The sequence below is a fragment of the Urocampus carinirostris genome, chromosome 10 (genome assembly GCF_059441175.1).
Source record: "Urocampus carinirostris isolate Australia breed hairy pipefish chromosome 10, RoL_Ucar_1.0, whole genome shotgun sequence".
NCBI classification, from domain to species: Eukaryota; Metazoa; Chordata; class Actinopteri; order Syngnathiformes; family Syngnathidae; genus Urocampus; species Urocampus carinirostris.
The window spans coordinates 10,127,486-10,199,574 of NC_142358.1; positions in this window are offsets into that span (position 1 = coordinate 10,127,486).

The window sequence follows — 72,089 nt, forward strand, 5'->3', positions numbered from 1 at the left end:
AAGACTCAAGCTTCAAACAATGCGAAAATTGCGTCATGTGCTTTACTTCACATGCTTTGGGTTTTAGGAGGAAAACAATGCCGCTATCAGCGCACAATCACGCCGCCTCTTTTGTATACCCTTTTAAGATTGATTGATATGAAAGCGGAAAGGTGGGAAGAAAATAACATGGCCATTAGGGAGATTTTGTGGGTGGAATCAATGAGGTGATAATTAAGATCAGGGTGTTTATATTAATACTTTAAAATCCCTTTTTGTATTTTCACTCAATACCCAATAACTGTCATGATTCCTGCTTGTTTGGCTCCAGCTGCTGCTCGTTGCCTGATTGATTCCCCTCCTATTTAAACTCAGTACTCCGGTCACTCCTTGTCAGTCCGTCAGCAAACCTCCCGTCTGTCCCGTCCTCATCCGTATCCTGCTTGTCTCTGGCTCCCTGACTTTTCCCTTCCTTCGACAACGCTCTGATCTCCCGCTCCGGCTAGTGACCCGTTTTGCCCATTGACCACGCTCCAATCTCCCGCCCCGGCTACTTGACCCGTTTTGCACGTCGACCACGGCCTGATCTCCCGCCCCGTCAACTCTACTCGTTTCTGTATTACGACCACGCTCCAATCCAGTGAGCTCCTTGCTCCTCCTGCTCAGCGAGCACCGGATTGCTGGCTTGTGTTTCCCCGCACCTGACTTCCTCGATTATCCGATAAACTTTTGTGTAAATCGTTACACGTTTGGGTCTACCATCTTTTCTGGTTCTGACAATAACTGATTTTAAGATGTTGTGGTGAGATTTTGAATTACATTTTAACATACAAGACACGCTATTTATCATTCCAAGTATAAAACATAGTAAAATAATGATTGTTACACAATGTTATTGTTGCAGACTAAGAAAACTGGAAATGTTTGGAAATACTTTTTGAAATACTTTATGGGAATCCAACAATTATCCAGGCGGATTCCTATTTAACTGTTGGCATCATCGTGCATTTTGGAGTAAGATTTGGGTCTTGAACACGGTTGGATTCTATGGTTTGTCCTTGATGTAACATAATTATAAAAATCTTAAACATACATTCCTGATAAAATATAGCACTGCAGCAACTTACGAACAAGTTCAATTTACAAACGATCGTGCGAAAATCGTTCGTAAGTAGGGCAGCGTCTGTTCTGTATTCTTAAAAAGGTTTCTGTGTGCCGGCTTTCTTAGTAAATATTTCATGTATCAATGTGGGTGCAAGCGGCTTATAGTCTGGTGCGGCTTATGTATGTACAACATGTATTTTCCTTTGAAAATGGACTGGATTCGGCATATTATCAGGTGCGCCTTATCGTTCCAATTTTACAGTAAATGAGCAATGTTATTATCAATTCATAATGTTACGATTGAAAAATCAAATGAATATTGCAAGAAACTCATGCAATCATGACTATATATTCAGTGACACGTGTTAATAATCTAATAGAATTCAGGTAGCAAGGCAACAACCATGGTCGAAAATGCAGGCGAGGGGTCGGTGATCCTGAGTTAGTCGGGCGGCACCCATGATCCATAAATATATCTATATATATATATATATATATATATATATATATATATATATATATATATATATATATATATATATATATATATATATATATATATATATATATATATATATATATATATATATATATATATATATATATATATGTGAAATCTTACTCGAAAATATATACGTATGTATAAAGATTGAATAACAATCTTGTTGATTAGATTCACCAGTGTTTCAGAGGGTAACCTAGGTCTGGGCACTTAATGTGATCTCGTTCAATCTTAGTTATACTAGCATTAACATAACTGTAATTGCCACTGCGTCCCAACCACATCTAACTACTTTACTAATTCAGGATACATTACACGAAGGTTCCCATGATAGTTTTTTGTACTTTTTTTATTATCAGTCGTTTTCTCTTCCAGCACTGTTTTATCAGTCTGCACCTGACTTTATATCAGTCCATCCTCTTCTCCCAATCTTCACCATTCTCATTGCTTTTCTTATCACCCCATCTTCTTCCATCTGCCTCGGCTTTTTTTTCTGTCATCTCTCTGAGTTCTCATAAGGTGGCAAACAATGTCACAGGGAGTCTCCCTCATCTAAGATTTTTTTAAGCTTCAAAGCACTGCAGAATTGTAATAAAGAGATAAACAATTCATGCAAACTTAATATTTGCTTAATCGCTTAAAAGGCCTCAAATATATCGATTGATTTTTTTTCCAGACATTTCCATATTTCTGCCCCTACAGCAACAATGCCAGTTGTGTCCATTGATATATTGTGGATGCCACATTTATATTCATCCATATATAGTGTAAGTCCATGCTTCTGCCAAAACACATACAAGTGCTGCTTGCAAACAGACGGAATGCAGGATGCAGGGGCTGGCATTTCTAGGTTGGTTGAAAAGAAGACACTGAAAAAGCTCAGATGTGTCTTTAAAAAAACAAAACATTGTACTATGAAATGTCATCTGTGTAATGTGCCAAAACTGTGAAATATGCCAATGTGTTTAATTCTGTTCATGTCGGACGACATGGTTTTGAAAATTGTATTCGATAAACTGAAGTTTAAATTTTTGCAAACGGTAAACCTAAATTTGTATTTCTGACGGTTCAAATATCTTTATTGTCCAACTCTATTCCCAAAGATAGGTAAGTTAATCATACCAATCTCATTCCTTTGTAAGAGTCAAATGGTAGGGAGGAGTTGCTAAGGGTAAGTCCCACTTTGTTGTGAGAAGGCATTGTCTTACTAACCACACATTCAAGAATCACACTGGTGAAAAACAGCCAATATTGGAAATTTCTACCATTGCAAGTACCGATACAAACACTTAATATCGATGCTTGCGTCTTCTACCCAAAAACGATTGACAATTTTTCCAAAATTACCAATACTTGATTTTTTTGGGGGGGTTTTCTGTTTGCAAAAAAAGAAAAAAAAAAAAAAAATCAATTAATTTGTAAACTCATAGGTCAACAAATTTGTGTTTTTATTACGCAGTGATATCCACGATTAGGCGCCACACTCGCTCGCACCAGTCAACACAATGCCATTTAATGGTCAAATATTACCCACTGGGGCATTTTTCTTTTCCTCTCCCTGCAAAAAGGAAATGTTCTGGTAACCACTTGAGTGCTCTTATTGGAATGGGCAAGTATGTTTGTGTATGGCAAGACATGCAGGCGTGTGATGATGTCTTGAGGCGACAGACGGTTTAAACTCCTGCTGGTTCCATTGAGTGCAAGTGGAACAGCAGAAAGGGAGAGAAGGATTACTAAAAGTTGGAGAGGAAAGGTGTTTAAAGAGAGATATGCTGAGTGAAAAGAGCCAGAGGAGCTGTCCCCTCACTTTTCTGTCTCGTCAGCATTAAAAAAAAAAAAACTGGGCGAGCTAAATGGACTCAGTATAAAAGGTGAGGTAGCTTTGCCCTCATCTTGCGCCTTCTGATCGGAAGAGACCGTGAAAGGGGGATGATGAGTCATAGCAGAAGAGTAACAAATTAAAAGTCTAGAGTTGTCCGTCCCCTGAATAGGCTCCCTCATATCTTGATTCACAATTATTTAAAAGAGCAGTGAAATATCCAAATTATATTTGTTAACAATAAGTTCTTCAGCTCCCCTTTGGGTGAGTAAAGTTCAAATGAGATCTTCAGGTATCCCAAAATTGGAAAACACCAAGTCAGGGGCTCCCGGTTACTTTCCAAGTAGAAAAAAGGGGGTCATTTTTCCTCTTTTTATTTTACAACCCCTACAACAGGGGTATCAATTCGTTTTAGCTAGGGGGCCAGAGGGGAACGAACAATTCTCACGTGGGGCAGACTAGTAAACAAATAGCAAAAAAAAGTAAGCTTTAGATGGAGGGCTAGGGGTCATTTCAGAGGCTAAAAAATTGTGATACCTTAATGTAAGATCTGCTTAACACGATTATTGAAGGGTTTTTTTTCTCAGTATTTTTTTTTTCTGTTCATTAACTTTAATCCGTAGTATTTATCAAGTCTGCTTTTGTAAGAGAAAAAAGGGAAAAAATACACATATGTTTTCACTACAGTTTATTTAACTCGGGAAACGCAGACTGGAAAGTGACAAAACCAGCACACAAAAACTAATTTAAAACCTTGTATTTTTGTATGAAAATATTTATTTGAATATGGGAGGTATGCTGTCAGATTTCATATCCATTATAAAAATGAGCTTAAGCTTCTTTAAAATTCTGCATAGAGACCCAGATATTGCCTTGGAGAGTGCGTCCGTGACTTTAATCTTAAATAAAATAATATTGTGGTGGGTTTGGAAATGTTCTCTTGTTGATTAATAGTTGTCAGCAAGTACAACTAAACTTGGTGTTTTCCGGGTGGCGCCTGGTTGTTGCGAAATCCAGAGGATATTTTTTAAAACTAGATGTAATTCATTCAGTGCATCTCATTTTTCTCTTCTGCTTTTTAACATTGTCTCCCTGGTGACCCACAATGATGTGAAATGCCACATTTGGCCCGTGGGCCATGCCTTTGACACATGACAAGACTGCACTGCAAAAAAGTCTAGCTAGAAAAACATTAAACGGGTAAAGATAATTAACTTTCCAAATAAAATTGTCTCGTTTCATAGACAGGTAATTTTGCTCGGTTTTAATATGATTTAGTTCTTTTCATTTAATTATATATTTTGTTAATATTTTTATTCGAATAAGAACTGCAGACACATAAGTAGAGAAAAATAATGGATTTTGTTCTTGCAAGGAGAACAGGTAGGACTGTCCAAAAATGTATACATTAAAATGCTGGAAGTAAATATATTCAATCATTAAGAAATGAACATGGCAATTCAAAACAATATTTAAATACATGTCCAGGCAATAAGATCTTGAGGGCCCAGACAAATCTCTACTTCTTATAAATAAATATGAGCGATTTGGTCACGCCTGGCGCGATTGCCATGGCGCCCAGTTGGTCCCAGCCGGGTGGCGCCAGATTCTGGACAACTTTTCTTTTGTTCGGATTTCTAATCCACTCCGCGACGATCGATCCCCGGATTGAGTGTGCGCACCTTCCTCATCCCCCCCAATGAATTGTGAGTACGTCTACGCGAATGGGTCCTTATTCCCTGTTTCCCGCTCCGCTCTGTGACACAATTTCAGTGTATCAGAGAAAAGGTGAGGCCACATAAAACATTTGAATTCAGGTGAAGTCGAGTCTTGTATAAAGTGACTAGCTTTAGATGCAGAAAAAGAAGATTAAAACAAAAAGGGAGAGTGGTGGTGGATTTGCAAAATGCTGCACGGAGCTGATAAGGTCACATTGTTGAAAGATAAGATACAATGTATGTGAATAATGGAAACCGGAAAAGGAAGAAGATAAAGAGGAATAAGAAAGATAGAATGGCAAAAGGAGGTCATGAGATCGAACCTTCCTGAGTTTGCATGTTCTCCCTGTGCTTGCATGGGTTTCCTCCGGTCACTGCAGTTTTCTCCCACATCCTGAAAACATGCATGTTATGTTAATTGGGCGGTATAAATGAGCAAGTAAGTTGTCTGTCTCTGTGTTCCCCTGCGACTGGCTGGCAACCAGTTCAGGGTGTCCCCTGCCCACTGCCCGAAAATAGCTGGGGTGGGCTACAGCACCCCCGCGACCCTACTGAGGATAAGCGGTGCAGATAATGGCTGGATGGATGGATGAATGGCAAAAGAAAACAAGTAATGACTGCAAGTTTAAAGTGAGATATCCTGTATTGAAAATGAGGAAAACAGAACTGTGCAATTCAAGGTCAGAGGCAGTTCTCAAGCAGTCAGACTCTCATTCACTCCATACACTGGGTAGGAGCTAATCCCGTGCTGCCCGCAAGAGTCAGTCTTGCAGCCCACTCCAGCTTTCATTGACATTAATGTAACTAAAAAATAAGCTAGGGAATCATGAATTTGATTGCAAATGATTTCAGGGTCAAATTAGCACAGCCCGGATAAGGAACAAAGAAATGACATGATGTGCCCTGTACAAAATGTCCAACGGCGGGGAGTTGGCTGAACACAATGAAAATGGCTTTGCTTCATAAAGCTAACAGGTTCATTACAATGCCACCGTAGTTGCAGCCGGTGTGGTAATTACATTGATAGCCTTCTGGCAAGATGGAATAGGTTCTCCAGGGGGAATGCAAGGATACATAAAAAGGATCCCCAGTGAAGCCATTCAGAGGCTATTTGCCTGATTTTGTGATGGAGACGAAAAAGCAAATTGGCCGAAGTGGTTGACGTGCTTTGCAAAAGCTTAAATTGCCCAACACTATCTGTTCTAAAGCCGCACAGTTTTCTTAAAAGTGTCAACTTTAAGATGGAGACAAAAGCGTTTACAGCACCTGGTATTTGCAGCTGCTATACAGATAAGACCCTGCTTAGCTTCCGAGATAGGACAAGATTGGTTGTTCTCGGGGTTTTAAGTAAGCTGTCTGCCAGTGTTCATTCAGATTTTTTATATGCAACTCTCTGCCAGCCCAATCGAGGCTGGGAAAAGGTCAAGTCATGTTTAGTCATGTTTTTAAATAATGTTTGTCAAGTAAATTCATGTTTATTTGTAATTATTTCTAATCAGAAATAGTTTCAAAGAGCTTCACAGACCACAGATTATTGCAAACTACAGACTATTATTACACCATCTAATCCAAAACCTACACGAGGGCAAGGAAAAATTCAAAAACCTCAGCATGAAGAAAATGAAGAAACCTTGAGAAGGAACCGTACATGAGATAATCCCCTTCCAGGATGACCAGGCTGCTATGGATGTTGCATTAACAAACAATATAATAAAAATAAAATATACAATAATTAAAGTACAATACAAAATAATAAAAAACTGAATGTAAAAGAAAAAGGATGTGGAACTATGCAATGGATGTGTCAGGGAGGACCAGAACAGAGCAGGAGACCCCAGAGCGTTCGTACAGTTCAGGACTGAAGAGAAGATCGTAGCGTGGGACGAAAGCAGGTCGAATCGGAGGCAGGTCGGATCGGAGGCAGGCAGGCAGAATCAGGTAAACAAGAAGGCACATGTAATCGGGAGAGTCTTACGGGGTACAGAAGTATTCCTCAGACCAACAGGTCTCGGCGTAGCGAGCTTAAAAAGGGAACATAAACCAATCAGGGAGCGCATTCCCGCGCGTCAGATGATTACCCCAGGTGGCTCCACTTGGGTAATCATGACAGAACCCCCCCCTCAAGGGACGGCTCCAGAAGTCCCCCAGGAAAAAAAAAAAATTTAATCCAAGACACGTCACAGGGAAACTATGTAACAGCACAGTACCTCTCAGAATCTCTCCGAATGGAGGGAAGCCCCCTCAACAGCATCCGAAGGGGCGGCAGAGGGTGGGTCCGGAGGGCAGACAGGAAGAATCAGGACCGGCGATTCAGACAGGACAGGCAGAATCAGATCAGGCAAGACAGGGGCGGAGACAGGACAGGCAGAATCAGAACCGGCGAACAGAGCAGGCAGAAAGGACAGAATCAGAACAGGCAGAATCAGGGCCGGCAGCGGAGTCGGAGTGGCAGGCCGGCGAGTCGAAGTCGGACTGGCAGGCAGCGGAGTCGGACAGGCAGGCCGGAGAGTCGGAGTCGGAGCGGGACTGGCAGGCCGCGGAGTCGGACTGGCAGGCCGCGGAGTCGGACAGGCAGGCAAGGGAGTCGAACAGGCAGGCATGGGAGTCATTGCGCAGTCATAAGGCCGATTGGGTGGCAGGGAAGAGGCCTTAGTTTTACTGAAGACTTCCCGTAGGTGGTTGTAACGAAATGGGACCTTGGACAGATTGGGTGAAGCTCTTGTGGAAGTAGTGTGACCCGGGTCAGGAGCGGCTCGCAGACAGGTTTGGTGACAGTCCATGCCCCATTCTAGTATCGACCCAGTGCGCCAGTCGAAATGGGGGTTGTGTTGGACCAACCATGGATGACCCAGAACGAGGGGTTGGCTCGGGGAGTGAAGCAAATGGAATCGGATCCTCTCTTGGTGATTTCCAGACAACTGTAATTCTATGGGTTCAGTTATTTGAGACACGGTGCCTAACAGGTGACCATCTAAAGCCCGAGCAGATATCGGATTAGGAAGGGGTTTAACAGGTATCCCCATTTTGCGTGCGAGGGACAGATCAAGGATATTTACCTCAGCGCCAGAGTCAATCAGGGCTGGGAATGTCTGCGTAGAATTGGGGAGGAAGGGAGAAGCCTGGATAACGGGTCTAGCGTCTTTGGGAGCAGATACAAGGACTGAGTTCAATCGGACGCCCCTTACGTCCGACGAGCGTTGGTCTTTTACCGGACAGGTGGCCACGCGATGTCCCTTACCACCGCAGTATAAACATAATTGATTGACAAATCTTCGCCAGCGTTCCTCGGGGGAAAGAGAGACCCGGTCCACCTCCATCCTTTCTTCGTTGGGGATGACCGGGACCTGGTCCACCTCCATCCTTTCTACGATGGGGCTGAACGGAACCCGGGGGTTTGGTACATTATTAGCTTCTTGAACTTGCCTGGTGACGGATTGGCTGGGACCCTCCCTCTCTCGGCGTCTCGCCTGAACCCTACGGTCGATCCGGGCGGTCAAGTCAATAGCTTCGTCAAGTGTTACCGGAGGAGCGTGGGAGACTAATTCATCCTTGAGATAACCGGACAAACTGTGGAGGTAGGCGTCGACCAGCGCCTCTTCATTCCAATCACTTTGTGCTGCTAGCGTACGAAAGTCGACAGCATAGTCGGCAATGGAACGTCTCCCCTGGCGGATGTTCATGATCGAGCGGGCCGCGTCGACCGATGAGGAACCAGAGTCAAAGACCTTAATCAGCTCTTGAGCCAAGAGGTTGAATGATTTGCACGCCGTAGCACCTCTCTCGTAGGCGGCCGTTCCCCAAAGACGCGCTCTTCCCGTGAGGTGATTAATGGCAAACGCTACCTTAGCTGCTTCCGTAGCAAAATTGCGGGGCTGGAGATCAAATATTAATCTACAATTTACTATGAATGGGCGGATCTGAGCGGGATCTCCCCCAAACTTTTCTGGCGAGCCCACTCGCGGCTCAGCGAATCCTGCGCTGAATGAACTGGGAAAGGCCGAAGGTGGCCGGTCAGTGTTGGGCGCCGATGAAGTGGCTTGATGGGTCATTACTTTGGAGAGATAGGACCAGTCCCGACCTAACAGATCCCACTCGAGCCGTAACTGACTCACTTGCTTAGCCAATTCCGCCACGTCGGAAATTACTTGCCGAACTGCACCTTCTAAAGGGGGATTGGGTTGCTGGTTCTGGCTTTCATAGTCGTCAGGGGGCACATGTACGAACGCGGGGTCCATTCTGGTCGGAGGATTCTGTCAGGGAGGACCAGAACAGAGCAGGAGACCCCAGAGCGTTCGTACAGTTCAGGACTGAAGAGAAGATCGTAGCGTGGGACGAAAGCAGGTCGAATCGGAGGCAGGTCGGATCGGAGGCAGGCAGGCAGAATCAGGTAAACAAGAAGGCACATGTAATCGGGAGAGTCTTACGGGGTACAGAAGTATTCCTCAGACCAACAGGTCTCGGCGTAGCGAGCTTAAAAAGGGAACATAAACCAATCAGGGAGCGCATTCCCGCGCGTCAGATGATTACTCCAGGTGGCTCCACTTGGGTAATCATGACATGGATGTAGCATCAACAAACAATACACAGACATTGTGATTATTGACTATAGGTCATTCATAAGCTATAGAATATAAGTGTGTTTTAAGCCTAGATTTTAACAGTTCCACTTAGGTTGCAGATGATATCTTAGAGGGCATTGCAATTGCACAGCACCGGGGTCTAAATGGAGAATGCTCTTGAACCTGCGGATCTCTTCTTGGCTCTTGGAATCAGTAGTAGAGGTATTATGATCGAAGTTTCCAGGCAGAATTAAATGTGTTGCATTGGAAAATGAGGAAAACAGAGCTATGCAATTCAAGGTCATAAATATAGATTTTGTTTGTATAGCCCTTAATCACAAAACGTTTTAAAGAGTGCCCAGAGTACCATTAGGAGGTAAGACCCGAACCCTAACCCGACCGAATTTCTGGCCTAAACCTACCCAAATTTCATGTCGGGCCTGAAATGTCAATCATTAGTTCTTAGTTCACTCTCGCTGCAGCGCTGCTTGTTTTTTATTGTTTTTATTTTATTTCTAAACCCACTGCCCTCTTGTGCTGTTTTTGAAAATCCACGGCTCAATTTTTTTTTATCTACTTTTCTTTTGCAAAATTGCTGTCAGGCTGACACCTTTTCAAAAAAAAAAAAAAAATTTTACCTCTCCTCTTCTCACTCTAAACCGCTGCATTTTTAAAAAATCTATTCGTCATCGGTATTTATTGTCCCTCTGCCCTTCACTCTTAAGAATGTATTGCCGCTGTGTTTATTGGTGCATTTTATTTTCAACATGAAGTAAAATTGTCAACACGACAGGTCACTAAAAGTAACCCAAAAAATAAACATATTTATTGATTTAATATTCTCCCCCTTTACATTTTAGTGTGCATCTATTTTGACTGCCAGAATGGAGCGGCAAAAAGTGAAAGATAAACCAAAAAGCGGTCAACTGGGGGGGATGTTAGATTGTTAATCTTTATTTATTATCAAATTTGTGCTTTTGCTCCTCGATCATTTCCTTGGATTTTCCATTTTTAGACTATAGAAATACTAATTTCATCATTTCTCATTTATTTGAGCTGCACAAATCTATTTAAAACCTACTGGGCTGTATTTCTTCGTGTAATTAGTGCACATCGAGAACTCTCTTTTCACACTCGTTGTATGGGATCTTATTCTGTGTCCCCGAGTTAATCCTTCGTTGGGATGTATTTATCACGTTCACAAAAATATGTGCATTATTTTAACCTTAAGAAATTTGGTTTATTTTTCTGTGCAAAATACAACTGAATGAAGTGATACTAAGAATACCAGGCCATAACATGTTCACGGAATAATTTTGAAACTCGTATAGTCTTCACAAATCAAACACAGAATTTCAGGTTTTCCGGGCTGGTCCTGCAAAATCAAATCATTAGTCAGGTGGCGGCCTGATGAAAATATTAAATTTCGGGGTTGCTTCGGGCGCGGTACTTCCAATCAAGTTAATTAGTCGGTTTGGGTCGGGTGTCAATACTTGGGTTGGGTTGGGCTGGATTTTTTAGGCTCCATCTTACCTCTTACACCATCTATTGATCTGAAATCTACATTAGGGCAAGAAAAAACTCCATGAGGAAAATGAAGAAACATTGAGAAGGTCCTACACATGGGGTTATCCATTTTCCAGGAAGACCAGGCTGCTAAAGTTTTAAAGTATTTTCTATTTTGACTTTGTTTTTGCACAAAGGTTTTTATAAAGACCAAATCCAGTGCAGTTTTGCTTTAGCAAGGAGATGGCGCTATCCCTGAAACATTTGTGTTTTGATTCAGTGCTTTTGAAGACTCATGGAATGGCTCCACAATTAGTCCTTCCAGTAAAAAAACCCTTTGTGTATACATGCAATAAGAAGTAAAAACGTCCTTCCATAAAAATGCATCAAAAGTACAAATCAATGCAAAAGAATTAAAAGCCTTGTCATGTTTCCGCCAGCGGGGCTAATTGAGTTCGAGAAGGACGACAAATCCAAGAAGTGACACTGCAGAGAAACTAGAGCAGAGGATACTGGCACACCAGAAGATCTGTCCTTGCTGAGGCAGAGATAAACACTTTGTGTATTTACGCCACAAGTGTATTACGAGTGCAGGAGAGAAACTTTGACAAAGGCTCTGATGCTCAGCGAGTGTTGTGTCTTTGTTGTTTTTAAAATGTTGCTCTGACACACACAAAAAGATTTTTCCTTCCTCCATTGTCAAATGCTTTTTATCTCACCCTTTCTGAAAGTCAGCATTTCCCCACATACTTCTCACTTTCTTCATCTGTGTGTCCTGGTAATTCTCCAGTATTCTCTTTTTTGTTTTCATTTGTTGTCTTTCTGCATGTTTCATTTAATCACTAACTCTCTTAGAAGTCAATGAGTGGCACAGGAAGGATTGAAAGATTGCCACAACAGACCATCCAGAATGGGTGGCCGATAGTTGGTATTGCTTCGATCCAAGTAAATAGAGGTTAGCATTGAACGCTATTGATCCCAATACTCTTTGCTTGAAATGTAATGATCCTTGAATAATCCCCTTGTTGAGTTAGTTTCTAGTTACCATAAACACAGCTCAAGCATTTTAGGCACAAAAAATGTTTTATTGAATAATGAAGGACATAGAAGCTTCGTGTCCTGTCAAATCAACATGCAGGGTTCCACAAGATTTTCGGGCAAACAAACAAGACCTGAAGAGAACAGTTCTGTCATAGACTTTTATTACTCTGAACAACAAAATAAGAAATAACCATATATTCTAGGCTTTTCAACTGGACAAAGTCCTTCTCAAACAAGCATCAACAAAATGTCTAACCAAACCACGGGTGTAGTTTGAAAAAAACAAGTGAAGTAAGATTTTCCAGATGAATTCAGGAAGTCCAAGCTTCACAGCTGACTTTTGTTTATATTGGATCCCACTGGAATTTGCAGGTGGTATGATAGGATTAGGGCAGACTCAATGAAACCCTTTCACAGTAAATAAGAACACCACTAAGAACAATGTTGAGGAAAGGTAACCACTGCATGAATGGATACTTCAAGATGTCAAGTGAATACAACAGGAAATAAATGTTTCATTAATTTATATAGTTAAGCATAAGGTGCATTTATTACAACTTAATTATGTGATGGGCAAAATAATGCTGAGATAATTCAAGTCATGCAATCATGACTACATATTCAGTGACTCTATGTATATATATATATATATATATATATATATATATATATATATATATATATATATATATATATATATATATATATATCTCATCTCATCTCATTAGCCGTACCGCTTATCCTCATTAGGGTCGCGGGGGGCTGGAGCCCATCCCAGCCATCTCCAGGCAGTGGGCAGGGGACACCCTGAACTGGTTGCCAGCCAATCGCAGGGCACACGGGGACAGACAACTCACTCGCTCGCTCATTCACACCTAGGGACAATTTGACCGGCCAATTCACCTGAAATGCATGTTTTTGGAATGTGGGAGGAAACCGGAGTGCCCGGAGGAAACCCACGCAAGCACGGGGAGAACATACAAACTCCGCACAGGAAGTCTGGAGCTGGATTTGAACCCACGACAGGTTCCCATGACATGAACTGTGCCGCACAAGCGCTAACCACTATATATATATATATATATATATATATATATATATATATATATATATATACCCCGCAACCTTACTGAGGATAATATATATATCTCATCTCATCTCATTAGTTGCACCGCTTATCCTCAGTAGAGACGCGGGGGTGCTGGAGCCCATCCCAGCATTCATCGGGCAGTGGGCAGGGAACTCCCTGAACTGGTTGCCAGCCAATCGCAGGGCACACAGGGACAGACAACTCGCTCGCTCATTCACACCTAGGGACAATTTGGACAGGCCAATCCACCTGAAATGCATGTCTTTGGAATGTGGGAGGAAACCGGAGTGCCCGGAGGAAACCCACGCAAGCACGGGGAGAACATACAAACTCCGCACAGTAAGTCCGGTAGCTGGATTTGAACCCACACAGGAGGTTCCCAAGACCTTAGAACTGTGCCGCACACGCGCTAACCACTGCGCTGCCGTGCTGCCATATATATATATATATATATATATATATATATATATATATATATATATATATATATATATATATATATATATATATATATAATGTCAAATCTTAAATACCTTCTATGACGCAATATTTTTAAAATTTGAAAACATTTTGCATGGACATGCCCCATCATATCTCTTAGTTATAATTTCCCTCTATGTTTCTGCTTGCAAAACGAGAGCCAAGAAGAAATCCGCAGGTTCAGGAGTCCATTCAGGCCCAAGTGCAGTGGAATGCTCTGCCCACTGAGATTCGATCTCCAAACTCAGTGGAAGTGCTTTAATCTAGGCTTAGTGTATAATATACGCGACTGGATGGCACTGTATTGTTTATTGCAAATGAATACCAGTGCCACAAAGCACAGCGTAGCAACATGATCCGAGACAAACATAGCTTAAGTAGGGATTCCATTAGGTAAAAGAAATACAAGTTCCTTGACCTATGATTTGTTTTTATTTTTTTATATAAAAGTGAACATTGGTAGGGTAGTTCATCTATTTTTTCCTGGTATTCAAATCAATTTTATTGTTAGTGAATGATAGTGTTTGTACAACTAGGAGGCACTGAAATATTACACACTGTCCCTCTAAAGCATATTTGTATTCAAGTGTATAAACCATTTGACCTAGGAGGCTGTCAACTGGACATTTTATTACCTATAGTCCATGTTGTTGATGTTTCTGTATTGTCTGTTCATTCTATTCATGTTGAGGTTTTTGCGTTCTCCTTTGCCCTCATTCAGGTTTTAGATCAAGGGATAGTTTAATTGTAGTCTGTAGTCTGTAGAACCCTTTAGGACTTCTTTTGATTAAAAGCTACAAGTATAATGGCCAGGTAATGGCCTTTTACTTGGGCGAGGTTCTTGGGGCAATGGTTTGTTGAGAAAGTGCTAGGGAGCCACTAGGGCCTTCAGGGCCGCTTGTACACAAAGGCAGAAGTTTATAAATTCTGTTGGTATTTATTGGGGGTGCCTCGAAATCAACATTAGCTAAAAACACTCCCAAGGGCCTAAAGTACGACTGTGTAAATGTTCCCAAAAATCTGTTCAGCCTTTTCGGAGCCTATAAGCCACATATGAACACACGGACACACATGCAAATCAGGATTTATGTACAATTTTAGATTAGATACAAATAGCCACTTGGCTGTAGGCTATGCGTTGCCGTAATTGTTAGCTACCCCTCTTTAGTCCTTTAGTGTCACTCGCCTTCCACAGCTGGTCATGGAAGCGAAAATCACTGAGTACCGTGATACAAGTGTTTTGGACTTTTTTTCACTGTTTCCTTTTCTTAGCCTCAGGTTTGCCACTTGGCCACAGGCTATAGCACACTGCTAGCTGTGTTAGCTGCTCCTTCAGTGTCACTCATCTTTCACACCTAGCAAGTGAACAACGCCCTGTGATTCAGGCATACAGCTTTTCTCATTTTTTACATTTTCATACACAGTTTCCTTCTCTAGCCACTCAGGTTGCTGATTTCCCCGATTCAGGGTTCCGGTGCTTGACAAATTCGGGTTTGCCTTTTTTAGCTTGTACTGCCTTTTTTAGTAATTTCTCACTATACGCTAGTTATTCGCCGACATCATGAGCATTTTGGGGGCGGCAGTAGCTCAGGAGGTAAAGCTCGTCTTGGTAAAGCACATTGTAAAGCGGTTTGTGAGGTCTTCATTGACTTGAAAAGCGCTATATAAAAGCAGACCATTTACATTTACATTTACTTGACTTGCACAAATCTGAGATGAGGAGGAGCAAGTGGATGTGATGCTCTGCTGTTTGAGCCTTCCGCGAGATAAGTGATCCCAGTGGTGGCTTGTTCGGGTACATACTGGAAGTCAGGGATGTGTGTGTGCCGATACATGTGCACCCACATCTGATGGGATGGGAATTAAAGGGCAAGATTCGTGTCAAAACTGAGAAAATTCCGGTTTGGAAACATCAATCCAGCTGCCCTTAGACCAAGGGTGTCAAACAAACATCCGGCTGGCTGGATCAGGTGCTGCAACAGATTTAATCCAGCCCGCAGGATAAAGATGAGAAGAGCACAAGAGAAAAAGAGCCGCATCACGTAAATGATCTGCAGTTTTAAATACATGCACTTGATGTTGCCAAAGCCATACGCCATTCGCAAAGCAAACCCACTGTAGCTGTATTTGCTGACTATTATTTATCAACCAGAGAACATTTGAGGAAGAAAACTATCCTTTTGTTATTTTGTTCAGACTAGAACTCACGGATGCTCTGCTCAAGGCTTACAAATTTAGAAAAAATCACCACCCTTGATTTTGTTTGATTGCCTATTCATGAATCTTAGACATGTTCTTTAGTGTGCCTTATGTAATAGTTTGAGCTCTTGGTTACTTCAGTGTCCGTGTTTCTATTGCTCATGACCAGTGTTGGGCACGTTACTTTAAAAGATTAATGAGTTATACTGTAGTTACTCACTTCTTCTTCCTAAAACAACTGAGTTAGCAACCTATTTACTCTATGGTGAATGTAACTTGTTACCAGCGAAAGTAACTATTTCCGTTACTCACAAATAAGTTGTTGTATGTAATTTTCTGAGTGAATACGAAAGACTACTTGTAGAGATGGAAATTCAAACTATAATTAGAGAACCAGCTTTTTCGGCTCCGCTCACTAAAAAGAGTCTTAAACTACAACAAAAATACAACTGCAGTAATATTACAAATAAATACTACAAAAAGACTACTATGAACATACTGCATAAATAGTCTATAGAGTCTAGAGCCTCTTTCGGGTCCCAAACGGCTCTTTAGGTTGTTTTTGTTGCTTTAATCCCTACATTACCAATTATTATGTAACATTTTAAACTGAATGACTTACAAATGGGGACAGTTTTTTAATAAAAGGGAAAAAAACGAGCAAAATTAATAATACAAGGAAAAAGAGAGGTAAAAGAAGAAATTTTTTTTTATAGAAACATACTAACACTAAAAAACACCCAAAATGTAATAAAAATGTGTGTTAATCTACAGAAAAAGATAGAATACGAAACAATGTTCAACCTCAACAAACTTAATTTCAATCCCCCCAAAATGCATATTGACCAATCGCAAAAAAAAAAAAAAAAAAAAAGGCGCCTCAAGGGAAGCAGTTTTTAAACGACCCGACCCGGGGCTGTCAAACATTCTGTAGGATTTTTCTCGCGACTCAGCCCTCATTTGCCTTTTATTTGTAATCGCTATCTAACTATATGGTAGTCACTATTTTGAATTGTGACATGATCCCAAAAGACGTAAATAAACTTAGAGGAGAGCAGAAAACAGTGCCGTCAGGTGTGCGGGAACACACTTCTGTTGGTGTCCTGCGACCAAAGTAGCACACCCTTTTGACCGTCAGGAACGGTAACGCCATCATAACGCCAGAAAAAAATATTAGATAGATGACCTTGTTTCTTAAAAAATAGTACAATTTCCTAACGGCGTTATTCATAGCGATTTTATTCCCAACACTGTCATGACTTTTTAACTTTTTCTTATGCCTAGCGTGTCTTCTCTCCTTTTCACACCTTCGTCTTCCGTCCTCTCTCATAGCACTCACTCAATCAATCAATTCTTCCGTCTGACGGTCCTTCACCTCAGCCAGGTCGGCTTCCTCACCCTTCTCTCCCTTTTTACTAGGTGCCAGTCTGTTGTGGGGTTTTTCCAATCTGTCTCACGAACGTCTGTTAGCGTGAGATGGCAATTTGTGCGCATGCTCATCACCTGATTGGAAAAGACGGCGGCTCGTTTGTCATGCGGCTCCTGGACTGTGCCAGGAGGAGCCTTAATCGGCAGTTTGCCAGTTAGCACGGCATAGTTCAGCAGTTTATGAGATTGCATTGATCTCGCTTGCAAAATATGTCCTTTGGCTGCCGTTCAAGTTTATCATAAAAAACATTACTGGTCGGCATACCTGGGAAAAACAATGTCTGACATTTGAGCACTTCATAATATGGGCCAAAACCTTTTTCTCTCAATATCTGAGTGAAACACTGACTATTACAGCAAACGGTGATCTTTTATTCGGGAATGGTTCGGTTCAGCTGAAGTCAAGTAGCCAGACAACAATCATGGTCTAAGATGCATGTGAGGGGTCTGTGTTCCAGTAAACACAAACACTGAGGACGACAGTCTGAGAGTTCGACAGGTGACAATAAGAGGGCAGGCAAGAGTTTGGTACACTGAAATAACAAGAAAATGAGACCAGAGTGCTTGTGACGTGGAGCACTCGTCTGGGGATCAAGAGGTCGCAGGTTCGAATCCCGGCTCCTCCGTGTTACATGTCGAAGTGTCCTTGGGTAAGACACTGAACCCCTAATGCCCCCAATAAGCAGGTTGGCACCTTACATGGCTGCACGGCCGCTATTGGTAAAAGCGCTTTGGGAAGTCTTCATTGACTTGAAAAGCACCATATAAATACAGATCATTTCATTTCACACGGAGTGTTTTCATTGTGATGCGGGAGAGTCGTGATAGGAGGAAAATCAAGACGGATGAGGAGGATAATTGAAACCCTAAGTGAGTAACCAAATAAGATAAGGTCGAGAGGGATAGAAGAGCGAGAGTGACAGAAAGAGAGGGCCCCTATAGAGAAACGAGAACATGAGTTCACGATTGTGACACGATTGTAGTTAGCATTCTGATACAGTACTCCATTGTAATTTTTCCAAACATTTACCACATTCTTTAGCTGCAGCACTCGGCAACACATTTTGCATTGGCTGTACTTTTTTACTAATGCTCAATGAATACTTGTATTCTGAGGGTATAATTTGCATTTGGCAACACCCAAACATTTCTTAAAGACCTTTCCTCATTTATGTGGTGCCTCATTGCCTGAGTAAAAAAAGAAGAATTCCTTCCATGATTCTGTATGTGAGCATGCTGGGTCAACAGTGTTTGGATCCTTCGCTGTTTATCTAACTTTTGCCGTCTGTGTCGCGGGACATGCTTTAGAAACACACACACACGCTTACACATGAAACATACAATAAGGCACACCTTTCACATATTGCATATTGTTTTTTTTTATGTTTGTGTTGTCTGCAGTCACATTTCAGCTACTCACATCCTACATATGTCCCAAGTTACAATGATGTTTGAAATAAAGCGATTTCAGATCAAGGATCTCAAATCAATTGGGCTGATCGATCCAAATATCAATATTTTCAATACCAAAAAAGTACTTGGATTAGATTGATACCATTGTCCTGTGATTGACATTTCGCTCCTTCAACAATTTTGTCAAAGTGCCATTTCTCTGCAGATAGCACACCTCATCTCTCTATCGCTCAGTGCCCTCAACTACTTTCAGGGTCTATGCCTGAGTGAGTGACTGACATGCACTTTTAGACCCTCTGCCTACTTTGCCAGTGGCTGGCCTGCTGCATCCTGCCTGCCAGGAAGAGGAGAGTGCAACAAGTTAGTGAAAGAGCAGCCATATTGATCCACCCACCCTCTCCAGGAGCTAAAATGACAGAGCCAGTCAGAAAGAACAGCAGAGTGTGGGCCGCTACTCTGGCAACACCACAAATTTACATTAACACATGAGGAAAAAGCTCACCTTACAGAGGTCAACGTAATGCAACCACGAAAGGAAACATGTTACTGTTCCTGAAAAAAAAACAACTATTAATCTGCTGTCACTATGGCAACAGAGCCAAGAAGGCTTCCTCCTGGGAGCAGAGCGCCAAAGGCTGGGGATGAGAGCCAAATGACACTTTATGTGCACTCCCGACTTTATTTTCAAAATTGAAGGTGGTTTAGTTTTCTTAATGACATTGTAACAAAAGTACAAATAATTTATACTCGTATTTTTGTTACATAGCCACTTTTCGGTTTGTCTCTTGAGATTTGTTCTGAAACACTACAAATATTTATTGTTTATACTATTAAGATTTACTCTATAGTAATTTAATGTAAAAAATAAAACATTTTTAGAGCTTAAAATATGTGGACATGTTTAAGTCTAAGCTTAAAACTCACTTCTACTCTATAGCATATGAATAACCTAAACTTCTTATAAGTAATAACTTGTGAAGCCCTTTGAGACTATTTGTGATTAAGGGCTATACAAATAAAAATGACTTGACTCTACTTTAGCATAGCTGCAACAACCAATCGATAAAATCCATTACAATCGATTATTAAAAGTATTGGCAGCGAATTTCATCATTGATTTATTGTGTCAGGTGAGTTTTTTGTTACTTATCCTGTTAATTCAATGCAGATTAGAGTGCATTAAATTTCATTGTGATCACTTATGATAACTTTTGCGCGAAATGTATCACAATTTTCATATTATGCTCTTTATTGGATGTACCATAACTGATTTCAGCAAAACCCAAGAAAAGATTGTACCGTTTATTTTTGAAAGCAGAAAAGATTGCAGTTTTTCAATAAGACCTTCACACATTGTCCTAAGCCAAAACAATTACTTTGTATCGAGACTGAAGGGCAAAGTATACCAGGAAATGCTGCTTCTATAACTCTACTTAATCCATCCTTCTTTGTTCTATAGCCGGCCCTACTCAATCTGTAATTTAGATTTTTGCTTCTAGGGTTTTAAATTACGTTTTCCATTACTTGTTTTCTTAGAAACTATCTGAATCCAGCCCTGATCTCTTTGAACTCTGTATTTTAGTCTATAGATTCGCTGTTAAACGTGTGTGTCTCATCTGGATATGGATGCACATTGTGACCATGTAATAATACTACCGAAGCAATTTCGGAGCTTCTGCGTGGTCTAGGGATGGATTGAAGTGATTCATGAGAAGGAAGCACGCTCTTTCATTTCCCTGGGTGCCATTTTCAAGGTATCCATTTGGTATTCACAGAAATCAAACAAAACATGGCTTTGATGCAGTTGCCACTTAATGTATATTACATTATTCAATAATGCAGTACCTGTTTACCACTTTCATCAGCACTGCCAAGCCATTTACTTTAATATAAGTTTTGTGCTCAACCAAATGTTCCAGAGAAAATAATGGAACCCTTTTTAAATTTATCTTTGTTGTTTCTTTATATTAAAATCACATATGGGAACTGTGAATTAAAATGATCAGAATACCCTGCTGATATGATATAACAAAGAAATGATCTATTTAACTGTTGTCAAAGTTTCCAGCCTCCCAGCAGTGTCTGAAATGATGTCTGCCTGAACGCCCGTGGCGTCCATCTTTTACGTCGGTTTGGAAATTTTGGAATTTAGGTTTATTTGGCAATTTGCATACTCGGCAGGCAATCAGAAGCCTGCATCGAATAACTTCGTGCATCAGGACTTTTCCGAGCGTTATAAGGTCGCTCATTTGCATATCATTTAGACGCACAGACAACACAAGAAAATTGATAAGTGGTTAGGAATCAAGCCAAAACCTCAGCCCCAGAAGAAAGATTCAAAATAAGCTAACAAAATTTATGATGCTCCAAAACGTAAACGTACTTTAGAAGCATCGTGGAAAGAGGAGTTCACGTGGCTTGTAGCAGAGGACACAATGCAAACATTGCATGAATGAAGATGACTAAATACAGGTACATAGTGATGGCAGATGGAAAACAGCGATGTCATATACATGCAATGAATGTTATAAGTAGATTTAAAATAAACTTAATTTTAAAGTGTTGTTCTGTTTAATATTCTGATTATCAATCCATAATACTTTAAAACAGGGGGGGGGGGGGGGCGTTTGCAAGTAGTCGTCTTATTGTGTTTCAAGTTGTGAAAAATGGGGCAGGCAACTTTATGGCAGGCAGGCAACTTTTCAGAGTTGTCTGCCCTGGTGTCCGGTAACTTTTTCTCATGATTTTCAGACACTGCTTTCAGCGATGATTACATTCCTCCGTAGAGGAACTACACTACCAGATATAAATTTTCCCCAACATTTTCAAACCACCAACTCTGCCAACACCTTGGAAGACCCAACATTCATTAACAAGACCCCTTCCTTTTTCCTAAAAGGGCACACAAGGGTACCCAAAACAGGGCCAAGGGGATAGACATTGCATTCATTCACGGGAAGTGAACAGACTCTCCAGCTGTAGAATAAATATTTGAACCCCCAAAGTGGTCATTAGGAATCAAAAGATTAATAGTTTGCATGTTTGTGTCATGTAAATGATTTATTTCATTGTGTGTCCAAATTAAATTTAGCCAATTATCAACAATTATTAATAATCAACTAATTTGAGATCTTTATTTTGAAAAGCATCAAGAAAACGACATAATCAGAAAAGGATAATGGCAGGTGCAATGTCTGTCGTCAAGTGGTCAGCTACTGTGGTGCCACAACAAATTTACATCAACACAAGAAAAAAGCTGAACGTGCAAAGAGCAACCAGCTGCAACAAAATATGTAACAGGTTACTATTCCTAGGCAAAAACTCCAGAATCCCTTATCCCTATGGCAACAAAAAACAAAATACAATTGATACTTTATTTGCATTACTGACTTTATTTTCAACATATTGTGCAATGGGGGGTATTTAAGGTAATTACTTTTCTGTCATTAAATGTTATTTTTGTTTATTCCATAGAGTGGCGCACAATAATTTGTATAAAGGTAGGAATGTTTGTGGTGTCACACAGGTATCTGACCCCGGAAAGGTTAACGGTTGTGACTGCTATGCTAAGCTAGGACACTATGCTAGGCTCATTTGTTGTTCTTTCTTTTGTTTTTGTTTTTTTTGGGCGTTTGAAGGACATTGTGTAGAATACAGAGATTTGTTTCAGGTAACTTGAAGACAACTCCAAACGTCATAACCTACATATAATTTCATATCAACAATAACCATCCCTAGTCCCTTTAGGATACATCTAGCCACGTTCTAACTCTACCTCGCTTACATATGCCTCAGTAGTTCTGCACAGGGCATACATCCTTTAACAATGACATTTCTAAGCAAAAAATATTAGTATTGATCAATAATACCCTGTATTTACTTGGATGAGATCGACAATTCCAATAATCGCCAACACAATTTCGGATTTCCCTCCAAAATGAAACTCCAAAAAACTTTACAAATTTATTTTCACTCTAAAGCAAAATATAAATAAATAACATACAAAATAAACAGAACGTTTTTTATTACGCAGGCGGGCGACATGTACCATTCTATTTTGGGATTTAGTGTTAAAATAATAAATTATTGTAATTGGGTGGGTTTATCCCTTAACCACATGGGTTGTAGGGGCACCATTTCCTGTGGTGTGTCCTGGGCAAGTACAGCCTGGTGGTGCCCATCCCTTCCCAGTCCAACAAATACCTAAAACAATCAAAAAGCACAAGTTTGTTTTCGTTTAGTTTATGGACCTTTGAGCAGTTTACTTTATACTCCCAAACCAGAGGTATGTCAAACTAATATGGCTGTGTAAGCAGGTAAATATACTTAATAAACCAGGAATACACACACACACACACACACACACAGTGCTGAGGTGAGCTTTTTCTTCCTTCTTGAGGATTTTTTATGAGGAAGCTGAATGGATAATGAACAAAGCATAGTAGGCACCTCACAATAACCATAATGAAAGCTCTTTTACCCCGATCAATTATTTAACCAGTTTGTATCTTCAGAGCATATATGCAGTATTTTGACCTTCTGCTTTAAATTAAGTTGAGCAAAATTACGTATACGAGTTGGGCAATTCAGTCACTTGTGCAGGGGTCAGTAACATGTTTTAGGAGCCATGAAAGCAAATTGTTTGTATTTTCAAGTTTTTTTTTTTTGTTTTTTTTTTTGGGAGAGAGCCACACCATATCCATTACGACAAAATTCAACAAAACCGGTAAGTTAGCACTCCAGGAAAAGCTTATTCTTCAGCGCATTTTATTTCACTGTGTGGCATTTGATGATTTCATAAAATCTATGAAATAATATAAATGCCATAGCCCGTGGCCCACATGGATATACCACTTAAAATGTGTCTTCTTGCTGCAGTTATATGAGAGTGTTGAGGCTCATTTTGACCGTCATTTTTGTCATAAATTATTGTTCTTTTGTAAAGCTGTCACAAAATTATGCAATTGAGCATACCAACGTATTTATCTATAGCGCAGACACCACTGGGAAAAAGACTGATGGGAGTGCTTAGGCAATGTGCCTACTTTGCCTTGCTGGCATTTCAGGGTGTTTACAGTTTGTTCCCTGGGTATTTATCATAAAGTGTCTCAACAAGGATTATAGATTATGTAATGAACTTATTCCTTAGCTGTGTACAACCAAAACCGGGGTCTGTTGGTGTGACACCTTGACTGTGCACTCTAGTTAAAAATGTTTCCTCCGGGCACTCCGGTTTCCTCCCACATTCCAAAAACATGCATTTCAGGTGAATTGAGCTGTCTGTCCCTGTGTACCTTGCGACTGGCTGGCAACCAGTTCAGGGTGTCCCCTGCCCACTGCCCGGAGATGGCTGGGATGGGCTCCAGCCCCCCCCGCGACCCTAATGAGGAAAAGCGGTACGGCTAATGAGATGATGATGAGATATTGGACTGTACAAAAAAAACGCTACAAGTGAAATAACATGGAGAAAATGGCCTAAATTTCGTCTCAGAGCCAGATGCACTCATGAAAAGAGCCATGTGAGGCTCGCGGGATATGGGTCCCCAAACCCCACACTAGTGTATAAAAAAACAGAGAAATGCAGAGAAAGACAGGCAGTCCTCTCCTTGGGTCTGGTTCAATCCAGAACAACAAAAACAAAAGACACCTAGCCTGATTTTACACATGCAGAAGAAAGAGGCATAAAAAGAGAAGCAGCATCAAGCACTTACACTCCCTCATCCGTTTTGCAGCTCGCCAGCCATTTTATTGACAAATTGTGCATCACATTTACAGGCTCAATAGACATCACAGCCAGCCTCCAGGATTTCTTCCTGCAAACACTGTATTTGCATAGTTTAACAACCACATTTTAACAATGCACAAAATTGTGAATTTTACACTCGGGCCTTTATTCCAATCTGAATTAGTGATGCGTTGTTCACAAACAAGCATCGTCATTTTAGAGGGTTTTTTTTGTTGATCACCTCAATTTGTTGAGTACAAAAAAATGTCACAATTGTTTTGTATTTTATCTTTATTTTACATCTGTAAATATTTTAATTTATGTGTTTGTCATTCAATGTGGTTTACATAACAAATTTATAGACAACATACAACTATACACAAATGTATTCTTGTATATGCTTTATTTGTTGTTGCACCGAATAGTCCATCCATCCATTATCTGCACCTCTTATCCTCATTAGGGTCACGGGGGTGCTGGAGCCCAGCCCAGCTGTCCTCGGGCAGTGGGTAGGAGGCACCTTGGAATGGTTGCCACTGACAACTCACTGACCCATTCACACCTAGGGACAATTTGGACCGGCCATTTAACATGACATGCAAGTTTTTGGAATGTGGGAGGAAACTGGAGGAAGAGGAAACCCACGCAAGCACAGGGAGAACATGCAAACTCTGCACACAAAAGCCCTTATCTGTATTTGATCCCATGACCTCAGAACTGTGCCACAGACGTGCTGGCCACTCAACCGCCTTGCTGCTGTCCTTGTTAATATTTTTATTTAACAATTGGTGGTGTGTTTTTTTTCAGATATTCAGAGTTACTTGACATTAAAGTTGTTTCGTATGAAAAAGTTACCAATTTAAATGATTTACACAACACTGAGACATACTGAGGTAGAGTGTAAAAAATTCGGCTATAATTTAGTTGATCATTGTATTTTTTCAAAATTATGAATTCATTTTGTGCATACTGTTACATTACTATTGGTATTATATAAAATCATGCATGGACTTGCTCCCTCATATCTTTTAGATTTAATTTCCTCCTATGATTCAGTCCGGGGCCTTCGCTCTGAAAATGCTGGTCTACTAGTGATCCCAAGAACCAAGAAGAGATCCGCAGGTTCAAGTGCATTCTCCATCCCGGCTCCTGTGCTGTGGAATGCTCTTCCCCCTGAGATTCGATTTGCAACATCAGTGGAAATGTTTGAATCCAAGCTTAAAACACTCTTCTATTCTATAGCATAAGAATAACCTATTTTTTATGTTAACAATATCTGTGTATTATTTGCCCTCATGTAGGTTTTAGATCAGGTGATGGTGTCATAATAGTCTGTGGTTTGCAATCATCTGTGGTCTGTGCAGCCATTTGAGACTCTTTGTGATTAAGGGCTACACAAATAAACATGACTTGACTTGATCCCCTTCAGAGCCGCAAAAAAATGATAAGCTGCTGAGGTCCGGTTCAATATTGAAGAGCGAGATGACGCTTTCCACAAAAAAAATGGAAGCCTGCTGATGAATGTGCTGTCAGATCAGGAGACTACTCTTTCTACTGGTTATCCATAAAAATCACTAACATTTGTTTCATGTGAGAAGGTAAACCCTTACCCAACAAAAAAGGGAGAGCTATGGGCACCGCCGGCCTGTACTTGCCCAGGACATTTTTACTTTTACCAGATATCTAACAGTACCGCCTGGAGGTGTACCGCGGAATTTTTTCTATTAAAACAAATCTGCCTTGACTCAGGAAAAATACTGGTCTATATTCAAGAATGTTTTCTTGTTTTTATCCTACAGAAACCATTTAATTATCTATTGAAAAAGCACCAGGGAGCCACTAGAAAGGCGCCTTAGACGCACATGTGGCTCCAGAGCTGCTTGTTGCTGACCCCCAGAACTGAACACAGTAAATGATATAATTATTATAACTATATCAAATATTTGACAGCACGTATTAAATTTGATCATAGATTATGCGTCTTTTTCAGGAACTTTTACCAAAAATGGTTATTGTGTGGTGTGGGCATGTGAGTAAGGTTTTCTGTTAATATTGTTTCAGGGCACTTTCATTTTCTGGTGCACTGCAGGTTGCAGTCGACTGCTGGCGGATTGAAGTGGACATAAATATGGCAGTGAAAAGCACATTTTTTGTCTATTGGGCAATTTCCCTTCCTCACAGCACTCTTTTCCCACTCAACATCACTTCCCGAGTCTCATGAGAAACGACGTTTCACACAGTTACTTCATGAATTTTTCCTCCTCATTCCCTTGCGATCTCAATTTGGAATTCCCCCCCGACAGACATACAAATATAAACTGCCAATGGATGTCTAAAGCAGGTAATGCCAACGACACCGACTACATAGAATCAACACCATAAAGACACAACGAAAGAATGAAAGGATTCCAGAGATTCCAAGATTAGATGGGACTGAAGAATGACCCAGTGAGAATGGAGACTTTTAAAAAAATCAAAGAAGGAATGGAGCCACCGCGACGGATTTTTGAAAATCGATAGCAAGACAAAGAAATGAAAGAGAAGATTCCAAACCTTTCTTTTATTGGAGCTTAGTGTATCGGATCTGTGATCATTTTTCAAAGCATCTTTGCTCCTGTTTTTTCATAAAATGTTGGCCTTTCCCACATATTTTTGACTCTAGCTGATTCAAGTGTGAGGGAACTAGATGAGATGATGTAGCAGTGCCAAAATTGCCATATGTGTTGTAGAGTGAAATACTCCAATGCCGTAAAGCACTGCGGCTTTAAATACAATGTGACTTGTTCTTTTTTTTTCGCGAGGAGGATGTCCCAAGGCGGCGTCTTCAGGCCCAGATCTCCCTAGCTGAGGGGCCCGTCGAGGCCCTGTTTCGACAACGATAAAAGCAAATATGCGCCATGGAAAAAAATATAAGGGCTCATTGAACTCACCTGGGTATTGTTAACACATACTTAAAAATATGTAACTTTCAACTATTTTAAGGACGCCTTAAACTATTCACACCCAACCTTTAAGCCTGGGGCTTTAAATCAGGTGCGGCTCTTCCGAAGACAAAATTGACATTTGTGAACATTGCGGCTTTCAATAAGGAGTGATCGGTATTCCAGGATTCACTGTAATCTATTCCTAAAGGCGTGTGCCAGGATGCAGGTGGGTAGATTCTCACTCATGTCACTTGTCACTCCCACCCTCATAGCTGGGGTGTGATGTTCTTCATAGTGTAGCACAAGGATCTATTTCTGATCCAAGTGCCAATCTCAGTGCAATCAACAGCTCTGAAAAAATCCCACACTTACTGTAGCAGTGCTGAAGTTAACTTGAAAAAAGCGCCTTTAAGTTAATATTCAGTGAGAATTATATATATATATATATATATATATATATATATATATATATATACACAAATACATTTTTATATTTATCACCAATGATAATGTCACGACCATAACGGAAGTAGGACCCAGATGCGTACATTAATCACAAGTTTCTTGAGATATAGAGGAAAGGTAGGGCACGCGATCTGGTGCTCGCTAGCTGCGGGAAGCAAGCCGCCCACAGAATCGGAACGTGTTCCGAATGCGGAAATATTTCTTCCGGAGGGGAAGATCGTAGCGTAGTAGACAGAAAAACAAGTCGTTAGCCGGGACGGGAGATCAGAACATGGTTGGTGTAAAAAAAAACGGGTCGTTAGCCGTAACGGGAAATCAAAACGTGGTCGGGGTCAAAAAACGTGTCTTAGCCGGAGACAAACGGTGAAATCAGGAACGGTGAGTGGAATACGAGTGAAAAGGCGAGACCGACGGGAGTCAGAGTAAAAAATGCTTGCCTTGTGAAAACAGAGGTTCGCTGACAGACTGACAACAGGCGAGTGAAAGGACGGAGCTTAAGTAGGACGGGGAACCAATCAGGAAGCCAGCAACGGCTGTCGCCAAACGAGCGGGCACAGGTGAAATTAATCAGTCATCATGTCAGATAATATTTTTGTTTGGGATCTAAGTACAGTATGTAAATCTGTTTGTGTGTCCACCCAAAATAAAGGATAAAGTAGTTTAGTAGATATAACAGGAAGGTAGGTTACTGCATATGTGGAAAAATGCTACCAAAAATGACTCAGCAATTTTTGTTTTGTTGATTCCCAAAAAGACCATCCACGCTGCCTAAACCAGAAAGACATTGAATATCAGCATTATCATCTACAGGCAGTTGGGTAGGTTACGTTAGGTTTTAAAACTAGCCACAAAAGTGGTGAATTGGTGACTCAAAGGCTTTCTAGACATTCTACACTCCCAGGCTATGACAAGTTTAGCCAGAATCACAATGAGGGTGATACTCTAATGGTGCAAAGCCATTCTAGTAAAAATATGCATACAACTTAATATAACTTTATTTGACGTACATGTGTGTAAATCGTCTTAGTTTTATCTTGGATTATCGCTGATTGTTTATTTTTCTGTGTTTTGCTGTGTTATATAAAACGTGTCCAATTAGCTACGTAAACAAGACCATTGCCCATTCTTCCAATGCAACGTCTTGTATAGTGCATTTGTGGTCATCCATTCTTCTCTATAAAATGCATGCTGAATGTTACCTGCTTGCACGAGACAGTTTTTACTTGCAAAAGTAAAGTTGCTGATGTGTGTTACCGTGCTTCAGACAAAATTCCCACCCAGAGAGAAATAAATGACCAAAGCCTTTTACTGCAGGCTAAATGATAGCTCAAAGCCTGTGTGTAGATGTGCGGGTGTGTGTGTGTGTGTGTGTGTTTGTGCATTGATTATCAAGGCTTCTGCTCGCTCCACTGTTTTGCCATTCTCATGACAAATCATCTTTAAGTATTCTGCTTTGCTTCTCAGTCACGCTTACACAAGCACAGAGGCGTAAAAAAGGAACACACATACACACACAGACACACGTCCTGGGGATGTACACTGTGTGTCATAGGTGTCTACTTTGGTCACTGTTATCTCCTGCATCGTGTTTTGCATCGAGTTTATTGTTTAAAGTATGGTTTTAATGCAAAAAAAACACTGGAATTAAAAGGAAGCTCAGAATCCCATGTCAATCTGCTATTCTCTAAAAAAAAAAAATGGATTTTGCACAGTCACATCCGACAAATGAAACACTTACTTGATGGACTTTTTATTATTACTTTCAACCTAATTAACCTCAATAACCGGAACTCAGTGATCTGGTCAATCGCCCTGACACAGTCACAATCCAGTATGTCAAGAACATTAGCACAGAGAAAACACCACAAACAGCACTATTAACCACCAAGAGCTAGAACCTGTCGCCAAATTTAAATGTCTTAGAGCTGTCATATCAGAAGAGGAGTCAGACCCAGAAATCATGGCCAGAAGAGCTCAAACAGCCGCACTTTCCAAACGTAAACCCATCTGAAGAGACAAGAACATGCAGTAAATAATCTTCCTGCTTGCAAGACAGGTATTCTCACATGAACGCTGGAGAGGAAAACCCAGGCCACAGAGATATCATGCTAGAGTCAACTTCTGAGCATCAGCTACAAAGCCCATTCGACAAATCAGACAGTGTGCAACACCATCAAAGGGCACATTGGACCCTACGAAGAACTGTTATCAACTGTGCGCAGAGAAAAATTGCAGTGGTATGGTCACATCACAAGATCATCAGGACCGGCCAAGATCATTCTCCAGGGCACAGTCCAACGAGGCAGGAGGAGAGGACAGAAAAAGAACTGGGCCAACAATGTCAAGGAATTATAGGTGCCGACTTTGCGACAAACTAAACTCAGGTCATTAACCGACAGCAGTGGACCGAGCTGTCCAGAGTTGTGACCTTGGTGGTGCCCCAAAGACCCATGCGGTTAAGGGGTCAGTGAACCACAATGAACTAAGTAAGCTGGGGAAAAAAAGTAGATTCATAAGTGACCAAAGTAAAATGTTCTCATTGCTTATCAGTAGGAAAATGGATATTCTAAGAGCTATCTTGTCCCAGCAATGCTCATTATCCAAAGGAAAATCAAAGCCAAGATATAGAAGAGCATCTTTTGCTTTGATTATTTGGCTTTGAGAGGAAATCTCCCATGATAACAGCTGGATCTCATTACACTCATGCTAAAAGCACTGGATAAAAATAGCACACTGTACAGTATGTGCGAGTACTACAGCTTATATGAACCTGTTATTGCACATCATTTTGCTCATTTTCCGACCTCTCTTACTTTTCTTCAAGGAATCTCATGAAATCCCCCCTCCGATTAGACACGCAGGCTTGTTAGGAATGGGCATCAATTTGATCACAGTAAGTACAGGGGTGTATAGATTGATATCGATTAGATACTGATACTTTGCATTAAATAGTCATGACGATTGAATTAATTGACCCTTCCCCAGTTGAATTGGTTTAGAATGATAATAAACACAGCACAAAAATGTAGGCCGTAAAATGATTTTTTTTTTTTATTAAAAAAACTATATAGCTAATATAGAAAATAAATATGAATTCTTCTGTTACACCTAATACAGAACAAAAGCCAAAAGAGTAAAAAAGCAGCAATTTAACGAAAATATAAATACTGTGGGGCAGCACGGCTGCGCAGTGGTTAACGCATGTGCGGCAGAGTTCATGGCTTGGGAACCTCCTGCGTGGGTTCAAATCCAGCTCCAGACTTCCTGTGCGGAGTTTGTATGTTCTCCCCGTCCTTGCGTGGGTTTCCTCCGGGGACTCCGGTTTCCTCCCACATTCCAAAAACATGCATTTCAGGTGAATTGGCCGGTCCAAATTGTCCCTAGGTGTGAATGAGCGAGTGAGTTGTCTGTCCCCGTGTGCCCTGCGATTGGCTGGCAACCAGTTCAGGGTGTCCCCTGCCAGCTGCCCGATGATTGCTGGGATGGGCACCAGCACCCCCGCGACCCTACTTAGGATAAGCGGTGTAGCTGATGAGATGAGATGAGATGAGATAAATACTGTGATTCTTGTTGAATTTCAACAAGACAACTAAAATATTTTCCATTGCGTATTATTATAAAAATAAAGTCAGTACGAAGCCATTTTGGTTCTGTTGCTATAGTGACAACTGATTTACATGTTTTTGATGAGAAACAGCTTGTTCATGTGTTTATATAAATTTGTGATGTTGCCAGATTACTTTACCACACAAATTCCAACTGTCTGTAGTTGGAAAAAAAGTAAACACTGTGCTGCGCTTCCTGTTTGTCCCCATCAATTTTAGCTTCTGGTAGGGGTGCACGCTCACTTTTGCCTAGCAGGCAGGATGCACCTGCAGGCCGGGTAGTAGAGAGGTGCTAAAATTGTGCTGTCACGACACAGCGATAGACTCAAAGATTGGCAAATGGTACTGTGTGAAAGAGAGAATGGCTGGGCTATCCACATAGAAAGGCGGTGCTTTGAGGAAATTGGTAGAAGAGAAAAGTATCAATCTATGGACAATAGTATCGATCCCTATGCAAATACTAACTCTGTATCCATAATATTGATATTCCGATATTCCACCGTGTCTACCATTCATACAATTTCTCGTTTGTCTTGCGGTAATTGCATACAAGGTGAACTAAAATGTGTGGCTTTCAGGTTTAATTTGTTCACTTCAGAGCTGTCAAACTGATAAGAGGGAGGGGATGTAGAAGCTGCGGCAAGCGTGGAAAAGGAGGAGAGAGGACGCATCTTTGGAAAGAGAAAACAGGTGTCAGAGATACTATCAGCCAGTCAGCTAATGACTCAAATGGCTCGACTCAGAGGAAAATTGGAGGAGACGTTTGGGCAACTGTCAGAAATCATGTCTTGAGCTAGAGTCATTCCGAAAATATTAAGCTTAGGAGAAAAAAATTTTTCGAAATGTAGTTTCCAGACCTTAAGGCACACCTAAAAACTCCAACTTGGCCAAAAATTTGAAAGTGCGCCTTTTAACCCAGTTGACCTTGTATACCGCAGAATACGGTGGATAAGATATAATACAGTATTTATAGGTGTGCGTCAGATGAAGGCTCCGACACAATGCCACTAGACCATTAGTGGTACAGATGACATGAGAAAAGGACTTCGAGCTTATCTCATTATCACACTATTTTTACTCACAATGCCAGTGACACTGATTTGCCAAGGATAAATCAGGGATGTCGAACTCTGTCAAACTCTAGATCCAGGGATCTAAATAAATCAAAACAATTAAGGACCCATGTAAAAAGGAAATGTGTCATCTCAAAGGGCTACTGATAGTGTCGACAATGATGGATAAGTACAGCAATTATTCATTTTTCGCTGGGGTCACGTTCCGAAAAAGGATCCGCGATGGTCTAAATCCGCCAAGAAGAAACCTTTATTTATTTTTACGACCATAAGGTGCACCGTGTTAAAAGGGGCAGGCTCTGAAGCTGGTTCTATTTCTGTGTTAAACACTACACAGTTAGCACCGCAAGACAGGAGCCGGGTGTCCTGTGCTGGGGGGGCTGTTTTGCTAAGAAATTACCCCCCCCTGGATGAAATGTCCCTCCTCGCGCATACAAAGTGGAAATACTCCATGCTTTACTGTTCTTTTCCATTCCCCACAAAATAAGATACAAAGAAGTTTAGTAACGTTTGCGCAAGGGGGGACATTTCATGCAGGGGGGTGTTGTTATTTTTTGGTACAACACCTACCTACTGCAGCCCCTTTTCAGCCCCGGCCCTGCAGGGTCACGGAGTAGGAGTGCCTCCATTCGCGTCCTAGTCTTGTGAATCTGAGCCGATTAAAGGGAATCTCAGCAGGTGCTGGGGTTTTGTCTTACAATGCGTTTTTACCCAACGTGCCCTTCGATCAAGCAAATATTAATTATATATTCGGGTTGTTACGGGGACGGATGCTCTCATGGGCTCAAGCAAGCATGCACTCCCACTAGACTTACCCCCCCTCGAATAATTATATTCCCAGTTCGAACGAGTGTTTAGTCGTCCGGATTTATCCGGTTGTTCCAGGGATCGACACTTTACCATTTGCCAAAGGATATGCGTGGTAGTTGATCGAGGCAGTGGCAGAGTGGCCACCCTCACGTTCCGTAAGCAGTTGCAACAGTTTCTGGGATTTGCAGATTTCTACTGTCGGGTCAGCTGGAACCAAAAAAAAGGTGGTGGAGCCCCTGACGAGACTCACCTCATTCCCCGCCTGTTTGCCTGGCCAGGTGAGGCAGGGAGCGCTTTCAAGCACCTTCAGGCCCTGTTGACCGCCGCTCCCGTCCTTTGACATCCGGACCCTGCCCGGCAATTTGTAGTGGAGGTGGACAACTCAGTCAATGGGCGCAGTGTTGTCTCAGAAAAAAGGCAAATATGGTAAATGACACCCCCGCGCTTCCTTTAGCAGACACCTGTCCCCCCCAGAAGTGAACTACGACACCGACAATAGGAAACTTCTGGCGCTGGTGTCGGCCCTCCAGGGATGGCGTCATTGGTTGGAGGGAGCAGCAGTTTAGTTTTTGATCTGGATCAAACATAAGAATTCAATTCAAGCAAGGTGCACGCTTTGACTTTACACTCTCCTATCGCCCAGTTATTTATTCAAGTAAATTCATATATAATTTTAATACAAATATAATATTATCAGAAAGTCAAAGTCCTTTACCTGACAAATACATCTTTGAGCCAACAATGTCACAAAAGCAGAGAACGGAATGTTATTGCCAGAAAGTTTGTTTTCTGAACAAAAATGTGAAAGCCACAAGTGATGCAATGTGCATTGTACAATGTGATACTCAAAATTTCGGAACAAAATTATTTTTCCCCAATTATTTAGGATCTAGTACAGGGGTGGCGAACACGTGGCTCTAGAGCCGCAAGAATGCGGCTCTTTGTCTCATCATGTTTTCTATATACTGTGGCTCTTTGCCTTGTTTCATGTTTAGTTTTTTTTGTGTGTATTGAGGGTGGACACTTTCCTTGAAATCAACACAAGAACAATACTTGTTGTATTGTAAGAAGAGGAGTGTGTTATGGGTAATAATATGTTTTTAATTGTGTGTGTTTGTGTGTGTCTGTCTGTCATGGCAGGTCAGTGCGTGGTGTGGCTCTTTGACTGTCACAGTTAAAAATTTCGGCTCTTTGTTTCAAACATGTTCACCACCCCTGATCTAGTATCAGAAATGTCATGTGGTGGTGCCCATTAATGTAGCGGTCTGGCTAATCTATGAATAGCGGGAAAACGTTTCAAACCCCTGAACAACGATGACCAGATGATAAAGGTGCTGTATCTGAATTAAATCAGCAGGCTTCTTCTGCTACTGGTAACCAGTGAAACCAATACTATCTGTTTCATGATTCTGAGCAAACACCTGACAAGAAAACTGTATTGGAGAGGGATGGACACCAACAGGCTGACATGTCTGAGATACACCACAGGAAGCGGTGCCTTGACAACCCTGGTGGTTAAGGGATCCGTGAGCTGTGTCACACGTAGCTGCCTGTCAAAGCTGGGATCCAGCCCATATCCGAAGAGTGGTATGACGCTTTACAGCGAAAATCAATGGCAACCAGATGATGAAAGTGCCTTATCTGACTCAGACCAGGAGGCTTCTTCTGCTTCTGGTAACCATGGAAACCATTACTATTTGTATCATGTCGGGTAGTAAAGCCTTATCCTAAAAATACACAAAGTAAACAAAAAGTAAACTATGTTACACCGCCCTTACTGTATTTAAAAAATCACAGAGCCTAAAAGTCGTTTTTTTATCATTGTTTCTTCTCACATCAGTGTTTTCTAGTTAATGGCTTGTGTGGGTTAAAAGTCAACCGTGAGCTGCTGGGGCCTTGGCGGCCGTCTCGAACACATTTAATCCTCAGCTGTCTTACTGTCCAATTGTACCAAATGGAGGTCGAAAAGGTCTGCTCTTGCGGTTACACACCACACGACAGCTTCAGTAAATAAGGGACTGCCCTCTTGCCACCTGTAATACCGCCACCCTCGCTGATATATATTACTCATTGTATCATGATAAAAACAATCTTCACTGAGCAAAAAAGGTCAGCTTTGTTTGTTTATGAACAGGTCAGGTGATTTCTCTCAGCTTTGGATAAAAGGTAATGCTATTTATGTCAACTTTTCCCTTACTGACCTCTAAAAGATGTCCGAGATGTGCGGTGTTGAGCATGTTACTGAAAACCGGAAATAAGTTGCAATTACTTCATTTACAAAGTAGGGCGTTACTCTGAAAGTAACAACTTAGTTACAAATTACCATATATACTGACATGGGAGCTGATGCCCTAAAACTGCTTTGAAATAGCCACATAATGAAATAAACAGAAGAAAATGTCCTCACCGACCTTTGGAGGCATTAAGCCCTTGATATTCCGTGGCTTATGCTATCTTAAAAGCTTGTTATCAAACACTTAGTGGTGACACTTAATATCCATTTTGTCTCTAGACTTCAATCCACTCGAAGATCTCCTTCTCAATTTCTGGGGACTGTTCAAGACGTTTTCTTTTTTTTTCCTCCGAGGCTAACCCCTTAAAACTACCACTCCCGACCATCAGCATTTCCAATGCATGGTAGATCCGTTACAAGCTGGATGACATACGACTGCAGATGACTACGTGGAAAATGCTAAACCCTTGTTTGTGTTGAATAACCCCAGTCCAAATGCGAGTATTGAGCTAGCTAGCCTCACAGCATACCGTGCCAACAGGTAATATTATTGGCGGAAGACTGGGCATCTACATAAACAACTTGTGGTGAGGTAAATGAGAAACTGTGTGGCCAAGTGGCAAAACTGTTATTAATAAAGTGCAGTTTATTTTATCTCCCACAGAAATTCTCATGTGTTTGCATCTGTGTTGTTTACATTCCACCCGATGCTAATGCTAAGTTTTCTTTGGCAAAAGTGAGCAGCTGCATCAATAACAGCCTGGTATCACACCCGGATGGTGTATTTATTGTAGCAGAGGCAAAAAGAGCCCAGGGCTATCTCCACCTGGGTTTGTCAGACCACCTCTCTCTTTTGCGTTACCCAAAGTATACACCGAAAATCCACCACACAAACTGGAATGTTTTTAAATAAAAGGACAGCAAAAATCATGTGATATTGGACAATTACACTTCTGTTGTCCTTGATTACATATGCTGCTGAGTTGACAATGCCACATGCTGTAAACAGTTCCGTGTGTTAACTAACACACAACCATGGATGACACATAGCGGTAAACAACTTACAAAAGACAGTCCTTTCTACTCAAGTGACAAGGAGGCATACAAAATTGCTAGGGCTTCAGGACCACCAAACTCCACAACTGGAGTTGTATTGAAGCCAGGATGGAAAAGACCGACCCGAGGCAGGTCTGGGAGGGTATCAGGGCCATTACAGACTAAAAGAGGAAACCATCACCATCTTCAGCTTATAGTCCCACTGAGGATCGAAAACTTTTCTATGCCCTCTTTGACAGGGACAACAGTGACACAGTCTTACACACCACACAATCACACACACCCTCCACCTTGACTGACCCCGCTCCAGTCCAGAGCCCGCATGAGGTGAGATGTGCCTTCCGCTGTATAAACTTCAGGAAAGCAGAAAGGCCAGATAAAATACTAGGCCAGCTGCCTAAAGGGTGTGCTGCGGACCTGGCTGATGACCTCCATTTACAACAACTCGCTGTCTTGCTCATTACTCCTTGCCTCCTTTAAATCAGCAAACATTTTCCCATCCCTGGACACTCAAATGTAACGTGCCTCAACGATTACAGAACGCTGGCTCTCATTTCCATACCTGCCAATACCTTTAGAGGCTGATCATCATATACATTAAAGGTTCAACAGTAGGAAAAGCACAACAGCGATTCTACTATCCCAGTAGGCTGAGAAACACCTACATCCCCAGACATCTGATGCTTAATTTGGGTTTCCTGGTGCAAGTCTGAACAGCAAGCACTCCGATGGTTGGTGAAAACTGCCAGGAGTATTACGGGGACAACTCTCCCTGAGATCACCACTTGCTGTCTAAGAAGAGTGCACACAATCCTGCGGGACCAGCACCATCCTGCTCACCACCTTTTTCACCTGCTGCCCTCAGGGAGGAGATACCAGTCAGTATGGGCCAAAACATCTAGACTGGCCAACTGTCTGTATACACAGGCTGGTAGGCTATTAAACTCTGCCCCTCCACCTAACCCTAAAAGTAGTCTATTGATCTGATGAAGCAGCCTCCTAAGGGAATATAGTGCAAAAGGACTCTGTAAACCCAAAAATTGGTATTTGGTAAATGGAAATGAGGGCTTCGTTGACCTAGTCCCATGCCTAGATTCTTAAAATGTAGAAAGGGAGTGCAGTTACACACATTTATGTATTGTGCCAAGCTGGCAAAAAGGAATTTAGGAAATACTGAGGAATCACAGTACTGAGACCCTGGTATGTGCGTGGTCACATTTTACTCAGCCTTGGCATAATGAGTGCATATAAGGAAGACACTGAATTCCCAAATGATTAGAAAACATGGTTTATCCGGCATCCTAACATGATATAAAATACAATACTAATCAATCGCAGACTACTGGATCCTGTGCACAACTTTTTGTAGTTCCAGAACCGCTACGGCACTTTTCAAGATAAGACAAGGTCTAAAGTTATCAGAATAGTCGGATGTCAGTAAAATAGGAGTGTTTTGTTAGCATTTGCCCTTTCCTATTAAGATATAATGTTTTCTAAATGTGTTTGACATTATGTAATGGCACCAATATTTCCATATTGAAATCGCCATAAGAATCAGCACTTTTTTTTTAAATTGTATTCCGTATGTACACTTCTAGGAACATCTTGTGGCTAATTTATCAATGTACTTTAATCATAACTCTGGTTGTTTCAGCTATTTTCGGGCAGTGGGCAGGGGACACCTTGAACTGGTTGTCAGCCAGTTGCAGGGCACAAAGAGACGGACAACTCACTCGCTCATTCACACCTAGGGACAATTACCAATTAACCTGACATCCATGTTTTTGGATTGCACCACCCATCCACCGTGCTGCCCTGATACAAAACAATAATACAAAATCATAAGCCCAAAGGTATTAGGCTGAAGCTTTTAACTGGCCACCCTTATTACTATTTATCATGCAGGCAAGACAAATTCCGGATCAAAATAAGATAAACAAAATCCAACCCTTCTATTATACAGCTATCATACAGCAATATAATAAATATATATAGTTACCTAAACAAACCCCTGATATATTGATTTGTTTTCAGCATATTTATCAAATATACTAATAGCTAATACTTTTTTAAAATGTATATGAATTGGGGACATTTTTAAGGTCCTATTCTAAACCATTTCATAAATTAATCTTCATTGTGCGCACTTCGGTTCTGAAACACACACTTTGGCGCCGAATTTTAAACAGGCCACATTGCAGCTTTGGGTTTACTTCGGGGCGGTCCCTCAAGTCAAGTTAAGCGGTCTGTTTCGAACTTTTATACCCGCTGGCCGTGTCAGGTTGGGCTGGATTTCTTTAGGTCTGATCTTACCTTTAACAGAGCCACTGAGATATAATTGAAACTTTATTTGCATAACTGACTTTATTTTCAAAATGTTGTGCAATGGAGATTAACATTGTTCTCTAATTCCAACGTTTTACAGATTTTTTATTTTCATGATTTTGCGGCTTTTTTGGGTTTAACTATATTAGCCTTTGTTTTGAAACAGTTGTAATACACACATTCAAATTATTTTTTACTGTTAAAGTTTATGATATAAGCATTAATAAAATGTGAAACATTTTCAGTTCCTAAAATATTTGTGCTGTGTTTTCACACGTTAAGACTATTACAAGAAAAGCTTTTTTCCATCTTCTAAACATTGCTAAAATTCGCCTTATACAGTCTCAGTCCGATGCGGGATTATAATTCATGCATTTGTTGTCTCCCGTCTCGATTGCCGTAATGCACTACTCTCCGCTCTCCCGAACTCCAAAATCAAGAGCCTGCAGATGGTACAAAATGCTGCAGAGAGGCTTTTAGCTACGACAAGAACGTTTGATCAAATTACCCCCATTTTAGCTCACCTGCATTGGTTCCCTGTTAGTTTAAGATTTGGTTTTAAGGTTCTGTTGGTATAATACAAAATCAATGGATTTGCTCCTTCATATCTTTCAGATTCAATTTCCGCCTGTTTTCCGGTCTGGAGCATTTTCTCTGAAAATGTTAGTCTTTTAGTGATCCAAGAAGAGACCCGCAGTTTCGAGAGCGTTCTCCATTCGGGCCCCGGTGCTGTGGAATGATCTTCATCTGAGATTCGTTCTGCAACCTCAATGGAACTGTTTAAATCCAGGCTTGAAACACACTTCTATTCAATAGCATATGAATAACCTATATTTTATATTGACAATAGCTGTGTATTATTCATTATTGCAACATCCATTGCAGCCTGGTCATTTTGGAACAGGAATTACCTTATGTCCAGCCCCTTCTCAAGGTTTCTTCATTTTCCTTATGTTGAGGTTTTTGAGTTTGCCCTCATGTAGGTTTTAGATGAATGGTCTGCATTTATATTGCGCTCTTAAGGTCAATGAAGACCTCCCAAAGTGCTTTACAATGTGCTTCACACTTGTCCCTTTTACACACCAACTCAGTGTTTTTCAACCTATTTTAAACCAGGGCATGCTTTTTACATTGGAAAAGTTTTGCGGCACGCAACTAACCAAAAATGTTATAAAATGACACTGAACAGTATGCTTAATTACAATATAATGTATAATACCCCCAGTTTTTACAGCACAGACACCTGAGATTGATATAATTTTGCAGAAATGATTCATAAATGTTTTATAAAATTTTAAATTTTAAAAAGTGATATTGTATAATTTTTTACAGCACACCTGACGATCTCTCACAGCTCACTAGTGTGTTGCGGCACAGTGGTTGAAAATCTTTGCAGTAACTAACTGATAGCAGCGTCAGCCATGCAAGGAAACTACCTGCTATCGGGGGGCATTAGGTGTCAGTGTCTTGCCCAAGGACACTTCGACATACAACACGTAGGAGCCGGAATGGTGTAATAATAGTCTGTAGTTTGCAATAATCTGTGGTCTGTACAGCTCTTTGAAACTCTTTGTGATTAAGGGCTACACAAATAAACATGACTTGACTTTTATCTTGGGCAGCACGGTGGAACAGTGGTTAGCGCGTGTGCAGCACAGTTCTGAGGTCATGAGATCGAACCTTCCTGTGTGGAGTTTGCATGTTCTCCCCGTCCTTGCGTGGGTTTCCTGCGGGCACTCCGGTTTCCTCCCACATTCCCAAAACATGCATGTCAGATTAATTGGCCGGTTCAAATTGTCCGTAAGTTTGAATGAGCGAGTGAGTTGTATGTCTGTGTGCCCTGCGACTGGCTGGCAACCAGTTGAAGGTGTCCCCTGCCCACTGCCCGAAGATAGCTGGTATGGGCTCCAGCACCCCCGTTACCCTACTGAGGATAAGCGGTGCAGATAATGGATGGATGGATGACTTTTATCGTAATTATAAATTATCTCAAGGGGGGTGAGGTGTCAATTATAGAACAATAATTCCAAGCAAAAAGTAGTGGCATCAGATCGGTATCGAATGATTCTACCAAGTATTAAAATAAATCAGATCGATATCACAGTTGCCAGTATAACCCACCGCCAATATAAACGGTAAAACGAAAAAAAAGCTGCAAGAAATCCGTCAAGACAATTTCAAAAGCATGCTATGGAGAAAAAAGGCTACTGATCAAATGAAACTAAGTGTCATCCATCCAATCATGAGCACAATGTATGACTATTCCTAAACACAGAAACTCACTGGTTACATTAATAATTATTATGACACAATGCCCATTTGCTTGGACCAAAGCACAGCCACAAATTGCAACCGACAGTCGATTCATGCGTACACCGTTCAGTGTGTATTATACATGAGGTTTGAGATGTAAAATGTCATACTTTCTTAGACTAATGTTTTTGTAAGTGCATGCAACCCTAGTAATTTGTCTCCCTGTAAGCGCCTTGCGGTCAGCGACGTATGAAATCATAATAATTAGTGTGCGTTGTTGCGCATGGCACTTTTTCTGCATGGAATGTTGTGTGGGCGCGTTTACAATCTGCCTGTATGTATGTTATCAGGATTACATAGGGGATGCGTGTGCTCGATTTGTCCTCCATTTTGCATTCTGAACAATTTTATCGGATCGTACTGATAACTGAAAACCACCGCTGTAGGCTGGACCAATAAGACTCAAAAATGAAAATTATATGAAGATTATGGTAATTCTTGCCGTGAAGAGTGGGTTGTCAGAGTCATTTTGGTTGTACTACACATCAAACTCAAATTTATTCATCGACCGGGCATGTAATTAAAATAGTAGGACTCAAACTCAATTTACTCTCCAGTTTTTACAATTATGCAGACTCCAAGATTTTCGGCCAAACTGTTCTCCAAAATTAGCGTAAAACTTGTATTTTGCGTACAGTCTTGTCTGTATTGTTATTTTAAGTCCTGCATCAATGATATTGCAGTAGTGTGCAGACTACAGACATTTGATTTCGGCCTAACGCACAAAAATGGTGAATATATAATGATAATGATAATACACAGATTTTAAAAAATCAGTACTAAGAAAAATGTGCATTTTTGGTGCGACTCTTATCCCTATTGGCCCTTAAAAAATGTTTTTTAATTTCGCTCATGGCCAACATTCAAATAGATGGCTACATGTTTTGCACCCACTATAATTTAAAATATATTTTTTATTTTATATATCACGATATTGATATAATTTTTGCATTAAAGATACACTTCGAACTTGACCAATTACATTTTGAGTTTCTGATGCACTGGATAAAAAAGTGCTTAAAAATGAGCTATTACACTAACTTGCTTTAATTATTTTTCATTTAAGTCCCAATGCATAATATTTGACCACTAGATGGCACTGTGTTGTCTGGTACAAGCGAGGGCCATTGACATATGGTGGAGTATGGAGGCATGATGCCAGACAAACATAGCGCTGACTTAAGTGGGGATTTCACGGTGTAAGAGAAATACAAATATTTAGACCTATGTTTTTTTATATATACGTAAAAATTAACATTGGCTTTATAGTTCATGTATTTTTACTGGATGAACATTATTTTGTGACACTAGGATGCACTAAATATTACACACTGTCCCTTTAAAGCTTATATATATACATATATATATATATATACATATATATATATATATATATATATATATATATATATATATATATATATATATATATATATGTGTGTGTGTGTGTGAGCAAAATATATTCATTATTCGTTCATTTTTTTCAGGATGATGAAAGAAAAAAACACTCGTATTTGCTATGAATCGGTGAGCGACGATTTGAATTATGTCATGATTACTGATTTGGATCACCTGTGCCCGCTCATTTGGCGCCAGGCTACTTGATTGGTTCCCTGTCCTTAATTAACCCCAGTCCTGTCACTCTCCGGTTGTCAGTCCGTCAGAGAACCTCTGTAGTTACAAGGGAAGCATTTTTGACCCTGACTCCCGCCTGTCCCGTTTTTGCACCCGTTTTTCCAACTGTCCATTCTTGATCTCCCCGTTTGTCTCCGGCTACGACCTGTTTTTGATTCCGACCACGTCTGCTCTCCCGTCCCGGCTTACGACCGGTTTTTGATCCCGACTATGTTTTTGCTCTCCTGTCCCGGCTTTTGACCTGCTTTTCCGTACCGCCATCTCCCGCTACGGAAGATCCCGTTTTGTATTCGGAACACGATCCGATTGCATGAGCGGCTTGCTTCCCACGGCCAGCGAGCAATGGATCGCGGGCGCTGCCCTTCCTCTTTCTATCAATAAACTAGTGGTTAACGCTACATACTTGGGTCCTGATTCCTTTCTGGTCGTGACAAGTTATGAATAAACAAAAACAAATGTTTGAGCGTTTTTATTGTCCGTGGCAATTAAATTGCAGGCAATGTCACACCATTAAGCTATAATTCCCGTAATTTCTGCACGACAAGGTGCACTGAATTATAAGGCGCACCCCTCAAAAGTAGTCTATTGTGATATTTTTTTTTATTGCATTAGAAATTTAAACGCATGAAACTGAAACTACACATTGAACTAGGGTTGCATGAAAATGAATAAATACATTGAAATTAAATCTATTTATTTCATAAAACATATAAACCATATGACATCCGGTTTCACCAATAAAATTGATATTAGCAACAGACAATTGACATGTTAACCACAAGAGAGCACTCCCACCCTACATGTTCCTCAAATGCAGATCTGTTACTATGAGCTGTATAACTTCTTTGTTTTTAAGAATTTCCAATTTTACCCACCTTATTATAAAGCGCATTTTGATTTCTGTCCAATTTGTTTGTTTTTTCGATACACTTTATTATCTGGAAAATAAATAAGTAGCATCAACTCTTACTTGAAATTCATTGCATGAACTCTGCTTTGTATTCTAAATGCGTTTGTCGTAATTTCAATCAGGAACTCACAATTATACAAAGGTTTTGATTTTAGTTATCACCCTCACGAAATAAACAACCTCGAGTGTTAGTTTGGGCCTGATAAAAAACAAACCAAATAATTATTTTTAAGCATTGTGTTTATTTCATAGAGCCATCATCATTTTAATTGTTTTCAACGAAGAAGAAAACGTGTTTTGAGCGCAGGTTATGTTCAGTGAAGCTATCAAATTCCCGTTAATTGTGGATCGTGGAGCTGGATTTATTCATTTAATGTTTTTGGTTTATTTTGTCCCCAGTATGACCTGTTTTAATTTACTGTATTTTTCGATCTATAAGACGCACTGGATTATAAGGCGCACCACCTAAAATATAGTGTTTTGTGATGTTTTTTATATATAAGGTGCACAGAATCAAAACTACTGCAAGGGTGCACAAAAACAAAAAGTGCTGTATTTCTGATTGATTATTCCGATTATGACACTGATCAGAATTGCAATTCATTGAATTGCAAAGTGGCATGTGCCATATCATATTCACCAAACGACTAAGCCTCACATTAGTTTTAGTCACGGACTCAAATTGTTTATGTTAATGCAGTACAGTGTGCGAGAATATTTTCAGACATTAAACTCTTCCGTGGTGAAGCCGAATTGCAAAGTCTTTAAAAAGCACAAGAGATTCTGAACTGAATGATGAGAAAGGCATTGTGGGAAATATTATGGTCATCCTAAAATATATAAATAAACGCTGCACGTATTCCAAACATTAGTCTCTTACAATGTTTAGTTTGAGCAAAGAAAAAGTGTGTGATATTGGGATAAGACCTAATACCTTTTTAATTTTTCTGGATCCCTAGTGGTTTGGTGGATAGAATGCCACACTCTCCCTGCCGGGATCCCGGTCTAATTCCTATTGATAGGAGTGGTGCAACGCTGGGAATTTTGATATCAATTTGATCCAAGTAAATACATAGGTTCGTTCAATACATCTCTCATCTCATCAGCTGCACCGCTTATCCTCAGTAGAGTCGCGGGGGTGCTGGAGCCCATCTCAGCAATCAACAGGCAGTGGGCAGGGGACACCCTGAACTGGTTGCCAGCCAATCGCAGGGCACACAGGGACAGACAACTCGCTCGCTCATTCACACCTAGGGACGATTTGCACCGGCCAATCCACCTGAAATGCATGTCTTTGGAAAGTGGGAGGAAACCGGAGTGCCCGGAGGAAACCCACTCAAGCACGGGGTGAACGTACAAACTCTGCACATTAAGTCCGGTAGCTGGATTTGAACCCACACAGGAGGTTCTCAACACCTTAGAACTGTGCCGTCGTGCTTCCCCGTTCAATACGTATTGCCTGGAAATGTCATGATCATTGAATAAATGAACCCTTGTCACCTTGAATTAGTTTATAAATACGATAAACACAGCACAACAATTTTAGGCATGCAACGTTTTTTGTTTAATCATCACATTGCACATTTTATAGTCTTGAAAAAAGGAAATATTTCTATTACAATTGTTACAGAACAAAAGCTGAGCAAGTTAAACCAAAAAAGCAGCAATGCTATGAAAATACAAATTCTGTTTAACAATGTCAACCAGAGAACTAAAATACCTTCTATTGCACATATTTTAAAATAAAGTCAGTCATGCACATAACGTGTGGATTGTCTCTCATTGGCTCTGTTGCCATGGTGACAACAATTTACAGTTTTTTTGTTCAGGAACAGTAACATGTTAAATTTTTTGATTGTAGCTCACTGCTCTCTGCAAAATGAGCTTTTTTCACATACTTATGTTAATGTGTGGTGTTGCCACAGTAGCAGACCACCTTACCAGGCAAATTACACTTGGCATTGTGCTTTTCTGTAATTGCAAAATAACCACAGGGCAATACACAACCTGTTTGCCTGTGTCATTCTGGGGTTCTGGTAGGGGTGGGTGCATAGATTTGGTCCTCTTTTCTGCCTGGCAGGCAGGATGCAACAGCAGGCTAGGTAGGGAGAAGCGCTAAAATTGTGCCAGTCTGTTACACGTTCAGGCATAAACATGTGGAAGATGGCGCTGGGTGAGAGAGAGAAGGGCTGTGCTATCAATACAGAGAAGGGGCGCTTTGATGAAATTGGTGGAGGAGCATCGGTCCTAAGACAAAATTTTCCATCGGATCCAATTACTTGCTTAGTATCAATCTTATCCACATTAGAATTGATTCGCCCGCTCCTTTCTTATGCAATTGTAAACAACCATCCATGTCCCAAGCAGCCTGGTTTCAGTGCTCTTACCATAGCTACCGTAAATTCCGGACTATAAGCCGCTACTTTTTCCCTAAACCTTTAACCCTGAGGCTTATTCAGTCATGCGGCCAATTCATGTAATTTTTGTAACGGCCACCAGCGGCGCTCGAGTACCAAAGGTAAGATTTACACCAGTGGAATATATGCGCCGAGGAAGACTGCAACTTCTTGGCTTGACTAGCGGCGAGAAATCTTTCACCAAATGTCGCCACATGCGAAAGGCAACTTTTTCGCAAGTCTGCCAGTGGATCCTGACAGCGTGGGGCAGCATCAAAAAATCCACCATCACCAACGGGTTCCGAAAAGCCGTGACGGAGAGGAGGGCACACCAGTGACAGTGACCGTGCGAGTGAGGCTGCGGGAGCGTGGGACGACGTCTATATGACAGTTTCTTTCTGACACTGAGAAAGACGACTTTGATGGCTTCAGTTGTAAGGAGGAAGAAGAGGACGGTTTACCGTGATTTTTACAAGTACGGTATGTTTTTTTAACAGACCCGTTTACTGTGTTGCGAGCGTGTTGCTAGCGTGTTGCTACCTGTCACAGGCACTGTTTGGGATGAAAGTTATATTATTATTATTATTATTATTATTAAAGCTTTGAAAACTCTCTCGGTGTACCGTCTTTCTTTGTAAATATGTGTAACCTATGTATAATATGTATTTGCACCTGTATATTTTGTAATGTATTTATTTGAGACACTTATTCTGATATGTTTTGCGAATTTAAAAAGAGGGGCGGAGCAAACGCGGGCTGACAGGAAGTGGGGTAAAGGTGAGTGAGACCTGTTGTCGCGGCGGACAATAGTGGATATATATTTTTCCCACCCTTACCTTTGGAAATATACATTTTTTTTCCTTGGATTAGTTCTAACGGGTACCCGGACTCAGCAGGTCTGCATCAAACCTTAAGTACCGGTATCATTTTCTGTTCATTTTGCCGGCTGTGATTTTTGGACTGTGTACTTCAATGAAGGACATTTAGTTTCAACCGCGCAACTTGAAGTCAGGTCTGGATAAATGTTATGTTTGTGTCACAATTTTTCAACGTGGGCGCATGCGGCTTATATACAGGTGCGGCTTGTGTATGTACGAAATCGGTTTTCCTCTTAAAATGTGGTGGGTGCGGCTTATAATCAGGTGCGCTCTATAGTCCGGAATTTACGGTATTCAATTTGATCCCCATTGCAATAAATTAATCCGCTGATCAATAGTTGCCCAAATACAGTGACACATTTCCAAATCTGTGGGCATATAAAGCGCACTGGATTATAATTTGCACGCTCAAAATTCTGGCCAATTTTGTTTATTTTGGGGTGCGCCTTATAGACCGGAAAATACTGTACAATGCAACTGCCATGGACAGATATGCACCACTGTTGCTTCAATCAGCCAATCTAAAAATAGTTCATGCGTAATCACCACCCTTAGGGGCGACAGAGGGGGTGATGATTACCCTGCTTACTTTGACCTTTGTCAAGAGGACAATCCAGCCCTGATTGCTTCTCTTTTTCCCCCGATGTCTTTTGTACTCCCCAACAGTTACCCGTGTGTTCCTCAAGCCACCTCATTTCACACAAGACATTCTCACTTTGAGCTTATTGCATTTTTATCGTCTGCCTACGTATTCTAAAATGAATATTGCATATTGACACTAAAAGCATACCATAAACGTAGGACTCAAAGCCGTGCTTCACGGGTTGATGGTTCCTTTTACTATAATGACAATCCATTATTTCCATGAAAACTGTGGTGAATAGGAATAAATCAGGGATGTAATTTATGCCTCCATTCACGACTATTTTTTAAAACGGAACATTACGCTTCCGGTTGAACCTGAATTAAAATATCAAGTGACATTTCCGGTTACAGTTTTGGTCCACCAAGCTCATGAACAGTTGTGTAGTCCTTTTTTTCTCAAGACACTCTTTACAGTTATTTGTTTTATTCCCACCAAATTACACTAAGTATTATAAAGGGTATATTTTCAGAATAGCACTATTTATTTTCTTTGATTTTCACTGAATGTTAAATTTAAAAAAAAAGCTCTGAAGTACAGTAACCTGCACCCAAAAAAATAATGCCTTATGTACTGCAGCATACTGTCATGAACCGGAACAGGAGGAGTACCCAAATGCGTGACGTTTCTCACACAAGCTTTTTTTTTACAGGAAATGGGGCAGTCATGCACGTTAACCCAAACGCCAGTGATTCAGTGAACATTGGGCGGAAGACGTAAGGCAGCAGTCTGGCGTGGAATGACAGGTAGCCAGCGGCCGACGAGATTGATACCATTTGCACGAGCAGATATTAGACAGATGGGGTCGATACCGGACAGGACGGGAAAGACAGGATTGATATCAAAACTGGATATTGAAATTAAACAGGGCAAACTAGACAGAAACGAAACTGAAGATCGATATTAAACAGGACAAATAGATTGGACCATTACTGGACAGGAAACCAGGAGGAAACCGGACAGTCAAAAACCCACGTCTTGCAGGTGGCGCCACACGGGCGTGGCCAATTGGGCGCCATGGGCAACCGTGACACATACAATCGATAAGATTAGGAATGCATACAGCAATTGTATAGTAGGTATGTATTACCCTGCAATATACTACCGTATTTGAGCAAGGTTGGAACAATGATTGATTAGTAAATAAACATCACTGATCCATATCGCAAAACATTGAATGAACAGAAATTGATTCAGAGTAAGGGGAGTGAATGTGCCAAAACTTGAGCACCAAACCACAAGAAGTACAGATATCATAGAATGTTATCAGATCATATTTCATTATCACACCACCTTTGCACACGGTGCCAGAAACATTCAACATTAGTAATGGATGTATCAAAATTACAAAGGTTCAGACGTCAGAGACTGCGTAGCTTCAGGGCATGGTTGAAACATTTTAAAGCCCGGTGCGGTCTCAACTAATACTCAACATGTCTTCCAGGAGCTGAAATGTACTCCAGAGAACATTATGTAACCGTCACAAGGTGTCGGACAGACCCAAATGTAGGAGAACAAGGTGACGAAATACAAGGGACGTGATCACATCCCCAAAATGGGGGCGTTTATTTAACAACAACAAAAACACATGTTTAGGGAGATGGGCGTGTGGGACCGGAACTGTTGAGGATGGAAACTTGAGAGGGAGCCTTGGGCCGGTGAAAATCTTGTGAGATTTTGGAGTACTTTTAAAAAGGTCAGAGTGGTAGGTGTTGGAGTAGGTGAACTTGGAACGAGGAGAGAACTGAAAAAGGAAGTCATGGGAGGAGAAGCTTGCAGTCTTGGCAGGTGAATGTCTTCGGAAATCTAAACGTCTCAGGAGCATGAGGTGGGAGCCCAGAGTATTTAGGGCAGAGGAGGCTAATTGTCTGATTGGAATCACCTGGGGAGAGGAATAGTAAGAGGGACTGGAAAATGGGGTAGTGTTACCATCTTTGGAAAATGGAGAGGGACTGCAGGCGGCGAGCCATGACATTAACAGCTTTGTTGTTGAGCAAGTATGCGTTGGTTCATTGATGAGATTTTACTCACACATCACGACAAGTGTCAATGTTTTTGTCCCTCACAGCCTCCAGGCTGAGGTCCTGACGGAAACAACATTGAACTGTTGGACCCTTCTCAAATTTTGGTCCTTCTTATGCAATCAGCTAATTGTGTGTGGAGATTGTAAGAGATTGGACCGTTAAAGAGTACCCTCTAACATTGTATAGTAATCAAATCACAAGGATGGAAAACTCTCACCTTTCGGCAAGACAAGCCGTGTTGAAGTCAAAAAGGTTGACCAACGTGAATTGTGTTGACCCCAGGAAAACTGTCGGCCGAGTAGTTTGTTTTTTGTTTTATTTTATTTCATTGATCTTTCATAAATAAGCAACTTTTTCCTCTTTAGTGGGGGAACAGATGAATGGGAATTGGACCTATACATACTCCAAACCCTTGTCAAAGACTTGATACATACCATCTCTGCAAGTTTTTGTGCCACTTTTTAGAATCTCAAAAACAGATGTAATATACATATTCATCAAAGCATTCTTAATTGGTATAACAATAAAACACATGGTCTGACCTATATTAATTGACTTCATTAATTGCTATACATGACTGTTGTAACCATACAGTCAACAGTTCAATAAAATGACGATATAGCTCACATGCAAAAATTCAACGCAGGATAATTATAATAATGCAACATATCAAGAAAGTTCATGGAAATGTAATACAACTCATTCATTTTTACACGATTGAGAGTAGTAGAGCCAGATATATCTCTGGGGATAACCATAGCCTGAGAATATGTCTCAGTGGTGACTGAGCCGAGCTAAATTCAACCTTCTTTCACGCAACCGACTTGAGGCTAAATTCAGCCAACATAACTTATACAGGCTTCATCCCTTATGTTGGTTTCAAGCAAAATTCCCAAGGTGCATGTGTGTGTGGTGCCTCCTGAAGAAACAGAGTGTAGATTGACAGAGGTAAATATTTTGTTGGGTTGTACAGTGTACCTCCTTCACACCCTTCTCACCTTTTGAGAAGAATTGCCACTCAAATTGCTGTTTAAAATGGAGTGTACAATAGGAAAATAGATTCCCCATTTTGGCGTCTAGATGAGAACTTTTTTTTTCAATGAGGAAATCTTCAAGTGCATGGCTTTGATAAAAAGTCACGTTGCCGGTTTGAATGACAAGCTTCCGGGTCGCTGACGTCACAAGATCGCTTTATAAGCAAGCGGCATACAGTGCGTCGCTCTCTTTCCCGTAACTTGGCGTGCTCTGGTGTAAAACCTAGCTCCTAACAGCCAGTTAAACACCCCTTCCATTGCAGAGGCCTCCATCCCGAGAAAACAATGTCATTTAAAGGAACTTAAAAGAAACATATAAAAAGTGAAATACAAAATAATAAAAGGATGAGCATTAAAAGTAAAACCCTCGAGTCTTTCTAAAACAATCAACCTGCAGATATGTTTCATACCAACGTGGCTAAATGCTGCCTCAGCAAAAGTTTTGGTACTCACTCAAAAAATGCTCCCAAAGGACTTTAAGATCCCTGAGTAGTTAAAAGAATAAAAGCCGGTCAGACAAAAAAGGCAGTCAAAGATTGCAAGGACATTTAAAAAGTAGCATTTGCACCTTAACCCCTTAACGTTGATAGACAAAGTCGTGTCCTCACGATGCCACGTATCATTTGGAAGCTTAAACTCTTGGAATTCAAAATATGATGAGCATTTCAAAATATACTCATCACGGTCTGAGACAAGATACCCTAAATCTATAAAAACAGGATAGCTCACTCAAGCGGTCTGGGAATTTCTAGTCATGACACGATTCATCATAAATTTGATGTGGTAACATTCACAAAAGTCAAGGGAATCCAACCAAGTAAAATGATCACTCCAAAACACAATAATGCTGACAGATGAAAAAAATCCACCTAAAAGCATGTCTGCATCGTTCGACGTTTCTTCTTTTAATTTGCTCCCCTTTAAAAAAAACATACTCGTCAGATTGTTTTCAATACTTCCATTGGCCTCTGACCTTTTGATCGACACCGCTTTGGGCTAATAGCAAACCTTTTCACGGTCCGTAACCTGGACAACCTAAAAGGGCCTTTTTTGAAAAAGAAACAAAACTTCATGGCCGATTCAGCTTCTTAAGCCAATAGTGACGGATTCAAATATGGATTGACATATTGGATATCCAATAAAATGTCTAACGTAAATATGTACACATTTTTCGGTTTGTATTCAAATCAGAGCCAAATGTAAACATGCGCAAAGCCAATCGTGATTATTTTTTACGCACCATTTTTTATTGTGCACAATCATGGAATCACTTCTAGAAAAATAAGTCAAACATTTACAACTCTTTCACTATGTCTGAAAAATTGGCTAAAGTAAAATACGCAAATGCAAAATGTTAAGGGCTGTGAACTTGTCATCTCCAAACAGACACATTTGCAAACACCTTCATCAACCACTAGAAAAATGTGTAAAATACAATGTATGAGGCAGTACAGCAGCGCAGTGGTTAGCGCATGTGCTGCTCAGTTCTGAGGACTTCGGATCCTACCTTTCAGTGTGGAGTTTGCAGGTTCTCCCTGTGCTTGCATGGGTTTCCTCTGGGCTCTCTGGTTTCCTCCCACATTCCGAAAACATGCTTGTCAGGTGAATCGGCCGGTCAGAATTGTCCCCAGGTGTGAATGAGCGAGTGAGTTGTCTGTCCCCGTGTGCCCTGCAACTGGCTGACAACCAGTTCAGGGTGTCCTCTCACCACTGCCCGAAGATAGCTGAGATGGGCTCCAGTACCCCCGCGTCCCTACTGAGGATAAGTGGTGCAGATAATGGATGGATTAATACAATGTATGGTTTTTCAGATTGCGATTGAATTTGACGCCCAGATGCCCATGCTACACTCTTTTGCAAGTATTTGATTGCAAAAAAAAAAGCAAAAATCAGGCAAGAATAAAAACCTTCTATTTGTTTGTTCCATCTCTGATTACTCAATTGTTATAGCACTTGCAGTGATTATTTTAGTTTGGGACAAAACCTCAGTGTCAAAAGAGAACAAAACCTTCCATGATCTTCAAACGATTAAACAGCATTCAATTTTGTTTGGATTAGGATTTTAGGTTAATCTTACAGAAAAAGCAAGGGATTAAAATAGACCCTCGAACACAATGAGAAAACTAGTCAATATGATCCCATACCCTGACCCCTGTCAGCACATGTGCTTTTAAATTTGGAAATATCTTCAGACTTGCAATATTCTTTTTGGGAAGTCCGTAAAGCGGCAATTTACAGAAATGTAAAAATGCATGCATTAGCTCCTCCGTGTTAGCCTGAGACGGAAACAGGCAGACTGTGGCTATATTCTTCAAATGACAAAAAAGACAATCTTAGATAGATTATTGGTATGTGGAATAAAACTGAGCTCAGAGTCAAAATGACACCAATTTTTGTCACATTTCTATCAAGAGGAGTCTAAAATCTTTGTTTTGGTAAAAGTTTCTCTCTCACCGACTTTCACAACCAATGATTAACACCTCTGCTTTGTCCTAGTTGAGCTTAAGGAAACATCTACCATCGATGTCTTAATACATTTCTTAATCCTGTATCATCAGGAGATATGGAAACGTTCACCAGTGTACCCTGATGACCTCCTAAAGGAGAACCATATAACAATTTGAAATGACTGAGTCTAACTGTGGTAAAATTCCCAAAAGTTCTTTTTATGCCCACTAGTTTTTTCCTTACACTCCCAATAGTCCATGAATGCGCCCTGGTACATGACACAATACCCGATTTCAAATATTTAATCACCAGTGGACTGTGCAATATACTCCTTCTCTAACCTACTGAAGCCTTGCCATAAAACAAACTCTCCCCGAACAAAGTGCACTATGGACAGTATCCATTTAAACCCATAAATCAAAGGACACTGGTGTTTGGTTAATCCTTGCCCATGAACTCTAACTGGGGAAAAAAGCCATTTTGGCATTTGGTTGACAATGAATTGTAAACACTCATTTCTGGTTCTATAATAGCAGTTCGTAAATGTTTGTGTTCTGTTTTCTATTTTTGTTCACTTTCCTTTTATTTATCAATATATTCAGCACAAAGTTAAGTTCTTGGCCCGGATCTTTATTTACTCTTACTGCCCTCCAGTGGGTGGTTGTAATCTTCTGATACCAGACCACCAGTAATTTTGTAATATTATCATAATAATAGTGTCAACTAAATATATGCTACATGGGCCTAAAATTAAACTTTGATAGATCCCACTTAAAATGTCATAGATTCCGAAGGAACTTGCATAAATTACTACAAGAAATATCGATCTCCGAGGTAGGACTATGACCGAAAGCAGTATCAAAGATGTTTACCAGGGTACTGTTACTGTTTATTAAAATATGGTCATTAACTGTGTTTAACACAAGACTTAAATCCATTACTACGAGTGCTGTACGCTTTTGCTTAGATCAGTATCGCACCTAATGTTATTTAAAAGTCTTAAAAGAGCTGTCACTGTGATTCAACCTCAGTAAAAAGATAAAATGTTATAAAAAAAAACTCCTTTTGCAGTAGAGGTAAAATCTTAAACCTGACCAAAAATTTGGGTTGGGCACAAAATGTCAATCATTACATTCAGGTGGGCTGGTCTTCTCTCTCGCTGACTTTTTATTTTATTATCCACCTGTCATGTTCTATTTTGTCTCTCAGTCTCTCTTAAATGTCTGGAGGTCGTACTGCTGATGTGATGTATGGTCGAATATCTAACTGTCCACTTAAATAATCAATCATAGAAAAATGTCGGTTAATGTAAACTCAGACAAAAAAAAGTACATTGTGGGTTTGCTTTGGGATCTGCAAATCAAGTTAATTGGTCGGGATTGAGGTGGGTCAGGCTTTTATTCCCGCTGGCCTGGGTTTGGTCGGATTTCTTAAGCCCGATCTTACCTCTATTTTGCAGTGGATGGAATATTCTTGATACAAATGTAGGCTTTGGTGTAATGTGTCTTCCTCTGTAAAATTTAGCAGGTGGTTTTAATGGGTAAAGAGTTAGTCGCATGAGTGAGTCTTGTGGTTTTTGCCATGTTTTTGATCACGTGCAGAGTATAACAAGTTTTAGCAGAAGGAGGGATCGTCGAGACCAGCCAAAACCACGGAAAGACACGCTGCATCATATTGTCAGTACGTACTTGCTCGTAGGTCACCATGGAAACCGCATATGTGCTTTTCAAACTTATCTCCAGTGAGATCAGGAGAGCCTGCGCTGCATAAGTCGGATAGAAAATTAATTACTCCCGTGGCCTGAAGCAATGATTTAATTGTTGATTTGTATTTGGTTATTGAGGGTGACAGGAGGCTGCTGTTAACCGTTTCCTGCCCATGCTCAAGACACTTGTCCATATTTGAGGTGAATTACACGCTTTTTGATTAATGCGGAAGCTGAGATCACACATAATATGTTTTAGGAACTAAATAACAAATATTTTCTCATTAAAAAAAATAGGAGGAAAACTCAAGCTAAGTTAGCATTTTGGAAATCTCAAATGTATGTTCTATTAGCGGAAGTCAACCCAAAAGATTTTTGCAACAACTTTGTTATCTGGGCCCCCACCAGTTTAAACACAGCATTCTATATATTATTGTATTTGTAGAGTATGAGTGTATGAAGCTAATTCCATCCAACCCCACTATCCGCCTGCACCCCCCACCATTTTGTAAAATTGTACATATCAGAAGAGGCGTCACAATCATAAATCATAGTCAGGATAGCTAAACTACAGCCACACTTGCCAGACTTAAATCTGGGGGACAATAACATAGCAGTGAAATTAAAGATCAAATTCATGCTGGTTACTTCCATCTTGCTCTACGCTTGCAAGCCATGAACTCTCAAAGCAAAGCTGGAGAGGAAACTTTAGGCCATGGAAATCCGATGCCACAGGAAACTTCTAGGCATCAGCTACATAGTCCATATGACAAACTGAACAGTGGGCAAGACCATAAGAGGGCACATTGGACCTAAGAAGAACTGTTGTCAACTGTGTGCAGACGAAAACTTCAATGGTGTGGTCAGGTCACATGATCATGGTCATAGGTATATTCTCCAGAACACAGTCCAACGTGGCAGAATGGGATGAAGACAGAAAAGGAACTGGGCTGAACACATCAAGGAATGGAGTCATACCAGCTTTGCCACTAACCAAACGCAGGCCACGGCATGGTAAAATTTGTCCGAAACGCTGCGGATGAAAGTCAGACATGCTGGCTGGAAACAAGAGAAAGAGTTTGTTGACTCGGCACAATTGGGTTTTGAAGGCGAATTAACATTTCTGATATCCCGCGTGTTCTTTCCCTGGACCAGACCGAGTATTAGGACTTTGAAAAAATGAAAATGAAATGATCTGCATTTTATATAGCGCTTTTCAAGTCAAGACTTCCCAAAGCGCTTTACAGTGTGCTTTACATTTTCCAATAGCGGCCGTGCAGCCATGTAAGGCGCTAACCTGCGTATTGGGGGTATTAGGGGTTCAGTGTCTTACCCAAGGACACTTCGACATGTAACACGGAGGAGCCGGGATTCGAACTGCGATCTCTTGATCCCAAGACGAGCGCTCTACCTCCTGAGCCACTTATATAATAGAGCTGGAGAGAAGCAATACATTTGAGGACATTTAGATAGATAGATAGATAGATAGATAGATAGATAGATAGATAGATATATAGATAGATAGATAGATAGATAGATACATCCCCGAAGGGAAATTTACATTTCTAGCAGCATCCCTGAGCTGAGAACAATACAATAATAAAGCAAAAAGAATACAATATACAAATACCCAGTGTGACGTGCAGATGCCCACTGTAGCGTGTTATATAGAATAACTAAATACTGCTACACAGAATACATATTGCAATAAGATTCGGTAATATGCAATGTAGGTGGTGTGGTTTAAGGTGGGCTTTTACTCTGCCGGGTAGAGTTAAAGAGCCTCATGGCATGAGGAAGAAAATATCTCTTCAGTCTGTCCGTAGTACAAGACAGTGACAGCAGTCTGTCGCTGAAACTGCTCTTCTGTCTGGAGATAATGCTGTGTAGTGGATGCGATGGATTGTCCATGATTGACCGCAGCTTTTCCAGTGCCCGTCTCTCAGCTACTGTTGTTAGGCTGTCCAGCTCTTTGCCCACAACAGAGCTCGCTTTCCTAGCCAGTTTATTGAGACGAGAGGCATCCTTCTTCTTGACGCTGCCTCCCCAACACGCTGTCGCATAGAAGAGGGCGCTTGCCACAACTGTCTCATAGAATATTTTCAGGAGCTTTTTGCAGATTTTGAAGGAGGCCAGCCTTCTGAGGAAGTAGTCGGCTTTGCCCTTTCCTACATAGAGCTTCTGTGTTGGCAGTCCAGTCCAGTTTGTTGTTTATTACAAAGTTTCAAAATAAAGATAAAACAGAGTGCACTCTGGTCCAATCGATGGGAAGCGTGATTTAATATAATTTATTCTGCAGCAGTAAAGCAGTAAAACAACTTGCTGGATTTACATTACATACGTGCAAATTGACTTGCAATTACGTGTTTTGCGAACATCAACAAGTAGCTCAAGAATGGAACTCTTTGACGAGCCGGTTATTACAGTTATGCAACGTGATTGATTTTGACATGTCGGCAAGGGCGTAGATTTAGCACGGACGGAGGTGACGTGTTCCCACCAATATCGAGCAATCATTGTTCTGTCTTTACCAATAATATGGGCCCCAGGACTCTCCCTAGTCCTTATCTTACGTAAATTTAACATTTATTTCAACTGCTTTGCACATGACACCCAACTTTAGCTGTCCTGCAAAACCAACTTCACACCCTCACCCTCCACCCTCACGTTCCGCCTTTCTGAAATAAATAAATAGTTTATCTCTAGCTTTCTAACAGTAACTAAAGTAACTGAATTCCTTTTCATCTGTACTTGACCCACCCAGTCAAAGGTTGACACACCCCCTCCATTGACAGCTACCTAGTCATTCTCTCCCCTCAGGTCAAGAGTCTGGGTGTCATCCTCGATAGTACACTCTCCTTTCACTCTCATATATATATCATCACCCAGTCTGCTTACTTTCACATCTGCTCCATCAGTCGTCTTCTCACACCCCCTCAAAAGAAATTTCTCAAAGAGCAGGCTGTTCACAGAGTGCAGTTTCAAAGCATATCCACAAAAAGTCTGTTGGAAGGGAAAAGTGTGGCCGGAAACGCTGCACAACCAAGAGAGATGACCGCAGCCTTAACAAAATTGTGAAGAAGAGCCGCTTCCAGAATTTGGGGGAGCTTCAAAGACAGTGGGCTGAAGCTGGAGTCCAGGTATCAAAAGCCACAGTTCACAGACGTGTCCGGGAAATGGGCTACAATAGCCGTATTCCCATGGTCGAGCCACTTCTGAACTCAAGACAACGGAAGAAGCGTCTGACTTGGGCTATGGAGAAGAAGCACTGGACAGTTGCAGAGTGGTCCAAAGTCCTCTTTTCAGACGAAAGCAAGTTTTGCATTTCATTTGGAAGTCAAGGCGCCAGAGTCTGGAGAAAGGCTGGAGAGGAGCAAAATCCAAGTTGCTTGAAATCCAGTGTGAAGTTCCCACAGTCAGCAATGGTTTGGGGAGCCATGTCAGCTGCTGGTGTTGGTCCACTGTGTTTCATCAAGTCCAGAGTAAATGCAACTGTGTACCAAGAGATTTTAGAGCACTACATGCTTCCATCTGCTGAAAAGCTCTATGGAGATGAGGATTTCATTTTCCAGCATGATCTGGCACCTGCCCACAGTGCCAAAACCACCAGTAACTGGTGCACTGACCATGGCATCACTGTCCTTGATTGGCCTGCTAATTCCCCTGACCTGAACCCCATCGAGAATTTGTGGGGTATAGTTAAGAAGAAGATGAAAGACATCAGACCTACAAATGCAAATGAGCTGAAGGCCGCTATCGAAGCATCCTGGGCATCAATAACACCTCAGCAATGCCACAGGCTGATTGCCTCCATGCCACGCCGGATTGATGCAGTAATCCGTGCAAAAGGATTCCCAACCAAGTACTGAGTGCATCAATGGACATTTTCAAATTTTTGATTTAGTTTTGCTGTTATAAAATTATTTTTTTACTTGGTCTGAGGAAGTATTCTAATATTTTGAGATAGGATTTTTGAGTTTTTTTCAGCTGTAAGCCAAAATCAGCAATATTCAAATAATAAAAGGCTTGAAATAGTTCAGTTGATGTGTAATGAATCCAGAATGTATGACATTTTTGTTTTTTTAATTGCATTACAGAAAATAAAGAACTTTATCACAATATTCTAATTTTCTGAGACAGTCCAGTATATATAAGCAAGGAGTATGGATCAACTTCGAGTAGAATAATTGGTTCAGAATCTGACAGACATTCTATTCTCTGCAGATGATGGTTGAAAGTAAAGTTCATCTTGCTGTGTCCATTTTGTTTAACTATATATGAAAACTAAAAAGTTACAATTCCCACAGGTTCATGCAAGAACGCACACAACACACCCACTGAACTTTTTCTGTCCCTCCTGATCTCCAGACCCATCCTTGCCACATCCACAAGCACTTCCACCCACCTCCCCTTTCACACTACATTATAGAACAGCTTTCATTTAGGTATGAATATTAGATATTGCTTCTAAATTATGTAAAAAGACCATATGTGCAAAATCTGCCAACATCGGAGACAATGATGGGCTTCCACATTTAAAAGAAAAACTAATTCACTTCCGTTTTTCAAACTTTTACATTAAATACATTATTTCATTTCGAGTTTAGTGGAAGCGCATATGCCCTTCAGAGTCCTCAAAGGTTAGGAAAACTCATTATATCCAAATTTTGATACTGTAAGCAACAACAAAAAAGGTGAGTCTGAGCTTTATGACCGGCCCGTGGCGTAGTGGACCATCTCATTATTCTCTTCAGGGTTTTTGAGGACACATGGGAGTTTACCCATACAGTCTACATATGTTTGGTGGACTTGGGCAAAGCATTTGACCGTGTTCATCAGGGAGCCCTGTGAAGGGTGCTTGAGAGTCAGGGACACAGGAGAGTCTGATCCGAGGTTTTCAGTCTCTCCATGACCAGTGCCAGCAGTAAGTCAGACTCTTTTTCAAAGACTGCCCTGTGTCACATATTCTATTCAGAAAGTTTATGAAGAGAATTTTAAATTGCAGCTGAGACATAGATAGGGTTGGCTTCGGGGTCCTCAGCATCTCCTCCGGTCGGGGATGGGATACTGACCCTCGTGAAGAGGTGCAAGTAAGTAATTTTGGGTCATGCAAACCCTGTACCGGGGAGAGATGAGCCGATAAGCAAAGCTCAGGATAAGAATGATGCTTGATTTGCCTTAAGAATTAGTTCAACATTACATTTTATTGAAACAAACTATGTATACAATCCTCCCAGCAGAAGAGTACCTCAATAGATCTTAAGCCGAACATTTTTTTACGGAAGAGAAGGCAAGGATTGTGTTGTTCTACTATGTCAAACAAGATGGTGGTAACTAGCAAAATCCTTATTTCACCCAAAAATGTTTTAAGTTCAACAAAGTTTCAAACCTATTGAATAATTGAACATGAAACCAGAAAAAAATATGACATTAATAGATAAGATGATTGATTTTTGGAGTGAGCAGAGAATCCCATCCAAAATACTAGGAAAACTCTAAATTAGAGCATTTAACACATGGCAAAGAAGGTGTGAGTTCATGTGGGCAGTGTTCAAAGTATCTTCTCACTCCTCACAGCCTTTTAAATGTGATACAGTGTAACATCAAGACTGCCTCCTTTGACTTGCAGTCTCTCAGGAAGAAGATAAAACCGTGTTGGATGCAGATGAGTCACCTTTGCCTTTCTCTTCCCGGTAAAGATAAAGATGCCACTGTTCTTAGGCAGTCTGCTGTCACCAGGCCCCCACATTGCCCGGCCTCTCACCTCTTATCTTCTTTTGCCAAAAAAACACATCCTGTTTTTCTCTCAAACCTCTTTGGAAAAGGTTGTTTTTGTCAGACTCTGTCAGACTTTCCTTACTCCTGCTAACACTTGCCATGAAGACAAGACAAGATACTGAAATAGGATGCATGGCAAATTTAGTGAGATGCCCTCCAGAAGGAATCAGGCTGTAGATGAAATAAGGCTTTGTCATCACAGCTCAGGTAGATTGGAAGATTTATTTCTAATTAAAAAGATCCCCATGATTGAACCAATGAATGTCTCTCAAATAGATCGCAATCTCTGGTCATAGGTGGATCAAGCCAATATATAGATGATTACGCTTGCCCATCTTTTTGCCCATAAGCCGCTACCAAGCCAATTTATGTAATTTTTCTAACAGCCGCCAGCGGCGCTCGAGTACAAAAGGTAAAATTTAGACCGGTGGAATATAAGCGCCGAGGAAGACTGCAACTTCTTAGCTTGTGCACAAATTAAATTAGCGTAGAAATATCCTCACCATGCAAATTGCAAAAAGAAGCAGCTTTCAAGCTAAATGCAATCGAGCAGTCCGAGAAAGAAGGAAACAGAGCTACTGCACGTCAACTTTACTTTGCGAGCGTGTTGCTAGCGAGTTTTTGAATAAGGGAGCGTGGGACGACGTACATATGGCACAGTCTCTTTCCCATAATGGGGAATACGACTTTGATGACGTCAGTTATAAGGAGGAAGATGAGGACGGTTCACTGTGATTACTACAAGTACGGTATGTTTTTTTAATAGAGCCGTTTACTGAGTTGCAAGCGTGTTGCTAGTAGCGTTTTGCTACCCTTCACAGACACGGTTTGGGATGAAAGTTATAATATTATTATTAAAGCTTTGAAAACTCTCTCGGTGTACCGTCTTTCTTTGTAAATATGTGTAACCATGTATAGTATGTATTTGCAACTGTATATTTTTGTAATGTATTTATTTTAGAGACTTATTCTGATATGTTTTCCACAGGAGAATTAAAAAGAAGGGGCGAAAACAACGGGGGCTGACGGGAAGTGGAGTAAAGGTGAGACGTGTTTGTGGACGCAGCGGACACTAGTGGATAAATATTTTTCCCACCCTTACCTTTGGAATTATACATTTTTTTTCCTTGGATTATTTTCAACGGGACCCGGACTCTGCAGGTCTGCATCAAACCTTAAGTACCGGTATCATTTTCCGTTAATTTTGCCGGCTGTGGTTTTTGGCCTGTGTACTTTATATCCAGTTACAATCGCGGGACTCAAAGTTGGGTTTGGGTTAAATTTGTGATTGTGTTACATGTTTTAATGTGGGCGCGTGTGCATGCGGCTTATACACAGGTGCGCCTTGTGTAAGTACAAAAGCGGTTATCCTCTCAGAATGTAGTAGGTGTGGCTTATAATCAGGTGCGTTCTATAGTCCGGAATTTACGGTAAATAAAATATCAACATTTGATTGGAAACACATTGTTGTGAATATTTGATCATTCAACTAAATTCAACTGGTTAAGAGGGCACAGCAGCGCCTGTACTTCCTGCGGAGGATGAGGAGAGCCCACCTGCCCCCACCCTCCCTCATTACATTCTACAGGGGCACCATAGAGAGTATCCTGACCAGCTGTATCTCTGTGTGGTGTGGAGGCTGCAGCGCTACCGACTGGGGTAGTGTGAGGAGGATAACGAGGACAGCAGAGAAAATAATCGGGACTACACTTCCCTCCATTCAGGACATTGGCCAGAAGCACTGCCTATCCCATGCTAAAAACATTACCGGGGACCCCTCTCACCCCCATCATGGACTGTTCACTCTGCTAGCCTCTGGGAAGAGGTACTGCAGTGTGCGGTGCAGGACCACCAGGCTCCGCAATAGTCTAGTCCCCCTGGCCATTAGACTGTTAAATGGTCAATCTAACATATAGTTAACTTAAATCTAAACGGCTGCTAATCTGACTTTTTGCACTACTGGCAGTTTTTTTTATAGCTTGCCACTCCTTGCACATTGCTCTCTGCACTATTGTAATTACAGCGTTATTGTTACAGTGTTAATGTTACTGTGTACCTGACTTGTTAACCTGACTGCCCATTTTGCACATCTGGTTAGCTACTCTTCTTGCACTATCGGCACTATGGTAAAATACTATACGTAGCCAAAATACAATACAACATTATTTATATCTGTACATTCAAGGAAACTGTGGGGGTCAGATGCATCGACATTTCGTTCTGTATACACGTGTACTAGAATGACAATAAAGTAGATCTGAATCTGAATCTGAATCTGAATAAAACTATTTTATTTAGCTAAAAAACGTTTATAACTCTTGTTTTAACAAAGTTTTTCGGGGGGGAAAAAAACAGCACTTCGCTGCAAGTAGAGACACAAGCATGAGCACCACATTGCTTAATGGATCTAAACTTTTCTTTTAAAAACCTTTTGTTTCTGTGCTGCTGTGACTCACCAAGGCTGGGTTCACACAGAAGAGATTAATGATCAATTCCAATATTTGGGTGAAATCCGATGTATTTGTGAGATTTCATACATTCCCAATTAAATACGACTCATATGTTATCTCATGAGTAAAACATTACGAGTGTCCCGCATGCGCAAAAAAGGACATGTGACTTAACACACCATGCACTCAGTGTTTGCGGAAGTACTCATGGATGTTATCAGCGGAGTGCATTTATCAAGCACATGCACAACTTTATCATTTTTAAAATACGATTAAGAAGAAAGAAAACCAGGGTTTTGACTATGGCATTTCGTGGGGCTTCGGCAGCAAAGTCTGTCAAGAGAAAATGCGGTCCGGATCTTTACAAAATAGACAAGTAACACCGTTATGGCCGCATCGGTTGTTTGAGTCTTTAGCTTCCTTATATTTGGCTGGAAGGCTCGTTATTTTTCTTTGGAATGGGAGCCAGGACTCTCTATGCCAACGCTTGGCCATTTCTCTTGAAATAGTTTCAAAAAATGCCTGGGTACGGTAAGATCCCTACAGTTTGGCCTGAACAGAATTAATCCAAAACCTCACTTTCCCCAATTAAATGCTCTGTGTTTTCTTCCACCGTGGTTGTTGATTTCTCCGCTTCCTCCTGCCTCGTTGAACCCAGAATAGGGATATCTATCGCCTCTCGATTATGTGCAGGTCGCATGAACACATCTCGACCGCTCACGCAGCAATCACATTCCAAAAGATCAGATATTTATCGGATTAAGAACCACATACAAAAGTGGCTAGGCTCTGTTCAGACAGACTTCAACAGATTGTATAGCGGTCGCGTTTGTTCAAAACAAAAATAATCTGAATTTCCTGGAGTATGAACGTAGCCCAAGATAATGTTTCTCATAGAAATGGATTGTAATCTTGAAAAAATATTTCACATTTCCTTTCAATTTCTGATATCTATGTGCGTTATATTTTTGTATTATGCCCACCACCTCTTGCTTGTGTCATTGCAGCCGCTGTCAGGCTCCTAATGATTAGCGTGCAAGTAGGCGCATTTTTATGTGCATCTTTTTTTTCATCTTGCTTGGGCTATGTGCTAGGTGTTTGGACTGTACTTGATGGGGGCCTCTTCTCAGGTTTAGGACACCTCAAACGTCCTTTCTTGTACATTGTTAACAAAATTGTCTGCTTTTGTTCAAGTACATTTTGACTTGGTGTTTTTCTGTTGATTTGATTGCCTAACAAACCTAGAATGAGTCCAGTGGATTTTCTTCCCTGTGCCTACCGAATATGTGCTACAATTGCTCTCAAAAACTTGGGTTTCATGGAAACCTCTCTGGTAATTGAAATGAAATGAAATGAAATGATCTGCATTTATATAGCGCTTTTCAAGTCAATGACTTCCCAAAGCGCTTTACAGTGTGCTTCACATTTCCCAATAGCAGCCGTGATCTGTGCAGCCATGTAAGGCGCTAACCTGCTTATTGGGGGTAATTGGGGGTTCAATGTCTTACCCAAGGACACTTCGACATGTAACACGGACAAGCCGGGATTCGATCTGGGATCCCTTAATCCTAAAACGATCGCTCTACCTCCTGAGCTACTGCCGCCCCAATCTAGAACTGTATTTGAGCTTGACAAAGTCATCATAATGACTGGTCAGGCGTGGATAGCAGGCAGAATGGACGGACAGGTCAACTCAGAACTCTCATATTTCGCATTACCTTCTTATGATGATTTCGTTTGACGGATACGAGAAAGTTTCATGACTAGAAGTCTTAATTGAGGACATTTTTCAATATCATTTGGATTTTTTTTAGCATTTCAAAAATTTGTACTTTTTCCGCTTCACTCTACTTCCTATGCTGATGCAACACTGATGATATAGCAGCAAGTCAAAGCTGGTTATACACAAGCACACGCGCAAACCCACAAACCCACACACGTACAAGTATTTATGCTAAAGAGCCTACTAAAATACTTGAGCAATTTGGATTTCTTGCCGCTTTTTAAATATAGGTTTGCTGGGATTGAAGTGACAGAAAAGACTGTTCCTGAGAACTCACCGATGCGCACACATCAATGAGTCATAAATAACACGCTGCAATATGGGTGTGAAGGAAGCACTTTTTTCACATTTTTGCCCCGACTAAAGCGATGCGTCTTTGGAGTCGGTGAGAGCCATCAATACGTGAGACGAAGCGTGGGTGGAATCGCCATCGGGCGTGAAAAGGACTTTGTCAGTAGGTGTGGAAACCCTGTCAATCCTCACCAATCAGTCAGTTATTGGACTTAAAAAAGAAAAGCTAAGTAAATACTGTGACTCCAGAGATTTTGATCTTTTCCTGAATGCGAAATGATGCGTGGGAGGTTAAGAGCAATCTCACTTGGAATAAACATGCGAGAGCGCCAACGAATGTCACAAATTCAACAATCTGTTACGTAGCACCTATCGCGTTAGAAAAAGGACTTACATTAACCAAACCATTTTATCCATCCATCCGTCTTCTACAATGTTTATCCTCACTAAGTACTGGAACCCATCAAAGACAACTTCGAGCAGTTGGCAGGGGATACCCTGACTTGGTTTCCAGCCAGTCGCAGGGCACACAGAGACAAACAATTCACACACGCTCATTCACACCCAGGGACAATTTGGACCTGACATGCATGTTTTCAGAGGAAACCCAGGCAAGCACGGGGAGAACATGCCAACTCTGCACGGAAAGGCTAGTCGCTGGATTTAAACCCTGAACCTCTGCACCCTGCGGCTGATGCAATAGTCACTCATCCACACTGCTGCTCCTAATTTTGGAATATTTTTGTGTGTTTTAAGCGTTTTTCTTTACATATCTTGTAGGTCCAGACAAGGAACAAACACCATGATGAAATAGGACTGAGCAACTGATTTAAAACTTATCAAACTGACTGTCTTTAAGCTTGTGTTGAAAAAACCCCATCAGAGATTAAAAATGTAAGGTATCACACAGATCTACTTATAGTATGCATCGACTTACCAGGCAGCAATAGGTTGAGCTGAGCTTTTGTAGGATTTAGGAAATATAAAAGGTTACCCAAAATTACAATATAGTAAATAAACTAATCATGAAAAATTGATTGGCAGTGAGGGCAGCACGGCAGGGCAGTGGTTAGCCCGTGTGTGGCACAGTTCTAAGGTCTTGGGAACCTCCTGTGTGGGTTCAAATCCAGCTACCGGACTTCCTGTGCGGAGTTTGTATGTTCTCCCCGTGCTTGCGTGGGTATCCTCCGGACCCTCCCAGATTCCAAAGACATGCATTTCAGGTGGATTGTCCGGTCCAAATTGTACCTAGTGCCCTGCGACTGGCTGGCAACCAGTTCAGGGTGTCCCCTGCCCACTGCACGATGATTGCTGGGATGGGCTCCAGCACCCCGGCGACCCTACTGAGGATAAGCGGTGCAGCTAATGAGATGAGATGAGATTGGCAGAGCGCAATTAGTGCATCACTCACATTCAGACGCAAACCCCTTCTTTACGTGGCATTTCCCTTGTTGGCAGGGGAAGTCACCTCTAGGGTGACCTTCCTTATTGCTTGTCAGATTGCAATCCTGGCCAAACTGGTTTTGACCTGAGGGATTAGAATGTCTTTCTCCGGAAAGCTGCGTCAGCAAAACCAAAATGCCACGTTAACTTTTTGGGTGGGCAGTTTTCACATTTGGGGTAACCTACCTGACAGTAAAATATTGAGTTGATATTCAATGTCATTTTGGACCGGAGGAATGTAATGTCTTTCTGGGAAAAAACTCCTGAGTCATCAAAACTAAAAGTGCTGAGTTCACCTTTTTTGCATTTTTATTTCACATACATGTCAACGTTTCTATTTAAGTTGAAATCTACTGTTGGTTCGACTTTGAAAGACTGCTGAGTCAGCAAAACCATCCGTATATCTATCCATTATCTTCCGCTTGTTCGGGGTCGGAACGCAGGGGCAGCAGCCTTAACAGGGAAGCCCAGACCTCCCTATCCCCAGCCACTTCATCCAGCTCATCCATTTTCACATCTAGGCTAACCTACATGATTGCCTGTGAAAGAGGGTGGTCAAATTTAAACTCGTTCCCCCTTTTTTGGGTGGACAGACACACAAACAATCAAACAGATATATATATACTTAGATCCCAAACAAAAACATCTTCACTTCCCGCTTTGCTCGCAGCTGACCAGGCAAAACAAATGTGCACAAGGCTTGACAATTTAGCATTGAGGACTAAAGCCATGGTAAAATGCTTCATTCAATCAAAGTGGGACAGAATATTTAAAAATACTGATATCCATGTGGAATTGCCTCCAAGAGGGGCGTTAAGTAGTTTATTGGCAGGTAAAAAAGACCCTAAATTCACCAACAAGCTTTAATAAATCAGGGTAAGACAATTCTTTTTCATTCATCTCATCTCATTAGCCGTACCGCTTATCTTCATTAGGGTCGCGGGGGGGCTGGAGCCCATCCCAGCCATCTCCGGGCAGTGGGCTTTTTCATTAATAGGGCAAATTTGGTGCCCAAAAAAGTCTCAGCCATCTGTACCTTTCTACTGGTGTGTTGAAAAAGTTGTGAGAGACAAAGAAGCTTCATCCAACAGTATTTAGACGAATCCGAATTATGTTGATGAATACCTTTGGCCTAAGTATAGAAGTAATTACTTACTCTGTGGTGTGCTTTGAATAGTGCTCTTCTTTGACCACTTTGTTCAGGTTGCTTGGGTCGATGCTTTATCTTATCTTGTCCACTGTGGAGCTAATCCATTCTGTGGGGTGGCATACCTTTGTAATATAGCCATCCAAGTCAAGTCAAGTCAAATTTATTTATATAGCCCTTAATCACAAAAATGTCTCAAAGGACTGCACAGGATTACAGTTACAAAATTACACAATTACCTCATCTTAAACCAGCAAACCAGCATGCGGGCAAGGAAAAACTCAAAAACCTCAGTGTGAGGAGAAAAGAGAAACCTTGAGAAAGGACCTCACATGTGGTAATCCCCCTTCCAGGATTGAACAGGGTGAATTACAATTAGCATTACTGTACACAGAATAGTAAACACTAGGTAAGATGTTGAAAATGTCCGGAAAGAGCATGACATCAACGACGACGCCAGCTGGTAAATGCAGGGGTTGACATGCTGCAGGTCAGACCCCGGTCCGTTGACCCATCCCAGATCATCCTTCTCCTTCGTATCAGCCAGGCAGGCCTCAGAAAAAGACAGGACAAAACAGAATACAAGGTGGGCATCAATCATATGCTTTGGAATAGAAGTGTGTCTTAAGCCTCAATTTAAAAACTTCCGTTGAGGTTGCAGATCTTATCTCCAGAGGCAGGGCGTTCCACAACACCGGGGCCCGGATGGAGAACGCTCTCGAGCCCGCAGACTTCTTGGCTCTCGGAGTCACAAGTAGACCGGCATTTTCCGAGCGCAGACTCCGTGCAGGAACATAGGGGGAAATCAAATCGGAGAGATAAGAGGGTGCAAGCCCATGCAAACATTTATATGTTAATAAGAGAACCTTAAAGTCACATCTTAAGTGGACTGGGAGCCAGTGCAAGTTGGCCAATACAGGTGTAATATGCTCAAACTTTTTAGTCTTAGTCAAAAGTCTAGCTGCCGCATTCTGAACCAGCTGCAAACTTTTAATGCTAGACATCGGGAGACCAGAAAGCAATACATTACAGTAATCAAGCCGAGAAGTAATAAACGCATGAATTAAAATCTCTGCATCTGATTGGGACAGCATTGAACGAATCTTCGCAATATTACGGAGGTGGTAGAAAGCTATTCTAGTAATATTTTTCACATGTAACTGAAACGACAGGTTAGGATCAAATATAACACCTAGATTTTTGACCGAGTCACTATGGGTGATATTACATTTGTCTAGGTTCAGGGTAATGTTTGAAAACAAATGACGACAGTGAGCTGGACCAATAATCAACATTTCAGTTTTTTCTGGGTTAAGGCGTAAAAAATTATTTGACATCCATCTTTGAATCTCAGTAAGGCAATCCTCCAGATTTCTAAAACTTAAATGTCCAGTTTTTTCCAGTGGCACATACAGTTGAGTGTCATCTGCATAGCAATGGAAACTAATATTATACTTGCGGATAATGTCACCAAGCGGGATCATATAAATACTAAAAAGAAGGGGGCCAAGTACAGAGCCTTGAGGAACACCACAAGGGACATTAGATTGTTTAGAGGTCATATTGCCATAGTTAACACATTGCATCCTGTCTGACAGGTAGGACCTAAACCACGAGAGTACAGTTCCTGAGATACCAATGCGTTCTAGACGAATCAATAATATGTTGTGGTCGACCGTATCAAAAGCAGCGCTGAGATCCAGCAGCAGTAACATTGATGAGGCACCAGAATCTATTGTTAAAAGGAGATCATTGGTTACTTTTGCAAGGGCTGTCTCAGTAGAATGATTTGCTCTAAATGCTGACTGGACAGTTTCAAAAAGGTTATTTTCTGACATGAAGTCATTTAGCTGCTGTGCAACGACCTTTTCAAGTAATTTCGCAAGAAATGGCAGATTTGACACTGGCCTATAATTACCTAGGCTTTCTGGGTCAAGGTTAGGTCGCTTAAGCGTGGGTTTAATGACGGCAGACTTGAAGGCTACAGGAACAATACCCGAGGATAGCGATATATTAATAATATTTAAAACTGATGGTCCTAAGATCTCAAACAGATCCTTCACCAGTGAAGCTGGAAACGGATCAAGCAGGCACGTAGTTTGTTTGGCCCTACTGACCATCTGTGTTAGATTATCAAGGGACAATTCATTGAAACTGGAGAATGTTTCTAAACAACCGCTGACACAGTCCATACCTAGCACCTCCACATCTTTGATATAGGAGGAGGAAACAGAGCGTTCTTTTAAAATTTCATTCCTGATTAGTTGAATCTTTTTATTAAAAAATTCCATAATGTCATTAGCAGAATGAGTGCAACCATTTGGGTTAAGTTGTTGTCTGGTAAGTTTCGCCACTGTGTCAAATAAAAATTTTGGATTATTCTTATGTTCAACAATAATCTTAGAAAAATACGAAGCTTTAGCTGAGGCAAGAGCTACTTTATATTTCAGCAAACTGTCACACCAGGCCAGTCGAAAAACCTCCAGCTTAGTAGTGCGCCATTTTCGTTCAATTTTTCTGCAACTTTGTTTGAGTAACCTAGTTTCTTCAGTAAACCAAAGTGTAGTCTTCTTGGGTCGGAATTTATACTTTAGGGGCGCCACAGAATCAAGAACATTTACCAAAGCAGTATTGAAGTTGTTTGTAAGTGAGTCAACAGACCCAGTGTACGAAGGGAAGGCTGCAGTTACCATAGGTAATGATTCTTTTAAGGCTAACACCATTTTAGGGCGGATATTGCGACTGCTATAGCCTATATTTTCCTTATCACAGTAAACATTAAACAACACCTCACATTTAACAAAATAGTGATCAGAGATGGCATTAGGATACGGTAACACTGTAACATTTGAGGCTACTACGCCACGGGTCAGGACAAGATCTAGAGTGTTCCCATCTTTATGAGTTGGCACATCAACTATTTGATTGAAACCAAATGTATCCATCAGTGACTTAAATGCAATTGCAAGTGAATTTGATGGGGAGTTTATGTGAACATTAAAATCACCAGTAATTACAACATTGTCCGCATACGTAACTAAGTCTGTTAACAAATCAGAAAATTCTTCCAAAAAATTTGAGTATGGTCCAGGTGGGCGATACACAACAACTACATAAATTGGTGTTGACATTAAGGACCTCATAACAAGTGCTTCAAACGTTTTAAAACTAGTAGGGGTATTAGAAGTAAATTTCAACCTATTTTCCGATATAAGAGCAACACCTCCACCTTTTTTGCATGGTCGTGCCAAGTGCGCACTCACAAAGTTAGGGGGAGAAGCCTCATTTAACACTACAAACTCATTTGGTTTCAACCAGGTCTCACAAAGGCCAATAAGGTTAAGATTGTGTTCATTAATAAGGTCATTAACAAGTAAAGCTTTGGAGGCTAGTGATCTAATATTAAGAAGGCCAAGCTTCAGCACTGTGGACTGAGCTGAAACCTTTAGCGAGTTTTGCACCTTAGTGGTAACCACCACAGGATTCGACTGCCGGTCCCGGGTCTTGTGCCTTGCATGACGGCAGATGCGGCCCGAATTCCATACCACAGGAATATTGTTGACCGGTGGAGTAGCAGGATGACTATTGGTAGAAAATAATGTTATTTCTTCTCCCTCCTCACCTAACAAGGGAGAAACAGAGGTAAGAGGCACAGAAGAAGATGCTATAGAATAGTATAGATCAGGGTGTATGGTGCAGTCAGTAGAACACTCTAAACTAGAAAAACTATGTGAATTGCATGAATCTAGCATAGCGCTAGTTAGCTCTAGCGTTACAGACTCCACACCCATGGTAACAGGTTCACTAATCACCTGTGACCTGGCCTGCACTAGTGTATCCTGTCATGGAAGGCTTAAACAGTAATCTATATTTTTAGAAAGAGTGAGAGCACCTTCCCAGTTAGGGTGAAGGCCGTCTCTCCTCAGCAGGTCAGGTCGGCCCCAGAAATCAGGCCAGTTATCCACAAACCTAAATCCCTTCTGATTGCAAAAACTTGCCAGCCATCGGTTTAGCGAGACTAGTCTGCTAAACCTCTCATCATTGCCTCTCGCAGGCAAGGGGCCAGAGACAATTACTCGATGCCGACTCATCTTTCTGGCGAGATTACAGGTCCTAGCAATATTTTTCTTTGTAATCTCAGATTGTCTCATTCTAGT